Source organism: Chiloscyllium plagiosum, unplaced genomic scaffold, assembly GCF_037043375.1.
Source record: "Chiloscyllium plagiosum isolate Xiang-an unplaced genomic scaffold, Cpla_swu_hap1 HiC_scaffold_12, whole genome shotgun sequence".
NCBI classification, from domain to species: domain Eukaryota; kingdom Metazoa; phylum Chordata; class Chondrichthyes; order Orectolobiformes; family Hemiscylliidae; genus Chiloscyllium; species Chiloscyllium plagiosum.
The window spans coordinates 23646760-23718848 of record NW_028270150.1 but is presented as its reverse complement, the minus strand read 5'-3'; the positions used below and the strand labels follow the sequence as shown (position 1 = coordinate 23718848).

Sequence of the window (72089 nt, the reverse complement as noted above, 5' to 3'; positions counted from 1 at the left end):
ACATCGATTTCACTGCTCCTTGGATGCTGCCTGAACTGCTGTGCTCTTCCAGCACCACTAAACCAGAATATGGACATACATAGAATAGTGTAGGTTAGATGGGCTTCAGATTGGTATGACAGGTCAGCGCAACATTGAAGGCCAAAGGGCCTGTCCTGCGCTGTAATGTTCTATAAAATGGGATGGGCTTGTGTAATAATGGCTCTTTCAGGCACTAAGCGATTCTTGCAGGTGGAAGAAGTCATTTAGGGAGTTTTGCAGAAATCGAGCAAGGCAAAACTTTTGGAATTGACATACAAGCGGGAGTTGGGGTTGCCTTTATCAGTGTGAAAAGGGGAGGTAATTGCAGCAATAGCTCAATGTTTACAATTGACAGGAATGTTTCATAATGATCAAAGCAGGAGTAGGCCATTTGGCCCAATGAGCCTCCTCTGCCTTTCATTAAGATCATGGCTGATCTATCATCATCTCAGCTTCTCCTACCTGAATTATCCACGTTTTCCTTAATTCCCGACCATACAAAAACCCATCCAATTGTGTCTTGAACATATTTAATAAAGCTGCCTCTACTGCTTCATGGGACACAGAGTACCATAGATTCACTACTCTCTGGGAAAAGCAGTTCCTCATCACTGTCCTAAATCTATTCCCCCTAATCTTGAGGCAGTGTCCCCTACTCCTAGTCTCACCCACCGTGGAAACAACTTGCCTGCCTCTATCTTATTTATCCCTTTCATAATTTTATATGTTTCTATCAGATATCCCTTCTCATTCTTTTAAATTCTAGTCAATAGTCCCAGGTGGCTCAACCTCTCCTTATGGGGTAATCCCCTCAATTCCGGATTCAACCTGGTGAACCTTCTTTGCACTGCCTCCAAAGCTAGTATATCTTTCCTCAAGTAGCATAGAACATTACAGCACAGTACAGGCCCTTTGGCCCTTGATGTTGCACCGACCTGTGAAAGCAACCTGAAGCCCACCTAATCTACACTATTCCATCATCATCCATATGTTTATCCAATGACCATTTAAATGCCCTTAAATTTGGTGAGTCTACTAATGTTGCAGGCAGGGTGTTCCAGGCCCTTACTAGTCTCTGACATCTATCCTATATACTGGGCGGCACGGTGGCACAGTGGTTAGCACTGCTGCCTCACAGCGCCAGAGACCCAGGTTCAATTCCCGACTCAGGCGACTGACTGTGTGGAGTTTGCACATTCTCCCCGTGTCTGCGTGGGTTTCCTCTCACAGTCCAAAGATGTGTGGGTCAGGTGAATTGGCCATGCTAAATTGCCCGTAGTGTTAGGTTGTAGGGGTATGGGTGGGTTGCGCTTCGGCGGGTTGGTGTGGACTTGTTGGGCCAAAGAGCCTGTTTCCACAATGTAAGTAATCTAATCTAATATCTACCACCCCTCAATTTAAAGCTATATCCCCTCGTGCTAGCCATGTCCACCCTATCTAATCCTCTGATAATCTTGTATCTCTTTTAAGTCACTTCTCAACCTTCTTCTCTCTCATGAATACAGCCCCAAGTCCCTCATAAGACCTTCCCTCCATACGAGGTAACATTCTGAGAAACCTGCTCTGCACCCTTTTCAATGCTTCAACATTCTTCCTATAATGTGGGAACCAGAACTGTATGCAATATTCCAAGTGCGGCCTCATCAACAACTTGTACAACTGCAGCAGAACTTCCCTGCTCTTAAGTTCAATCCCTCCAGCCACAAAAGCCAATATTCCATTTGCCTTTCTGATTACATGTTGCACCTGCAAATCAACTTTTAGTGATTCATGTACGAGTACTCCCAAGTCCCTCTGCATAACAGCTTGCTGTAATCTTTGACCATTACAATAATATTCTGACCTATTTCTACTTCCAAAGTTGATAACCTCACATTTACCAACATTGCACTCCATTTGCCAGACCTTTTCCCACTCATTTAAACTATCTAAATCTCTTTGCAAACCCTCCACATCCTCTGAACAGTTTGCTTTCCACTCAACTTAGTGGCATCAGCAAACACGGATACGTTAACACTCGGTCTCCTCTTCCAAATCATTTATATATACTATGAATAGTTGCGGGCCCAACACCGATCCCTGCACCACCCTGCTCACCTTTGATCTCCAATCAGAGAAACACCCATTTTATCCCAAATCTCTGCTTTCTATTGGTTAACCAGTCCTCTATCCAAGCTAGTACATTTCCCACAATTCCATGCATTATTATTTTATGGAGGAGTCTTTTATATGGCACCTTATCGAAAGCTTTCTGGAAATCCAAAGATACAACATCTATCTGTTCCTCTCCATCCAGTGTGCTTGTTTCATCATCAAAGAACTCCAGTAAGTTTGTCAAACACGACCTTCCCTTCCTGAATCCATGTTGTATCCATTAAGATGCCTCACTATTTCTTCTTTAATAATAGCGTCCAGCATTTTCCCAACTACAGATGTTAAGCTGACTGGCCTATAGTTACCTGCCTTTTACCTACACTTTTTTAAAAAAAACAGCAGTGTGGCATTCACTGTCTTCCAGTTCACCGGGACCTCCCTGGAGTCCAGTGAATTTTGGTAAATTACCACTAACGCATCTATTATAACTTCCACCTTTTCTTTCAGCATCCAGGGATGCACTCCATTAGGACCAGGGGACTTTTCTTCCTTTTGACCCTCATGTTTGCTCAACACTATTCCTTTAGTGATAGCAACTAAATTGAGGTCTCACCTGCCATCACATCCTGAATATCATTCTTTGGCATGTTAGGCACATCTTCTACTGAGAAGGCAATGCCATTGGAAATTGCTAAAATTCAACTACAAATAAAGCAGCTTTAACATGAAAAGGACATGAACAAGTTTGAATTATGATTGAAAGCAGAGAAAAAAAGCAGAAAGTGAGAATATCACAAGCAGAGGAAAAAGAAAAGGTAAGCATAACCCTGACAGAACAAAAAGAAAAAGGAAGGCCCTAGTAGAAAGGCAGAGTTTTTGAACTTCAGAGGTTGAAACTGAAAACTCAAAGTCAACTTAAGATGGAAGAGGAAGAGCTAAAAGGTAGGACAGTGACGGAGAACAATCCCAATGTAGTCAATATGTTTAAATATGTCTAAGCATTGCCAAAGTTTGATGAGAAGGATGGAGAAGCCTTTTCATTTCATTTGAGAAAGTGGTTAAACAAATGAAATGGCCAGTGGCGACATGCATATTGTTGATTCAAACAAAGGTAGAGTTAGTGGGGTATTTGCATCACTGCCACGGGAGGTATTTGACTATGATGAGATGAAAAAAGCCATTTTAAGTGCTTCTGAGATGGGACCAGAAGCCTTCAGATAACATTTGCGGATTTTAAACGATCAAACAAAGTAATTTTGAAAGGTGGATATAGGCATAGAGATGGTTATTTTGAAGGAGTTCAAAGTGAGAACTCATGGAAGAGCAGAGAGTTATGACTGCAAGATTAGCAGAAATGTCAGATGATTATGAGTTGGTTTTTAAATCAAAGTTTGGCTTCTGACATCAATTTTAGTCTGTGAGGGATAGAAATTGGGGTAAAAAGAAAACCACCCATGAGGGGTAAGAGAAGTCCAAAAGCTCAGGTGTTTTCATTGTAAGAAAATATGCCACATGAAGTCAGTATTTAGAAAAAGCACTGGGAAGACAGGTGTGGGAGAACAGGATAAGCCATTGAGCTTTGTTGAACTGGTAAAGTATAGTCAGGATTTGTTTGAGACAGAAGTGCCAGACATCTTTAAAGAATTTACTTGCAAGGGTAAAGTTTACTCATGTGCCAGAAGGAGTTAGGTAAACAAATTTTGATTTCAATGAAATGGGAGCAAATCAATCTTTTATGGTGAGAGATGAGGAGATATGTAATTCAGGAGGAGTGTTGCCAAAAAAAGTGGTAATACGTGGAATTCATGGTAAGAAGAGCAGTATTCCATTACATAAAGTGAGGTTGGGCTGTCAGGTGAAAAGTGGTGAATTGGTGGTATCCTTGGTAATGATATTGTTGAATTACAGGGAGTGGTGATGCCTCCTGCAATTGAAAAGCCAGTGGAAAAATAAATCCTGAGGTGTTAAAGGAAGTATATCCTGGGAATTTTCCTGATTGTGTGGTAACAAGGTTCCAAAGTCACAGGTTGAAGTAAGAGGAGAAATCAAGGAGTAAATATAAGGAAATTGAAATTCTATTATCAGAGACTATGTTTCGATTAAATGGTTGAGAAAAAAAAACAAGAATAGGTGGAGGATAAAATGGATATTTTTAGTTCAGAGAAATTAGCTGAATTAAACAGAAAGATGAAAAACTAAAGCAGTTGTATCAAAAAAAGCATACACAGAAAAATCTGAACATATCCAAAAATGTTACTATCTTAAAAATGAGGTCTTGATGAGGAAATAAACATCATCACATATTCAAGCAGAGGAGTTATAGGCAGAAGTTCATCAAGTTGTACTACCGGTCAGTTATAGAAAGATGATATTGTGGGGTTAGAACATGAATTACAGTCGGAGATCATTTGTTTGGAAGTGAAACTCAAGCCAAAATACAAAAACATTTTTATTGGTCTGAACTGCGTAAGAACATGGTTGACTTTTTCTGGACATCAGGTAATTGGAAAACCTTTAGCAGTGATAAAACCAGCACCCTTCATACCCATTCTTGCATTTGAGGATGGTTTTACAAGAGTCTTAATTTATTTTGAAGGAGCCCTACCTAAAACAAAAAAAGTGGGAAACACAATTCGTTGACCATAATAGATCTGTCTACTAGATTTCCAGAAACTATTCCATTACGCAGTATCATGGCTAAAAAGATTGCAGAAGAGCACTCAGGTTTTTTGCTGTTTTACCAGATATGAAATATTCACATAATTCAATTGGATTTTGTCAAATTTATTCAAAGAAGTTATGGTTATTTTACAAATAAAACATAAGTCCACTGCATACCGTCCAGAATCGCAGGGAGCATTAGAACAGTGGCATCAAATTTTAAAGACCATGTTGAGGGCTTATAGTCAAGACTAACCAGAGGTTTGAGATAAACGAAATCCATTTGTACTTTTTGCATTCAGGATGATACCTAATTAATCAACTAAATTCAGACCATTTGAATTAGTTTCTGGGAGTGAGGTGAGAGCGCCACTGAAATTAATTAAGGAAAAATTGAGTCAAGAGACCACATATTTGAACTTTGTCAGATTTTAGGAAAAGATGAAACAAAGCAGGTGAGTTGGTAGACAGCATTTGAAAATATGATGAAACAGGAAGAGAAGAAGAAAGCAAAAATTTGTAATTTTGCTAATGGAGATAAAGTGTTAGTGTCACGCCCAGTGGTAGACAAACTTTTAAAGACAAGGTTTAGTGGGCCTCATCTAATCGGAAGGAAATTGAGTGAGGTGAATCATTTGATAACAATGGAAAGAAATCTCACACTGTGTCATGTGAATCTGCTCAAAGGACATTTTGATAGGGAAGAAAAGCAAAAGGAGAATGTGTTACTGGTTACAACACAGACTGAAGAACCAAGTTCAAATGATTCTGAATTGGACATTCTTCAAATTAAACAATGAGAAAGTTCTCAAAACTTTTTTGTGATAAACTATGGGTTACCTTCCAGAGGAAAGTCAAAATGATCTGAAAGAGTTATTACAACCACGAGGTGATATGTGAGAATAAGCTGAGAAGTACTAATGTGATTATGTATGATGTAGATACAAAGTCTGATTCAGATCCTATTCCATGTTTGCAAGACTGTATTGACAAGGTGGGAGAAGTCACTTGTATTTCAAAGCTGAATTTACTCAGACGATACTGGTAGGTAGCTTTATCAGAAAGATTGAAAGAAATTTCAGCTTTCACGACACTAAATATACCAGCTTAAAGTCTCTCCATTTGATATAAAAACACGCCAGCTACATTTCAAAGACCATCCAATAAAGTCATTTCAGGATTACCCAATTATGTAGTGTACAATTGACGACCTGGTGATTTTTATTCACATATGGAAAGAATGTTTGTAGCATCCATTGGAATTGTTTGATTGACTTTGAAGGCAGGACTAATGTTAAGTCTGGCTAAGAATGTGTTCACAAAAGCCCAGGTCACATTCTGGGCCTTGTCACTGGACATGGACAAACGACCCCATGGGATACGAAAACAAAGGTTATTGGGGACTTTTCCATACCGATGATGAAGGAAGTACTACAATTCCTGGGACTGACTGGGTTTTTTTTGGAAGGTCGCACTGAATTTTAGCAGTGTGGTTGCTCCACTAGCTGACTTGTTGAAGTGCAGAAAATTTCAGTGAATAGAAGAGAATGTCAGAAGGCACTTGACAGCCTGAAAACTGTGCTAACCACTACCCGATATTAGCCACACTTAATTCTGCAAAGCCATTCAAGGTGGCTATTGATGCAAGTGATGTGGGTATCAGTGCTGTACTCTTGCAAGAACACAAGATGAAGATAGAAAGACCTCATGGGTACTTTTCCAGAAAATTGAATGCCCATTAACATAAATGTTCTACAATTGAGAAGGAGATATTGAGTTTAGTGTTGGCATTGCCACATTTATATTGCCAGTAATGTGTAGGAGACAATTGTACATACGGATCATAACTCCTTAAAGTTTTTGGAAAAAAATGAAGGATAAAAATTCCAAACTGTTTAGATGGAACTTTTTATTGCAGCTGTTCAATTTGAAAATTATATATATGGTGGGACGAGAGAACGTAATTTCCGATGCATTGTCATGAACAAAGCCAGAGGTGTTGGATGGTGGGGGAAAAAGGGAGGCTGAAATGGATTGTAGCACTGAATATTGTATGCTTACAGTTAATGTAATATATATGCATTATAGTGTATTAATAGTATCAGGCTAAAAATTTTTATAAATGAGCCCATCTTTGGATATTGATGGGTTTTTTCGGTGGGGGCAGGTGATGATACTATGGCTTGAGACATGCATTTTGTTGTGTTTTCTTTTTATGAAGAAAGGTTGAGACCAAGGTGCTGATTGGTTTGTTCAAAGCCAAAAAAGTCAACAGTTTTTGATGCCTTGGGGAGTTTTTTTTCCAAATAGGTTGGAACAATAGAAGCAGCCTCAATGTTTCTATGGGATTTTACTTGATTGGAACAGTTATATATATTAAAAAAATATATTATTTTATTCAGCATTTCGATAAGAGCTACAGTTAAACTAATTCTTTTCTTTTTTATTTTGTCAGTATTTTAATTGTATTGCAAAGATGAAGTGTGTTTTGCTTAATGTTGAGCAATATGACCAATTGAACTGCACCTGGAACACAATGACTTACACTTACCTTCAAAATGAGAAAATGTTTGGGTCTCGGCTCCCCTAATATATTTTGAAAAGGTTTGGTCTAGTCTGGTCCATAACAAAACAATCTAGCCAATTTGCGCACAGCAAGCTACAATGGTCAGAACAACAGGGACACTCCTTTACACAGAGCTCTTTTGCATCTACATTAGCAGAATGGATGGGGTCTCAGTTTTGTATCTCATCTGAAAGGCACCAGGATCCCTCAGTACTGTATAGGAGTGTCAGCTTTAAGTTTTGTGGTTAAACTGTGGAGTGAAACTTGAGATGCTACTAAATGAACCATGGCATGGGTCTGTAGTAGGTACCAATGACGCTGCTTAAATTTTTCACTGATGTCTACAAGGTTCCTACAAACAAAATCTGTGCACTTGAGCCATGCCAGTCAGCTGCTTCATATCCTCAGACAGTGATCATAAAGCTAGCACATATCAGAATATTCTTATTTTCAGATGCGTACTCAAGAATTCTGGTTTTCAGGATTCAAAAGCCAAGTGCAATGTGACACTGCTTCTGCCTTCAGCAGTTCAGAGATAGGGGAGGAAAGAAAATTTCAGATTTACTTGTACAAATTGTTGACCAGTTGTTTCTGCTGGGAACACCTGTGCAAAGATATTAGATGATTATGAGAATGCCTTGAATTTCCCAAAACTCAGGGCACACCTGTGACACTATTTCCAGCTAAATATCAGTAGTTTCAGCAGGGAATTAAGCAAAAGTACAGAGGAAAAAGAAACAATTGCTTAACTGAAGACCACCAAATATCATCTTCCAAAAGAACACATGCACAAAGTAATTCAACAAAGATTATCGAAGGCAATGGTTTCAGAACATTTGTAATATATACTCAGAAAGTGGAGTAGTAATAGCTTTGAAGATGACCTACAAAGACTCTTACATAATTACTAGTAAAATATATCAAACTATTTAATGTAAAGCCAGAAGTAAAGCTGATCATGTGAAATTAATGGAAAAATAAATGCAGTTATAGTAGTCAAATGATTTGTGGGGCTCCTGAATTTGTTGCATGTCCTTTGTTGGACTTTCATTTCCTCGAGCAAAGTTTGTCGATTTCCTTCTCAACTTGTCACATTTGCATTGTTTTCAATTGACCCTCTGTATTTTCTCAGTTCTGAGGCTTTGAATATGTATGGATTTTTTGTGCATCCCATTCCATCCCATCTCAATCTTATTCAGACAGGATTTTGTTTTCCTGATTTTTGTGTTTCCTCTAAAGAAAAATCACTTAGGATGATTTTTATTTACCACAGCTAAATTCTGGCTCACAATATAAAATCTTACATTAAAAAAATCGTATCTGTTGTCTTATGCCAAAATTCAAAAAAAGTCAAACCCCAAGTTAAATGTGAGCACATCGTATTCTGGACACATGCACAAAACTACAATAATGCTACTTGTCTGAAAGCCTAATTCCCTGTCCCTTGTAAATGTCTTTGTTTGAGAAAACTTGAAGAGTACAATCATTTCACAGCTGCAACAGTTGATAGAAAAATCAGGAACATCCAAGGTCAATGCTACTGCATGGTTGCAAAGTATTAAAACAGATGCCCCAAATATTAATGGGCAGGCAAGCATCAAGAACCTATATATTTGTTAAGTATACATTTATTGTTTTGACATGAGCTTCTGGTTTCTTTTAATCTTTTCTTCTGTGATTTCTTGCTCTTTCTGTCCTTGCAGCTGTTTGCAGCATATGCACATGAACAACCATTTCTGGTTAATGGAAGATTTTGAAATTCTCCAGCTCTGCAGCTTTCTTCTAACTAATCAGCAGTGGTTCATAAACTGCAAAGTAACACAACTGCCAAACAATGACCATTTTTTAAACAGAGAGAATTCAATTATCACCCCATGACATTCAATGACAGTACCATATTTGAATTCCCCATTATCACCCTTCTGGGGGTTACCATTGACCAAGAAACTGAACCAGTTCCTCAAATAACGTGGCTACAAGAGCAAGTCAGAGGGTGGGAGTTCTTCAGTGAACAACTCTCTTCAAGACTTCACAAAGTTGTCCACCATCTACAAATCAGAATTGCGATGAAACATTCTCCACTTGCCTGGATGAATGTAGTTTCAACTCAAGAAATTCAACACCATCTGGGAAAAAGCAGTCTTCTTGGTTGGCATCTCATCTAATACCTTCAACTTCAATGACATCAGCGTGCACCAAGGCTCCTTAGACGCCTTTCAAATCTGTGACCTGTACCAAGTAAAAGGACAAAGGCAGCAGATACATGGGAACCCCACCAGCAGCAAGTTCCCTTCTAAGCCACTCACCATTCTAAATTGAAAACTTATTATTGTTCCTTCACTCTTGGTCAAAACCTTGGACCTCATTCCTCAAAAATTCTGTGATACACCAACAGCAATTGGACAGCTGTCATTCAAGAAGGCAGTGCACCAACACCTTATCAAGGGCAGTAAATGTGGCCCAGCTAGTGAATTAGACATTCCCCACCATTGTTTTTGCAATTTGGTTGATCTTTAATTGCCCTCTGAAATGCACTAGGAAGCCATTCTGTTCACGGGCAATTGGGGTGAGCAACGAACACTTGTCAATGACACTCATTTCAAAAATGAAGTGCTGGAAAAAGTGTGTGAGAAGCACAAACATCGAGTGACCAGTTGAACCCACTGTTACCGACTTAGGAATTGATCTTTCATATATTTGGAGGCATCGTGAACAGCGGAAAAGATTACCTTAGATTACAACAGGATCTTGATCAGATGGGCCGAGAAGTGGCAGATGGAGTTTAATTCAGGTAAATGCGAGGTGCTGCATTTTGGGAAAGCAAATCTTAGCAGGACTTATACACTTCATGGTAAGGTCCTAGGGACTCCATATTAGAGTTGATCTTTCTCTGCACCTCCTCTGTGGCTGTAATACTATATTCTGCATTCTGTTCTATTATCCTAACGTCCTTATACAAGCTCTGACTTGTCTAGTTAGGATGCAAAACAATACTTTTCACTGTATCTCAGTACGTGATAATAATAAATCAAATGGTCTGTTTTCAATTTTACTATAATGTGACAGTGCTCGCTACTGGCTTTAACAAAACTACACTCAAAATTAGCAACCTTTGTGGCATGGATTCCAACTTCCCAGCTGCTATTTTGATTCTGCCAGCAACTAAACAGGATCACCAGCATCCACCAGCAGTAACATCACCCAGCAAACTAACAATGAATGACACTGAAGAACTCTTAGGCAGCAAGCCAGAAAACAAAGTGAAGATTATCTGCCATTTTCTAAATATTTTACCAAGAACAAAACATGCACTGGAGCATGCACAAGGGGAATCCAGTGATCGAAATCTCAAATAAAGATATTATTAATTGTATTAAAACTTATTAAACTTCATCATTGGGAAGACATTTTATAGAATTAGTTGTTTACTAGGACTAGGGAGGGTGTTCAGAAATAATTAAGAATGCAGAGTTCTGCTAAAAACCAACTTACACCTCATTCCATAACGTTTAACTTTGTGGTGAGTTCTTTGCAGCAAAGCTTTAGTGTCAATCAACTATAGTGATTTCAAAAGATTCCCATCTGTTGAAACTTCAATAGTGCATTCTGTGGAGTAGGTAACCATTGATATCAACGTCTGAATTTTTACTTTTAACTACATGTGGACACCGGAAGTAGCTACCAAGTTGAGGTGTAATGAAAACAAACATTGACACCATCATCTGCAATGCTGTATCTACAAGCACAAAACTGAGGCCAAAGTTAGAAACCTCCTCCCAGCCTAATTTTGTCCTCTCAATTTGTATCTCGTTATTTGCTTAAAAGAATAAATATTTTTGATGATCACTCGATTTCTTAAAGCATTATAAATGGACAAAAATATTTTTTGAAATGTGATTGCTATTGTACTGTCAAATGTAGCAGCCAATGTAAAAATTCATAGAAACAGCAATTAGCGAGTTTTGAGATTTATAGCTTAGGTTGAGGTTCTGGATGTAAGTTGTTTTGCTGAATTGGAAGGTTCATTTTCAGACATTTTATCACCATATTAGGTAACATCATCAGTGAGCCTCCGGTGAAGAACTGGCATTATGATCTGCTTTCCATTTATGTGTTTGGGTTTCCTTGGGTTGGTGACATCATTTCCCGATCTTTTTCTCATAGAATGGTAAATGGGATCCATGTCGATGTGTTTGTTGATAATATTTCAACTAGAACTCTATGCCTCTAGGAATTCTCTGTTTGGCTTGTCCTATGGTGCATGTGTTATGCCAGTCAAAGTTGTGTCGTTCCACATCTGTATGTAAGGATACTATTAGAGCGGGTCATATCTTTTTGTAGCTAGTTGATGTTCATGTACCCTGGTGCCTGTTTGACCAACAGGGTTTATTACAGTTCTTGCAAGGTATTTTGGTAAATGATGTTGTTTTGCTTGTTGTCTGTATTCGGTCTTTTAAGTTCATTAGATTCCTGTTTCAGTGTCTTGGTGGGTTTGTGGGCTATGATGTCAAGAGATCAGAGTAGTCTGGCAGTCATTTCTGAGATGTCTTTGATGTAGGGAAGAATGGCTAGGGTTGCTGGACACTTGTCTGCTTGTTTGGGTTTGTTGCTGAGAAATCGGTGGACTGTGTTCATTGGGTACCTATACACTGTATACGTGATTTTCCTCTGCGCTGCAGTGTGTGGTGGCTCATTGAAATAATGTTCTAATGCAACTTGGTTTGTGGGTGTTGGGATGATTGCTTCTGTAGTACAGTATTTGGTCCATACATGTTGTTTTCCTGTAGACGCTGGTTTAAAAGGTCTCCATTGGCTGTTCGCTCTACTGTGACATTTATGAACTGCAGTTTGTTGTTGAATTCCTCTTCATTTGTGAACTCTATGCTGGTAAGGATATTATTGACAGTTGTGAAGGTTTCCTCTAACGTACTTCGTTTAGTGATGACAAAGGTGTCATCCATGTACCAGACCCAAAGTTTGGATTGAATGGTTGGCAGATGTTTGAGTCTCTGCATTACTGATTCTGCTAAAATCCCGGATAGAGGAGATCATAGGGGCGTTCAGTTGGTTGGTCTGTAAGTGTAGTTATTGAAAATGAAGTGGGTGGTTAAGGCATAGGTCCACTTTTTTGACGATGCTGTCTTTGTTGATGAAGTTGGTGGTGTCTGATGTGTTTCTTTGATTCTTCTAATAGTGTAGTCACATGTTTCTTTGGCCAGGTTGATGTTGATGGATGTGAACAGGGCTGTTATGTCAGAAATGACTACAACTACTCAGACCTCCTGGCATCATGGAAGCCCATAAATCCATCAACACACTAAAATAGCAGCTAATGAACTTAAAAATCAGACAAGCAAAACAAACATTTACAAAATACATTGCAAGAACTATAACAAACACGACACTGGACAATCAGGCATAAACTAGCCACCAGGATACACGATCAACTAACCATAAAAAGACATGACCCACTATCACAAGTATCCTTCATACAGATGAGGAAGGACACGACTTTGACTGGGACAACATCCTTGGACAAGCCAAACAGAGACACACACGAGAATTCCTAGAAGCATGGCATTCCAATCAGAACTCGATCAACAAACACATCGGCTTGGACCCCATTTACCGTGCTGAGCAAAAGAACAGGAAATTACATCACCACAGGAAAGAACATCACCAACCTCAGGAAAACCTGAACACAAATAGAAAGTGGGTCATAATGCCAATGCTTCACCGGAGGCTCACTGATGTTAGTTAGTTTGTCACCATACTATCTGAAAAGGAACCTGCCAGCTCAGTGAGCAAACGCTTCCAGAAACAGCAACATATTGACTTATAAGCATTTAATTGAATGACAAATATTGGACTGAACACTGGGATAACCCGCTCGCTCTTCAAAATACTGCCACTGAATGTTTTACATTCACCAAAGCTGAAATATAGAGCTTTTTTGATCAAGTACCTCAAGAAGCGCAACAGTCCTTGTATACTCCTACACCAGAGTACGAGCGTAGATTTTTGTACACAAGCTCTGAAGTGGGACTTCAGCCAATGATTCAAAGGACTGTGCTACCAACTGAACTATGTCTGACACTCCTGCATCAAATGGTTCCTTAACGCAGACAAATGTGCTTTAACCAATTCATTTAGCAGGTCAGTTACGCACTGTCACAAGTCTGTGAAAAGAAGTTCCTCCAAATTGATTTAGTTAGTTTGAGAGTATCTATCACTTAAATGTTAGAGTGCAGGAGGACGTAATTTGGCCCATTGTGCCTGCACCTGCTCATTCAATGAGCAGTAACCTCATGCCAATCTCTTGGCTTTTCCACATACCACTGGACATCAGGTTTGTCTAAGTTATCACCCGTGCCCTCATGAATGCCTCAGTTGAACCAACCTCCATCACACTTCCAGGCAGTGCATTCTATACCAGTACTACTCACTAAGTGAAACATTTTTTCTCATTTCACCCTTGTTTCTGCTTTATGCCCATGTGTTCAGGTCTCATCAACAAGTGTCATAGAGATGTACAGCATGGAAACAGACCCTTCGGTCCAACCCGTCCATGCCAACCAGATATCCCAAACCAATCTAGTCCCACCTGCCAGCACCCAGCCCGTATCCCTCCAAACCCTTCCTATTCATATACCCATCCAAATGCCTCTTAAATGTTGCAATTGTACCAGCCTCCACCACTTCCTCTGGCAGCTCATTCCATACACGTACCACCCTCTGCGTGAAAATGTTCTCCCTTAGGTCTCTTTTATATCTTTCCCCTCTCACCCTAAACCTATGCCCTCTCGTTCTGTACTCCCCGAACCTAGGGTAAAGACTTTGTCTATTTACACCTATCCATGCCCCTCATAATTTTGTAAACCTCTATAAGGTCACCCCTCAGCCTCCGACGCTCCAGGGAAAACAGCCCAAACCTGTTCAGCCTCTCCCTATAGCTCCAATCCTCCAATCCTGGCAACATCCTTGTAAATCTTTTCTGAACCCTTTCAAATTTCACAACATCTTTCCGATAGGAAGGAGACCAGAATTGCAAGCAATATTCCAACAGGCCTAACCAATGTCAATACTCTGACCAATAAAGGAAAGCATACCAAACGCCTTCTTCATAATCCTATCTACTTGCAACTTCACTTTCAAGGAGCTATGAACCTGCACTCCAAGGTCTCTTTGTTCAGCAAAACCCCCTAGGACCTTACCATTAAGAGTATATGTCCTGTAAGATTTGCTTTTCCAAAATGCAGCACCTCGCATTTATCTGAATTAAACTCCATCTGCCACTTCTCAGCCCACTGGCCCATCTGGTCCAGATCCTGTTTTAATCTGAGGTAACCCTCTTCGCTGTCCAATACACCTTCAATTTTGGTGTCATCAGCAAACCACGAACTGTACCTCATATGCTTGCATCCAAGTCATTTACATAAATGATGAAAAGTAGAGGACCCAGCAATAATCCTTGTGGCACTCCACTGGTCACATGCCTCCAGTTTGAAAAACAACCCTCCATCATCACCCTCTGTCTGCTACCTTTGAGCCAGTTCTGAATCCAAATGGCTAGTTCTCCCTATATTTCATGAGATCTAACCTTGCTAATCAGTCTCCCATGGGGAACCTTGTCAAATGCCTTACTGAAGTCCATATAGATCACATTTACTGCTCTGCCCTCATCAATCCTCTTTGTTACTTGCTCAAAAAACTCAAATCAAGTTTGACAGACGTGATTTCCCACGCACAAAGCCATGTTGACGATCCCTAATCAGTCCTTGCCTTTCCAAATACACGTACATCCTGTCCCTCAGGATTCCCTCAAACAACTTGCCCACAACCAAGATCAGGCTCACTGGGCTATAGTTCCCTAGCTTGCCCTTACCACCCTTCTTAAACAGTGGCACCACGTTAACCAATCTCCAGTCTTCCAGCACCTCACTTGTGACTATCGATGATACAACTATCTCAGCAAGAGGCCCAGCAATCACTTCTCTAGCTTCCCACAGAGTTCTAGGGTACACCTGATCAAGTCCTGGGGATTTATCCACCTTTATGCATTTCAAGACATGCAGTACTTTCTCGTCTGTAATATGGACATTTTTCAAGGTGTCACCATCTACCTTCCTACAGTCTATATCTTCCATATCCTTTTCCACAGTAAATACTGAAGCAAAATACTAATTTAGTATCTCCCCCATTTTCTGCAGCTCCACATAAAGGTCACCTTGCTGATAAACTTTGAGGGGCCCTAATCTGTCCCTCGTTACCCTTTTGTCCTTAATGTATTTGTAAAAACCCTTTGGATTCTCCTTAATTCTATTTACCAAAGCTATCTCATGTCCCCTTTTTTGCCCTCCTGATTTTCCTCTTAAGCATACTCCTACTTCCTTTATACTCTAAGGATTCACTCGATCGATCCTGTCCATACCTTAGATATGCTTCCTTCTTAACCAAACCCTGAATTTCTTGAGTCATCCAGCATTCCCTATACCTACTAGCATTTACTCAAACAAACCACTGAATGTTTTTTTGAAAGACCTCTGTTAAATCTGCTCTTCTTCTGTGAAAGAATCTGAGCTGATTGAATCACATCTGTGTCCTCTCAATGTCAGGCAATATTCTTGTGAATACATTCTACACTTTCCAAATTCAATACTTTGAGCAGAGACCATTTCATGTTCTGACAGATCCCTGCAGTTTCAATTTCCTGACAGTTTTGCTAAACTTAAACTGGACCTGGCTTTGGGGGTGGAAGAAATGTATGTAGAATTTCACCATGGTATGCAGCCAACCCAAATTCCTCATCTCACAATCTCTTGATCTTCCAAAGCAGCTACAAATATCCTTTTTTCACTCATGGGTCTGTAACCCATTAAAAAATTTAAACAAGCTGCAGGAAAAGGTTGGAAATGTGTTGCTGGAAAAGCGCAGCAGGTCAGGCAGCATCCAGGGAACAGGAGAATCGACGTTTCGGGCATAAGCCCTTCTTCAGGAATTCCTGAAGGGCTTATGCCCGAAACGTCGATTCTCCTATTCCCTGGATGCTGCCTGACCTGCTGCGCTTTTCCAGCAACACATTTCCAGCTCTGATCTCCAGCATCTGTAGACCTCACTTTCTCCTGCAGGAAAAGGTTTGCCAACTCTGGCTGGATATATTCTGGGAGATGCTATCACATAACCATGCACCTTCAATTCCATCACCCCCCCAACCACCACCAAAAATGAACCCTTGCAACTGGTTAACCAACACATCAATCAGCACATGTCCCTGTTTACCAATGTATCCTGGTTTGGACCTGATCGTGCCGGTTCTCCGCAGCAACAATCCGACTTTTTTCGGGTCCCCTGCTTTCCATGGAACTCTGCCAAAGTATTTCTCGCCCCACATTGCTGCTTAACTAACTCCCTTTCAGTGACCACAACCGACTCTTCAGAATCTATTTCCACCACACTCTTAGACGTCTTTTCCAGATCGTCAGCCACTCACTGCGAAATTACCAAAAATAAAAACCATTTTTTCCAACTTTGGCCGAGAACATCCACACGCCAGAAACAAATGGCAGACAGAAAATACGTTTCACTGAAAAATTAAGTTCTCGATGTCGGCTTATAGTTCAAACCGACCGCTTGGAAAAGACCGTTGCCCCCAGAAACGCCTTGCTGGATATTTTCTACAATGGACGACCAGCAAAAGTCGTCTCATTTGAAGGCGAGTTTCCAGCCCTCACCAACGGTCGACTGTGGTGTATGCTGGGAAGGGCACGTGACGGTGGGAGGACCAGAGGAGTCCACCCTCAACACGACCATCGGAATCATGTGACCACGGGAGGCTTTGGGGTTTCAGCGCGTGACGGTAACGGTCGCAGTGATGGGGTCTGTGGTGGACATCAAGCTGAAACGGGCGAATAAAGTTTATCATGAGGGGGTGAGTGACTGAGTGCAACGTCTTGCTGCTTCTTACTGTATGCAATACTTGCCGTATTCCTTGGGTGAGTGAGGGAAGACCACTGCATCGTCAGTGGGGTATGTTTACTTTGGAGCTATGCAATAATCTAGTATGGAAGAGGCCACTCAGCCCATCGAGTCTGCATGGACAGTCTACGCTGAGTTTAGTCCACTCTGAATTTCTTCCGCTTCCACCCCCAGACAAACCATTCCATTTTCATATCATGCATAGTGTCACTCTGTCTCAGGGATGGATGGAACACTGTGTCAAAGTGAGGGCTGTAGATGCTGGAAAGTCAGAGTCGAAAAGTGTGCTGGAAAAGCACAGCTGGTCAGGCAGCATCCGAGGAGCAGGAGAGTCGACTCTGACAAGGTGTACTGGGTACCTGCTGATAGATAGCTTACAGCCCTAGGCATTTGCGGGTTCTAAAAAAGTAAAAGTATTGCAGATACTGGAAATCTGACATCAAGAGGGAAACTTGGTAAGGTCTGGCAGCATCTATGGAGTGTGAAATAGAGTTAATGTGTTGGGTTCATGATGGTTTGGAACTATGATGCATCACATTGAGCTCTGAAATGTTAATCTATTTCTCACTTCAGGGATGCTGTCATACCTATAGAGTTTCCCCAGCTCTTTTGTTTTATTGCTGAAACTGGAGTGGATGAGGTTGAAATGGTTTCCTCCTCTTCATCATTCCGAAGAAAGTTTTTACATTTAGCTGAGGCTCTGGGGAAAAATAGATTTGCATTTGTGTAATTCTTTCTCCCCACAGCCACTGAATGTCTTAACACTTTGTATTTGATGAAGTACGTTTTGAAGTATATTTGTTACTGTGTTGAAAATGGCAGCAATATGCATACATAGCAGTGTGATCACTGGACACTTTGTTTTTCAAATGATTTGAGGGAAAACTATTGACGAGTGAACTAAGGATAATTCATATTCTTCACAACATTTGAAATAGGGCAGAAAGCCCATCGACCCTGCTCCCCTATTCAACATGGTCTTGCCTGGTTGTCTATCTCTGTGATTCTCCTCCATAACTTGATGCCTTTTATATGTTTATTTCTTTTTGAATATATCCAGTGATGTCACCCCTTCACCCTTCTATAGTAGAAGTTTGCTGCTCCTGAGTGAAAATGTTTTTAATAGGAGATGGCAATGTAAAGTTTTTTTTACATTGTACCTGCAAGACAGAGAAACATACCCACCCACCTATCCCCGGGCATCCAATTTCTTGAAGGCCAGTGGAGCAAATTAGCCCCTTAACATGTCAGTGAAGGAGAGCTGGAATGCACTGTAGGGATAGTTGAGATGGGACATCTCACAACCTTCGAACGAATATTTGGATAAGTATGCCATAACATTCAAAGTTACGGGATTACGGTAGACTTAGTGGCTTTGGTACAGACTAGATTAGCTGAAATACACCCTCAGTACAGTATAATTCTATGAATGGTGTATTTTCTGACTGTGGTCTTCATTTAACACTTTGTTAATATGGGTTATAGTGCGATTGAGTTGATCACCTCTCACAGTGCAGAAATCAAATTTATTAGAGCAGAAAGAGCTGAAAGTTAAGTTAGCTTTAAACATCCAACAATGCAAGCTGAAATGTTTGAGCTGAGAAGTTGTTATTACGTAGGTCATTAGCTCAAGAAAAATAGTTTAGCAAGTAGATGCAGGGATCAGATGAACATAACTTTTTATTAAAATGCATGTCATTTTTTCTACCTGATAAAGGCTTGGTTGTTTGAATGTTAAATGTTTATATGTAAAAGTTATTGAGTCATTTTGAAGAGATCAGTACAGCAGATTGGTGGGGATTGGGGAGAAGAGAGGTATTGGAGTGGAGCTGATGCATTTCAGAGTCGGTCATGTGATGTCATGCTTGAAATCGTGATTTGTTGGTGTTAAGTAAAACAGATGAAACTGAAATTTAAACCTTTATATGTTCTTATGTTGTGAGAGCTGTGGTTCTGAAATGTTTGTTTTCCATTGACCACTTGTATCCTGCAGACCATCTGTGGATCATACCTCACCTGATTTGCTTGTCAGCCAGTGTGTTTTTTGTAAAAAAAAAGACACAACTAGTAGGAAGAACTATGCTTTTTGTGAGATATCAGGAAGGTGATTGTTGAGTGTCCTGTTCCAAATTAAAGCCTTAAATCTCAAATGGGCCTCCAAATTCTGCCAGTTCCTCTTGGTTCTCAGTGAAAATGAAATCTTGAGGCTATATGATCTAACATAAGTTTATATACTTGCTGCCATGCCTCAGGTCTGGGTTCACCTGTCCTGGAGTTGTCACAATATATCTGAGTGAGTTGATGAAAATAACTGAGACATACAAGGCTATGGGCCAAGTGCTGGAAATTGTGATTAAAATAGTTCGGCGGTTGTTTTTAGCCAACGCTGATGCAATTGGCTGAAGGAACTTTTTCCATGCTGCAGATCTCTGTAAACCACATCTTGCTTATATTGTTACACATTCTTTGACATAGAGAAATAATTAAAATAAACAATTTCAAGGTCAGCGTTTGTTGTTCATCTGTATTTGCTGATAAATTGAGTGGCTTGACAGGTTATTTCAGAGGGTGAAATTGCTATTGGTCTGGACCCATGTGGGCCATATCGGGTAAGGATGTCAGATTTCCTTCCCTAAAACACATTGGTAAACAGATGGCTTTTTAAAAATGACAATTGGTGTTATTTTCATGGTCACTAACACTGAGATGGGTTTTCAATTCCATAATTTATTTAATAAATTCAAAGTCCATCAGCTGCTCTACATTGAACATATAACAGTATGCTGTAGTTGGGCATTTTGATTATGTAGATTACTTACAATGTGGAAACAGGCCCTTCGGCCCAACAAGTCCACAACGACCCTCTGAAGAGCAACCCACCTAGACCCATTCCCCTATATTTACCCCTTCACCTAACACTACGGGCAATTTAGCATGGCCAATTCGCCTAACCTGCACATTTTTGGACTGTGGGAGGAAACCGCAGCACCCGGAGGAAATCCACGCAGACACTGGGAGAATGTCTCCACGCAGACAGTTGCCTGAGGTGGGAATTCAACCTGGGTCTCTGGCGCTGAGAGTCAGCAGTGCTAACCACTGTGCCACCGTGCCGCCCATGGAGTTGAGCCCTTGTCACTCGTCCAGTGATGTTGCACCACTGGTTTGTTCTATCATGTGGCGGAGCACTACACATCAGTGACTTGCATCTGTACCAGTCCATGGAGTACCTGGTGGACCCTTGCAGACCATCAGTGGTTCCCAGACCACACTTGGGGATTTACAGTGTTAGATGTAACGCTATAGCATATCTCTCCTTTCCCTACTCTTGACCTTTTATTATGTTTTACCACGTTAAAAACAAGTTATGCTTTTGGTAATATCATCCAGGGGTGATGAGACTGAGGGGTAAAAGTGATGAGGAACTATAAAAAAGATTATAATGTTATTCTACTCTAATTTATTCAAGAGGTTTTTAAAGATTCATTTGATGCAAGAGATTGAGAACCACCCAAATCTGATATTTAGGTATTGTAAACTCTTAATTTTTTAACTGGATTACTAATACATGCCAGAAAGATGGATTCTCCAGGGATACATTATTTGGAGGCCAAAGTGCACCAGTTAAGTCAAATCAGTTGGAGTCTTTTATTTGAATTTGATGACTGAGTCTGTAGCTGGGTTATTTTATCACTATTTTTGTACATTACAGTAAATTCTATCAGGGATCTTAACTCAGCTCAATCCTGCTTTCAGCTACATAATAGAAAGCAAAGAACTGAAAGTGCTGGAAAATCTGAATCAAAATCGGAAATTGCTGGAGAAACTATTGCTGCATCTGTGGAGAGAGAGAAATCGAGTGAATGTTTTTGAGTTCAATGACCCTGTTTCAGAACTGCTTTCACCTGATGTTTCCATGCTTGCACTTTCTGGAAGGAACTATTGAATACCAATTAGGAATGGGAGATTTAACTGTTTCCTGCTCCTTTCTAATCCAGAGATATTAAAGATAAGTGGTTTTGTAGCAATCTTCATACAGAGAAAACACATTGACACAGGCAAAGTTCTCAATGAAGATTGATAAGATCTGGTTGTTACTTTGTCAGCATCAAGGGTCTGACCATAAGAAATAGATACAGGAGTAGGCCATTCAGACCTCAAGCTTGCTCCACCATTCAACAGGATCATGGCTGATTTGGCACTCCAAGTTTCCAGTCCTTTCCTGATTACCCTACAGTTCAATAACCTCTATCTTCCTTGGCCTTAAATATACACAGGAAGTCTGTCCCCACAGCTCTGTAACAAAGATTCAGCCTTCTGTGAGAAGAAATTCCTCCTCATTTTAGGCCACTGTTGGAATATTGCTTGCAATTTTGGTCTCCTTCCTATCGGAAAGATGTTGTGCAACTTGAAAGGGTTCAGAATAGATTTACAAGGATGTTGCCAAGGTTGGAGGATTTGAACTACAGGGAGAGGCTGAACAGGCTGGGACTGTTTTCCCTGCAGCGTCGGAGGCTGAGGGGTGACCTTATAGAGGTTTACAAAATGATGAGGGACATGGATCAGGTAAATAGACAAAGTCTTTTCCCTGGGGTCGGGGAGTCTAGAACGAGAGGGCATAGGTTTAGGGTGAGAGGGGAAAGATATAAAAGAGACCTAAGGGGCAACGTTTTCACGCAGAGGGTGGTATGTGTATGGAATGAGCTGCCAGAGGAAGTGGTGGAGGCTGGTACAATTGCAACATTTAAGAGGCATTTGGATGGGTATATGAATAGGAAGGGTTTGGAGGGATATGGGCCGGGTGCTGGCAGGTGGGACTAGATTGGTTTGGGATATCTGATCAGCATGGACGGGTTGGACAGAAGTGTCTGTTTCCATGCTGTACATCTCTATGACTCTGTGACTCTATGAGACTGTTAATTCTGAAACTGTGCCTTCAGGTCCTGTACTCTCCCACGAGAGGGAACATCCTAACAGCATTCATTTTCTCAAGCCTCTTACAAGTCCTATATGTGGGCGGCACGGTGGCACAGTGGTTAGCACTGCTGCCTCACAGCGCCAGAGACCCGGGTTCAATTCCCGCCTCAGGCGACTGACTGTGTGGAGTTTGCACGTTCTCCCCTTGTCTGCGTGAGTTTCCTCCGGGTGTTCCGGTTTCCTCCCACAGTCCAAAGATGTGCAGGTCAGGTGAATTGGCCATGCTAAATTGCTAAGGGGTAAATGTAGGGGTATGGGTGGGTTGCGCTTCGGCGGGTCGGTGTGGACTTGTTGGGCCGAAGGGCCTGTTTCTACACTGTAGAACTTCTTCTAAAGTTCAGTGAGGAGAATCCCAACCTGTTTAACCTTCCCTGGTGAGACAATCCCTCTATGCTAAAGATCATCCTAGTGATCCTCCTCTGAATTGCCTCCAATACAATAACATCTCCCCTTAAATAAAGGGACCAATACTGCTGGTATTGGTTTATTCACCATAGGAAATTAATTTTGAAATTTTGACGGATTTTCAAATTTTTGTTCTGTAATTTAAAATCTACACACTGAATATATTTTTAACTTTCTAATTTTGAATTTTCAACCAATCTGATGAGGAAGGATTGTATGCTAGGACCAGCAGTTCTAACTCTTCTCTTTAATTATAACTATTATTGTTGTAAAATTAGTTAACAGGTAGGACTAGAAAGATGTGCAATCTTAAACTGTTTTGTAGTTGTAAATATTGAATGATCTGTGTTTATCACTAAAACAACTGCTTTATTATTTTACAGTGAGGAGATCCTGAATCCATGCTTCCATTACTTTTTTTGTTCTGCTATTTCAAATCCTTTGGTTGGAAGAATATTGAAGGACAACAAAAATAGGGTGCGTAGTTCTAAAGAGGGTGCATAAGTTCTTTAGAAGTTATCTGAAGGAGTACAGATGACTAGACAGGCAGAGATAGTAATTAATAAAGTTTAGTATTCTTGGCTTTAATAGGAGCACAGAGTACAAGAACAAGGGAGGTGGTAATGGTCTTGTACAAGACACTTGTTAATTCTGTGTACTTTGTAGGTGCCACATTGTAGGAAAGAATGGATTGGAGAGAGTGCAGAAGTGATTTACAAGAATTTACAAAAATCCAGGTGTGAGGAACTTGAGTTATGAGGATAGATTGAAGAAGTTGTGACTGTTCTCCTTGGAGAGAAGAAGGCTGACAGGAAGTCTGATAGAGGTTTTCAAAGACGGAGTACATAAGGCGAAGCTGTTCTCTCTTGTAAAAGGAACAAGAACGAGAGGACATACATTTTAAAGTGACGCACAAAAGAAGCAAGGGTGATGTGAAAAAAAGCTTTATTCACATACTGAGTTGTTAGAATAAGGAATGTAGTTCCTGGAAATGAGCTTGAGACCCATCAGCTGAGGCCTTCAAGAGATAGTGGATAAAAATTGAGTGACGAACAAAGGCTAAGCAGGTTGGGATTCCACTCACTGGAGTTATGAAAAATGTGAGGAGTCTCATTGAAATATTCAGAATTCTTAAGAGGCTTGACAAGGTAAAAGCTGAGAGGATGTTCCCCCCCACTCATGGGAGAGTCTTGTACCAGAGGGCATTCTCTCAGAATAAAGGGGTGTCAATTTAAAATTTAGGTCAGCCATGGTTCTTTTGAATGGTGGAGCAGGTTCAAGGGAATAAATGGCTTACTCCTAACAGTAGTTAGCACTACTGCCTCTCAGTGCCAGGGATCTGGGTAACCTTCGATTACTATGTGTGAAGTTTCCATGTTCTGCATGGGTTTCCTCCAGGTGGTCCAGTTTCTTCCCACAGTCCGAAGATATGTAGGTTGGGTGGATAGGCCATGCTAAATTACCCTGGAGTGTCCAGAGATGTGGAGGCTAGGTAGATTAACCATGGTAAATGTGGGGTTACAGGATCTGTGTGGGATGCTGTTCAGAAGTGCAGACTCGATGGGCCAAATGGCCTCTATCTGAACTGAAGGAATTCTATGATTCTATTTAACTTGAAATGTTAAGCAAAACTACTTTTTGATTTTCATCCCTCAACAGAATGATCAACTATAAAGTTTGGTTTTCTCAGATATTTGAAGAACAACTGGCTCCTATCTTTGAACATCTTTTGAGGCAGTTTGCTCTTTGGGCATACCTTGTCAATGATTGTTTGATCTTTGGAGATTCAGTCATAATTCCTGTGGGTGACACTGTAATACTTGAGTACTCGGTCATTTTCTGTTGTGTCTGTTTTCCCCCACATAAGCTTTAGTCATGAGGATCTGAAATCTGAATACAGGCGGAGGTAACTAGTTGTTGTCAGGAGCAACTGCTTAACAGATGTTCTTAATAACTTAGGTGGCAATAAGATGGCTTCTCACTGCAAATAACATGACAAAATGGCTTCGAGGCTACAAATTGACAATTCTGCTAAAAGCTGCATAAAATGGCTTTTAAGTTACTAACTGTTAATTGTGCTATAGCTGAATAATTAACTAACCAGTCTGCTTCAATAGAGATTAGCAGACAATGCTCCCTTTACAGCATAGAAATAACAAGACTAGATAAGACATTACTGGCCATCCTAACTGACCTTCAGATCCAGGTGCAATGGCTCGGTTATTGAGATAAGGGTGGCCTGAGTGTTGGAAAACAAAGTTGGTTCCCAGGAAATATTATTGGACCAAGTAATTGTCAAATAAAGCAATATCGGGTATTGATTGGTAATTGTCTGAAGGTACTATATGATCGTAGCTTGTATCTTTAGAGTCATAGAGATGTACAGCACAGAAACAGACCCTTGGATGCAACCCGTCCATGCTGACCAGATATCCCCAACCCAGTCTCGTCCCACCTGCCAGCACCCAGCCCATATCCCTCCAAACCCTTCCTATTCATATACCCATCCAGATGCCTTTTAAATGTTGCAATTATACTAGCCTCCACCAGTTCCTCAGGCAGTTCATTCCATACACGTACCACCCTCTGAGTGAAAACGTTGCACCTTAGGTCTCTTTCATATCTTTGCCCTCTCACCCTAAACCTACGCCGTCTAGTTCTGGACTCCCCCGCACCAGGGAAAAGACTTTGTCTATTTATCCTATTCATGCCCCTCATAATTTTATAAACCTCTATAAGGTCACCCCTCAGCCTCCAACGCTTCAGGGAAAACAGCCCTAGCGTATTCAACATCTCCTTCAACCCTGACAACATCCTTGTAAATCTTTTCTGAACCCTTTCAAGTTTCACAACATCTTTCCAATAGGAAGGAGACCAGAATTGCATGCAATTGGTGTCCTAACCAATGTCCTGTACAGCCGCACCATGACCTCCCAACTCCTGTACTCAATACTCTGACCAATAAAGGAGAGCATACCATACACCACCTTCACTATCCCATCTACCTGCGCTTCGACTTTGAAGGAGCTATGAACCTGCACTCCAAGGTCTCTTCGTTCAGCAACACTCTCTTGGACCTTACCGTTAAGATTAGATTCCCTACAGTGTGGAAACAGGCCCTTCAGCCCAACAAGTCCACACCTATCCTCCGAAATGTATAAGTCCTGCTAAGATTTGCTTTCCCAAAATGTAGCACCTCGCATTTATCCAAATTAAACTCCATCTGCCACTTTTCAGCCCATTGGCCCATCTGATCAAGATCCTGTTGTATTCTGAGATAACCTTCTTCGCTGTCCACTATACCTCCAATTTTGGTGTCATCTGCAAACTTACTAACTATACCTACTGCTCATTCTGTAAGAAAAGTATAAAAATGTCTTTGTTTTGAGCTATGTGCACAGCTCCTCCAAGGAACAGGAAGTGTATAACTTCTGGCTTTAACCTGGCTAATGTGAAAGCTGTCAGGAAAAGTATTTCAGAAGTCTGGAAGAGCAAGAAAACAACAAAATGTTCTTTGAGCTTTAGCAATTGAAGTGGCAATTTCAGTTCAGATTTAAATCTCAGATATTTGTGGGAAACAAATGCTGAATATTTTAAAATAGGTTCTTCAAATGGAACTTCCCAAATAACACAGTTGGAATTACAGTGGCAACTTTGTTCGAACTCAACATTCTTTGAATTTGCAATATGAAGAGGGCCAATGAAGCCGAAACAATAATTGACAGAATTTAAACAGCTCAGCCTCAAGTTCCGATACTCTCCAGAAAAACGTAAAGCATCAAGCGAAAAAATATTTTGTGAACACTCTGCATTGAAAACATAGCAGCAAAGATATTTTAATACAATACTCTCATCTGGCTAAAGAATGACCCCTGACCCAACTGTTTTTTTTATTGAAACAGACATTGCAGAATTTGAAACAAATCAGGGGCTCAAGACACTCAATCAATTTGTTTTAAGGTTGCCAGTTTAATAATTTTAAAAAGAATGTAATGTTGTACAATTTCAATGTAAAAACAAAATCTGCCCCATGACATAGCCCACAAAACACATGGAATTGAGATCCTGATTCAAATAAGGAAAAACAGTTATTTGAAAAGGATTTTCTGAACCAGCACTTTAACAAACCAAAATTTTGAAACATCAAACATTCAAACTTTCCCTTTTCAACCCAAGTATTAGTACTACCTTAGTTTCAGCGTTTCTCGTTTTTATTTTTTTGACCAGACCTAAACGTTGAAATTTTAAATTGGAGAAAGGCCAATTTTGATGGTATTAGGCAACAACTTTCAATAGCTCTTTGGGGGTAAATGTTCGCAGGTAAAGGGATGGCTGGAAAATGGGAAGCCTTCAGAAATGAGATAACGAGAGTTCAGAGAAAGTATATTCCTGTTGAGGTGAAAGGCAAGCTGGTAGGTATAGGGAATGCTGGATGACTAAAGAAATTGAGGGTTTGGTTCAGAAAAAGAAGGAAGCATATGTCAGGTTCTAGACCGGATAGATCAAGGGGAGCCTTCAAAGAATATATAGGCAGTAGGAGTATACTTGAGAGAAATCAAGAGGGCAAAAAGAGGACATGAGATAGCTTTGCAGAAAGAGTTAAGGAGAATCCAAAGGGTTTTTTATAAATACATTAAGGCCAAAACAGTAACGAGGGACAGAATAAGGCCCCGAAAAGATCAGCAAGTTGGCTTTTGTGTGGAGCTGAGGAGATGGGGGGAGATACTAAACGAGTTTTTTGCATCCGTATTTACTGTGGAAAAGGACATGGAAGATATAGAATGTAGGGAAATAGATGGTGACATCTTCAAAATGTCCATAGTACATAGGGGGAAGTGCTGGATGTCTTGAAACGCATAAAAGTGGATAAATTCTCAGGACCTGATCAGGTGTACCCTGGAATTCTCTGGGAAGCTAGGGAAATGATTGCTAGGCCTCTTGCTGAGATATTTGTATCATCGATAGTCACAAGTGAGGTGCTGGAAGACTGGAGATTGGCTAACGTGGTGCCACTGTTAAAGGTGGTAAGGACAAACCAGGGAACTATAGACCAGTGAGCCTGACGTTGGTTGTGGGCAAATTGTTGGAGGGAATCCTGAGGGACAGGATGTACATGTATTTGGAAAGGCAAGGACTGATTAGGGATAGTCAACATGGCTTTGTGTGTGGGAAATAATGTCTCTCAAACTTGATTGAGTTTTTTGAAGAAGTAATGAAGAGAATTGATGAGGGCAGAGCAGTAGATGTGATCTACATGGACTTCAGTAAGGTGTTCGACAAGGTTCCCCATGGGAGACTGGTGAGCAAAGTTAGATCTCATGACATACAGGGAGAACTAGCCATTTGGATATAGAACTGGCTCGAAGGTAGAAGACAGAGGGTGGTGGTGGAGGGTTGTTTTTCAGTTTGGAGGCCTGTGACCAGTGGAGTGCCACAAGGATCATTGCTGGGTCCACTACTTTTCATCATTTATGTAAATGACAATGTGAGCATAAGAGGTATGGTTAGTAAGTTTGCTCATGACACCAGAAATTGGAGGTGTAGTGGACAGCGAAGAAGATTGCCTCAGATTACAACAGGATCTTGCTCAGATGGGCCAATGGGCTGAGAAGTGGCAGATGGAGTTTAATTCAGATATATGCGAGGTGCTGCATTTTGGGAAAGCAAATCTTAGCAGGACTTATCCACTTAATGGTACGGTCCTTGGGAGTGTTGCTGAACAAAGAGACCTTGGAGTGCAGGTTCATAGCTCCTTGAAAGTGGAGTCGCAGGTAGATAGGATAATGAAGAAGGCGTTTGGTATGCTTTCCTTTCTTGGTCAGAGTATTGAGTACAGGAGTTGGGAAGGGGCTAGTAATTTTTGTTATAATCATTGTATGCTATGTGTCAGTAACTTGGTTAAATGCTGGCTGTCAGTTTTATGAAAGCTCGTAATCCATCTGGGTGGTTATCATTGAAATGATAAAAGGAGGGAATGAGTGTTTATAGGGTATAAGCAGGCAGGGAAAGAACTAAGTTCTGATTTCTATGAAACAGGTTGAGCTGAGCATGACTCAGATCAGGTCAGAACTTAGAGATAACAATGGGGTGCTGCAGGCAAGGGTAATAGGTTAACAAAGTAGAAAAGCATTCGTTATGTAGAGCCATTTAACACTATTGGAAGAACTCAGTATGTAATGTCAGTTAATAAGGTGAAAAGTATTCATTGTGTGAAGTCAGTTATTCATTGTGTAAAGTAGATGGCTTAATCTTTACTGTTAATACTTGTTGATTGTAATGGTCACCCAATTAATACACATGTTGCCTTATCTGGATGCTCCTCCTGTAAAATGACTATATAGTTCATTGAGAAACTGCTGTTCTAGAGGACACCATGAACTCTTGTCTCTATGCACATGGATAATCATTCTTTCTCCTTCCAGAACCTGGAATAAAGGTATGCTGTGTCTCTGAGCTTTTTCTTTCTACTGAGGGTGGAAACAGGAGGACAATATTTAAACTGTATACACATTCTCACCAGTGAAGTAAAACACAATCTTTCTGTATGTCAAATCTCATTACACATAGAGAATGAAGTTGTAAAGTTGGAGGATGACTCTGAATTGACTTCAGGTGTAAACTTGCAGTGTATTTTTAAGAGGGTATTAAAATTAACTATCAGTTGATTTTTTTCATGGCCTACAGATCAAGTATTGCACAGAAGAGTACAACCTTTCCTTAGGTAAGAGAGCAGAACTGTGCACTGTGTGTTGTCATCATAGCTCAGAAACAGAGTCTCTTTATATCTGTTAGCATTCCTGAATATCCGGGCACTCTGGCTGCTGTTCTCTTCGATCTCTGTGCTTTGTTTAGGTATTCCACATTACGTGAACAGATTGAAAGGCTAAGATTGTTCTGCTAGGTGATGAGAAGGTTGAGTGAAGTTTTGTTAGAATAGTTGAGTGTAAACAGAAAACATAGAGAGAAAGTATTTCTGTTAGCATTATAGGTGTTGGGATGTCATGTTCATAGAATCATTGAATCCTTACAGTGTAAAAGCAGGCCATTTGGCCGATCAAATCCAGACCGATCCTCCAAGGACCATCCCATCCAGACCGCTCCCCCAATCCCTGTAACTTTGCATTTCCCATGGCAAATTCACCTAGCCTGCATATCACCAGACACTATGGGCAATTTGGCATTGCCAATCCACCTAACGTGTATGTCTTTGGACTCTGGGGGGGAAACCGGAGCACCTGGAGGAAACCCACACAGACACTGGGGGGAATGTGTAAACTCCAGAAAGACAGTTGTCTGAGAGGGGAATCAAACCAGAATCCTTGGTGCTGTGAGGTAGCAGTGCTAATCACTGAAGCACCTTGCCATCCTTAGGGTGCTTGGCAAACTCAATTGTGAATTTAGAAAGGGAATCATTCTCCTACACACTCTCAAATAATACATTCTTGAAAAATCATTTGCTATGAATATTTTTTCCTTCATGTCACAGTTAGTTCTTTCCACAATCACCTTTAATTGACATTGTTGTACAGGAGACTGAAAGTGAGGACTGCAGATGCTGGAGATCAGAGCTAAAAAATGTGTTGCTGGAAAAGCGCAACAGGTCAGGCAGCATCGAAGGAGCAGGAGAATCAATGTTTGGGCATTCCTGCAGAAGGGCTTCTGCCCGAAATGTCGATTCTCCTGCTCCTTGGATGCTGCCTGACCTGCTGCACTTTTCCAGCAACACATTTTTCAGCAGGAGGTTGATGAGGCCACTTCGATGTACTGTGCACAGTCCTGGTCACCATCCTTTAGGAAGGATATTATGAAATTGGAGAAGGTTCAGAAAAGACTTACAAGGATATTGTCAGGACTGGAGGATTTGAGCTATAGGGAGAGGCTGAATAAGCTAGAACTCTCTTCCACTGGAGCATAAGTTGAGGGGTAAGCTTATTGAGTTTATAAAATCATGAGGGGCATAGATAAGGTGAATAGTAAAGATCTTTTCCCGAAGGTAGAGAAGTTCAAAACTAGGGGGCATATTTTGGAGGTGAGAGGAGAAAGATTTAAAAGGGACTTGAAGGGCAACTTTTTCTCATACAAGGTAGTTCATATGTTGAATGAACTGCCAGAGGAAGTGGTAGATCCAGGTATGGTTATAACATTTAAAAGATTTTTGAACAGGTACTTGAATGGGAAAAATGTACAAAGGTTTGGGCGAACTGCAGGCAAGTGGAACTCGTTTAGTTTGGGGAAACTTGGTCAGCATGGGTGAGTGGGACTGAAAGATCTATTTCCGTGCTCGATACTTTTATGGCTTTGAAAAAATGTCAATTAAGGTAATTGTTGAAAGAACTAACTGTGGCATGATGGAAAAGAATATTTACAGCAAGTGAATTTATCTGGGGTGTATTTCTTGTGTGTTGAAGAGAGATTTTATTGTGAATTTAGAAAGGGAATTAGCTAAGCGCCTGAAGGGAGAATTTATGGGGTTACACGGGAATGGTAGGAGAGACATTTATCTCCACATTCCTTGTTTTGCGATCACTTTTGAAGGAGCTGACAATAGGTTTGAGTATAATTGTCACAGATGATGGCCCTGCACTTTCACCTCAAGTAAGGTATCCCTTTCCTTTGTGCCTGAATCAATGCAAAGCTACATTGGGAGATTTGTGTATATTATAGTGGGTTGGAGAAGGAACTGATGTTGTGAGTGGGGAAGGCACTGCAGTAAAGATGAGCCAAATTTTAATTTCTTTGGATGTCACCAGATAAGAACAGGAAGCTGGCTGCTGGAGTTGGAGCTAATCTGGTAATTACAGACCAATTAATTTAACATCTGCAGTTTAGAATCTTTCATTACACCATATTTTAGGTAAATTTAGAAACAACCAGCATAAACTTCAAAAGGTTTGACTGTGCTTAATGGGCCTCATATAATTGTTTGAATTGGTGCCAGACATAGCAGATAGGGGAAAAACAATGTACCTGGACTTTAGAAAAGCCTTTGACAAGATATGACTTGGGAGAATATTAGAGAGGATTATGGAGTAATGAGTAATTTTTTTAAAATTAGCAAACTAGATTAAAAGTTAGCCGTGGACTTAAGGGAATATATTCAACTGTTGAAAATGGGTATTGGTATATCAATTGGTTCTGTTTCAGGAGCACTTCTATTCACTGTCTGTGAATGAGCTGAGTATATTCCTGGAGAATGGTATGAACATTTTTAGGTCATGGGAGAAAGGAGGTATAGTTTACTCTTTAGAACCTAAAGAACATTTGAGTAGAATATTGCAGAAATGTGCAATATCTTGGGATAAAATGTGCATAAAAAACAAAGTGCTCAGACCTCAGCAGGTCTGGCAGCATCTGTAGAGCAAAAAACCGAGTTAATGTTTTGAGTTTGATATGACGCCTTCTCAGAACTGACTTGCTGGTGTGGTAGACAAATCCTGAGAGTGGAGGCCTTTAAAATAATAAACTGTGGAATGAGTGAAGAGAAACTGTTTCTAATGGCAGAAAGGTTGATAATCAGAGGAAGCAGATTTTATCTCTGGTTCGTTTGACAAATAGGGAGATATGAGGTGATCAAAGAATTATAAAAGAAATCAAGGCATTGGTTAGACTGGAAGATAATGTATGTCAAAGAACATAAGGTAACAGGAGAATTGGATTTTGTGAGTTGACTGTATCTTAACAGATTTGGATTAGCTGAAGTTTATGAATGGTGGGAAGTTGGCAAGTGAGGTGGAGCCAGTGCTTAGAGACTAACATTTGTTAGGAAGTGCTGGAAACAATAGCTTCAATCTTCCTGATACTTCGTTGGAAAAATGTTAATTTGCTTCTGCATTAGAGATAAGCAGTGTGATAATTTTTAAACAGTAGAGGGTTCAATAGAAGTGATTGTAAGTTCGGATATTTGGGCCATCAACATGTGTATGTGTAGAACCTGATGTTTTGTTTTTGGATGATGCTGCTGAGGCTGAGCATTTGAGTGAGAATTAGGAGCCAAGGATAAGTGCTTCACAATGCCACAGATGACAGGAGCAGGAAAATAATATGGAGACAGTCAGGACTGCAGATGCTCGAAGTCAGAGGCAATAAAAAAATGGAGCTGAAAAGGCACAGCAGGTCAGGCAACATCGGCGGAGCAGGAAAATTGGCGTTTCAGATTGGGGCCCTTCATCAGGTTCCTTTGATGTGGTTGACTCAGTTGTTTTATGATTTGATTTACTGCCGAGGATTTGTCGGAGCTTAAGAGTCAGGGATATCAGTCTTGAGATTTATTGAGAGAAGGATTTATATCTCTATGTTGAGGAAATCTGTCAGCATGTTGTTGAGATCCAGCCGCTTACTGCATGGTGGCTCAGTGGTTAGCACTGCTGCCTGACGGTGCAAGGGACCTGGATTCAAATTCCGTCTTTGGTGACTGTGTGAAGTTTGACGTGCTCCTCATGTCTATGTGGGTTTCCTCCAGGTGCTCCAGTTTCCTCCCACAGTCGAAAGATGTACAGGTCAGGTCAATTGGCTGTGCTAAATTGCCCAAAGTGTTTGGTGCATTAGTTAGAGGGAAATGGGTCTGGGTGGGTTAGTGTTCGGAGGTGTGGACTTGTTGGGCCAAATGGCCTGTTTCCACACTGTAGGGAATCTAATCCAATGAATTTTGGCTTGGCCTCCCATCGATTCCTTTTATCTGTTGGTTAAGGTGATGCAGTTAATCCTGTGGCTACAGCAACATAAGAATGGAACCAACAACTTCAGTCTCACCATCGTGACAGTGGATAGACATTGAAGGAGGATTGATAGTAAACTGTGTCAAAGGTTGCAAACAGATGTAGAGCATTGCATTACCTTGACCTGAGCATGTAATTTGTGAATAAAAAACTGAAAGAACTGCAGATGCTGTAAATCAGAGACAAAAATAGAAATTGCTGGAAAAGCTCAGCAAGTCTGGCAGCATCTATGGAGAGAAATTAGAGTTAATGTTTTGAGTCGAGTGACCCTTCCTCAGAAATTTTCATTTCTTTCCACAATTGCTGCTAAACCTACTGAATTTTTCCAGCAATTTCTGTTATTGTCTCTGAAATTTATGACTTTGAGAAGAGTCGTTTCAGTATTGATGGAAGCAGTAACCTCATTGGATGGATTCAATCAAAGCATCTTGGGAAGGGGGCATGTACATTTGCCAGGTAACGCACATTTGATGACTTTGGAGAGAAAAGAGAATTGGAGATCAGGATTTTGAATCTAACCTGGGACCCCAGTCCAAAATGGACAGCGGAGTTTAAAATTAAAAATATACTTTGTGGGCTGAATGGAAGATCAGCTGACCTGCATATTGCATGAAATGATACATGAATCAAGGGTTGACACCATTTATTTTTCTTATTTCTTAAATTAACTGTTTAAAAGACTGATACTTGATAATTTGCTTAGCTGTTGAATTTTGTTGGAAAGTTGCTTTATAATATCAATAAGTGGCAGATGCTAATTAGCAGAGCTGCTAATTAAAACAGAAGCAAGTCCTCATGAATCTGTCTGTAGCTTATGTAATGGGTGACGCTTACGGACTAGTATTACCACTCCTGACATAACATTGCTTGCTTATCACCACTGCAGGACTAAGAAAATATTGAGTTTGGAACTGAAGAAAAATGCTTTGATCACCTGGGAGATTAATAATTGGGCAGAAACAAAAAAAAGCTTCACCCTGTGCAGCAAAATAAAATCCTTATTAAAGAAATCAACTGCATTTTGTACCAATCCTAACATAATCTTATTTGAATAGTTTTTGTGTTTCTGAATTGATCTAGTTTGCTGTGCAGTTAATAGTTTTAAATCTGTTTATAGAGTTGAAGCAGATACCACAGGTGAACGTTCTCATTTTTAAAAATGCAGCTTGCCATTCAGATAGCTCAAAAGGCTTACCTGTTAAGGAACTGAGCCATCCAGACTGCAATGGTTGTCAGTGTAACCTGCTCTGTGCCCATTTAACCAGTGTCAATAGACAATAACAGTACAAAGATTACCCTGGATGAGGTTGGATTCCCTCTCCTTCTCATCATTCAGGAAGTATGTGTCAACAAAACTGGTGAGTGTGGGACTGGACTCTGCTGTGATGATTTCCATGGATGAAATAGTACCCTGTTAAGCCTCGTGCTCTATGTAAAGTGAGCACATTGACAATGAACTAAATGTCTTGTGACGTCAGATTCTAAGTTGGAGGTGAAGAGAAAACATGGAAAACATTAAGCTGCATAAAACCAACAAGCCCCTCTGATGTTATGTTACTAATTCTGTGCAGGTAAAGTACTTTACATGGAGTTTATTTTTCCTTGCACCATGTAAGCTGTAAGGAAATGCAGGTTTTCGGTCTCTTGATGTTTTACCCTTGTCACACTCATTCATTTGCTGCAATGTGCATAAGTAATGAAAGATTAGACTTTCAGTTACATTGCGATGGGAAGTAGTGAGAAGAGACCCTTTGGGCTGTCAGGATAGTTTAAAACTCAGAACTCCTGTTCAATATTTGCATCAAGTCAGCTTCAGTCATGTGCTGAAGTTACTTTGCAAGAGGTTGCTGGATGCTTTGTCTTCTAAGGAATAATGGGATCACTTCCTTCCCCTTCCTTTGTCCCCATCTTGCACTCTTCCCTCAATTTCCTCCTTGACCTGAAATTAATGTGTTCTATTGAACAAGTGGGGAAGGGTTGGTGGAGTATTCGTGTGATCTCATGGGGACTGACAACCCTTTGTTACTGTGCCTCCTGTAAGTTGCCCTGTAGAAAGTTCTGAAGTTGATGAACGTTATTGTACATTTAAAAAATAAATGACTTCTGTGTAAAGAAACTAATGGGCTTAAAATTAAAAAGTTTAGTAGGCATGTCTTTGCTGCCCTCTGGTGATAGGAAAATGCAATAACCACTTTGGTATGCAGCACTCCGAAAGCTCGTGCTTCCAAATAAACGTGTTGGGCTATAACAAACCTGGTGTTGTATGATTTTTAACTTTGTCCACTTTGCTATAGATAACCTTGGAAACTGGACCTGATCAGGCAGCAAATGATGCAAACTCAGGTTGGAAAATGTTCGGTTATTTCAGGATGGGAATCTTTCAAGATAACATTTCAACATATTTGGACTTTTGTGTTTCTAGTATCTATGGACCTATATTACTTGCAATTTTCTCCTATTTTATGGGTATTGTGTTGGAAAACTGAAGAATGCAAATCTGTGCCTTCTAAATGTTTCCTTTTGCCTTTGGATACTCCATTAACTGCCTTCTCCTAAGTATATCTTATAAAAACAGTTCTGATCTTCTGTCAATGAATTAAGTCTGATTCTTGTATCCGGTAGCTTGATTGACTTGGTGGCCGAAACACATTTCCATTGGTAGTCTTTCTTGGCTTTGCTACATTTATTTTTCATATTGCTGGTTCTTTGAAATCCAGTCGTTGGGAGCTAGTGCTGTTCACAGGTATGTTGTCGGGGTAAACAGCTGTAAATGATTTTACTGACCATGATTAGATACACATTGGCTACAACCACTGTGATGCTAAAGCATTTGGTTGTCAAGATTAGATTAGATTCCTTACAGCGTGCAAACAGGCCCTTTGGCCCAACCTGTCCACACTGACCCTCCGAAGAGTAACCCACCCAGACCCATTTCCCTCTGACTAATGCACCTAACACTGTGGGCAATTCACTGACCTGCATATTTTTGGACTGAGAGGAAACCGGAGCACCTGGAGGAAAACCCACACAGACACAGGGAAAACGTGTAAACTCCACACAGACAGTCACCCGAGGCTGGAATCGAACCTGGGACCCTGGTGCTATGAGGCTGCAGTGCTAACCACTGAGCCACCATGCCACCCAATCATTACTTTAGAGGTTTTAGGCCAAGCAAGTACTTGAATATTTATTCTCTTGTCTAAAGAACCTACCGAAATCAGAAGATAAACATGTTTATGATCAAGCAAACATACTCTTTTGACACAAGATTTTCAAGTTCTGGAGAAGCCATATTCGACTCAATATGAACTGTTTCCCCTTTACTTAGATGCAGCCAGGCCTGAGTTCCTCCAGCATTTTCTGTGTTTTTTTTTCTCAGTTTTTCACTCTTGGATGTTGATCTTTCAGCTGCCATGCCCTTAGTTTCCCAAATTATTTCTGAAATCTAAATGTTTCTTTTCAAAATTTGCAACTCTTTAATTCAATTAGCCTGTCTTTGTTTTCTCATTCTTCCACAGGATGGGCTACTCTTTACAAAGAAGAAGAGAAATTGCTGGAAAGGCTCAGCAGGTCTGATAGCATCTGTGGAGAGAAATTAATTAACGTTTAGTGGCATTTCCTCAGAGCTTTTCCAGTAATTTCTGTTTTTGTTTCTGATTTACAGCATCCGCAGTTCTTTCGGTTTTTTTGGGCTACTCTTCATTCTCTTATACATATGGAATATATGCAAACATTCCCCTTCTTATGAGAGGTTCTGCAGGTGGTTCTGTTTGGCTTTTTCTTCATAATTCTAGTCCATATCTGTGGAAATTGAGTACCAGACTGAGATTCAGTGATGTAGAAGACTTGAACTTAAGCGAATCCTCAGGTGTGATTCTTTCTTGTGATAACCTGGTGGTGTAATGATGATTTGGAGATGCCGGTGTTGGACTGGGGTGTACAAAGTTAAAAATCACACAACACCAGGTTATAGTCCAACAGCAAATGCTGGAAGTAACTAGCAGATGAAGCAGCAACTGTGGGGAGAAGAGAATGCTAATATTTCAGATTGTATGCCCTTTCATAAAATTTACGTAAGCTATTTCCTCTGGGTGAATTCAAAACATTGGAGGTAACCCTTAAAACTGGAGCTGTTCTATTCAGGTGGTGGTGTCAAAAAGCATTCTTTCACCACAGGACACAGGAACAAAGCAAGCAATTCAGCCTATCAAGTCCACGACCTTACTTGATGAGATCAGGTTGAACTGATAATCTTCACTTGCACTTTCATGCCTTTTTTTGCAATGTCTAGCAGTATAAACACCGTCTGTCTCAGCTTTGAATATATTTAGCAGCCCAGTCTCAACCTTCTGTTGTAAAGAATTCTACAAATTCACTACCCTCGGAAGAAATTCTGACTCATTTCTGTTTTAAAAGAGTAATCACTTATTCTGCCTTCTGGTTCTAGACATTCCCACAAAGAGAATCGACCTTTCCACATCTACCTTGTATGATACAATGAAGTCACTTTTCATTCTTCTAGATTACAAAAAGTACAAGGTCAATCTGCTAAAGCTAAAACAGAAATTTCTGGAGAAACTCAACAGGGTTGGGTGCATTCATCCAGTGAAAGCAGACTCTGTTTTGGGTCTGACAACCCTTCCTCAAACTCCATCTGCTGAACCTGTCCTTATAAGGCAGGCCCTCTATATTTGGTATTAGTGTAGTGATCCTTCTCTGGACCGTCTCCATTGCCAGTATATCTTTGTTTTGATAAGGGGCCCAAAACTGCTGTAGTCCGACTTGTACCTTGTATAGCTTTAGTAAGATTGCCCTGTTTTTAATGTATCATTCTCTTTGAAATAACAGCCAATATTCTCTTTGCCTTCTATTATCTGCTAAACTTGTATACTAGCTTTTCTATGATTATACACAAGGACTTCCTCTGTGCTCCAGCTTTCTGCAGTCTTTCTGTATTTAAGTAATATTTAGCTCCTCTAACCTTTCTGCCAAAGTGCACAGCCTCATATTTTCTGATATTATATGGGAAAGTTTTATTTTCCCTATAGACTTAATCTGTCTATTGACTACCTGTATCATCCTCACAACTTGCCTTTACACTCATGTTTGTGACAGCTGCAAACTTAGCGGTAGTGCATTCACTTCTGTCATCATAAGTCTTTAATATGTATTCAAAGTAATTGTGGCCCCAAGACTGATTCATGTGGTGTTCCATTCTTTACAGGTTGCTATCCTGAAAATGTCCGCTTATTCCAATTCTCCATCTATTATTAGATAACTGATATTCTACCCATGCTAATATACTACCTACAAAACCATGAGCTCTTATTTTATTCATTAGTCCACCTGGTAGTAATTTATCGAACTCTTGAAAATCCAAATATGACATTCTCTACTTGCCCTTTATCTATACTGTTTGTTACCGCCATAAGAAATGCTGACAAGTTTGTTAGGCATGATTTTTCCTTTGTTTGATCATGCATATTTCCAATTGCTCTGCTATTACATCCTTTTATAATAGACACCGATGTTTTTCAATAATGGATGTTAAACTCATTGGCATATGGTGGGGGGCTAACCTGTTTGTCTCCTTCCCTTTCTAAACAAGGGTGTAATAAATGCTGATACATTGGCAAATTGATCCATCAAGAATGTTCCATGGGCTTTTATTCCCATAGTTTTTGATTCCAAAAGCTTGCAATGCTGGGATATGTTCCTTTCTCCCTGCAGAGGACAGGTCCCTGCCTATGAATATATGTAATTTCTCAGAAGCATAAATGAACCAATTACAAGCTCGAATTTTAATGTTAAGTTGGCTGTTGTTGTAATTCCTGGCACATGCTAAGGGTGTCTGCTGAAAATTTTGTTGAAGGAAGATACATGCTGCCGATGCTTTTCCCATCGCACTCATCAGGACGGACACAAGAATTCCGGATGTCACAGGGAGCAAGAATTTATGCAAAATAAGTTTTAAAAAAAATGCTCATTAATTGGCATGTTGACTGATTAAATAATTAGACATAGTTTTGATTGGTCTTGAAAAGAACTTCTTTCAAGAACTTCTTTTAAGTTCATTGAAGAAGGTTGATGCAAGTGGCTTTATTCCGAATGATAATATGCAAAGAACTGAATTTTAATGATTGCGTTAACACGTTTATACTAATAGTGTGACTGGTTGAGTAGTGGGGCTTGATTATAAGTGATTTCCTCTGGTCAAGCTTTTAACAAAGGCAAGTGTCTTTAATTAACCTGTTCGGACATGTTATGACGCATCTAGGGCAAGTGGAATTTGAACCTGGACCTTCTGGTTCTGACAGAGGGACGTCAAACTGTGTCAAAGACTCTTAAATTATTGTTTAAACAACCAGTTTAGGTATGTTATATACCTGCTGGGGCAGTTCGGAATTGATCTTGGGTCTTCATTGTCTCTATAAATGTGAACATGGGTAGGTTCCCAATTAATTTTCATTATCTGAATAAAAGTAACAACACCCAATTGTTGTATACAATTTACAATGTTGTGATAATTAAACAGGTGACAAATCTCTGCATTCATTGAGCTGTCTTTCTATATGCCAGGAGAATTTTTTAGCACTTGTTTTTAAAAGAAGCGTACAATAAAATGGTTTGCTGATGGATGGGGCAAGTTAAATGGTGTGAAATGGAATAAATAACGGCAAGACTTTATGATCAGTACTATGGCTCTATTGCAGGAAACTCTGTCTGGAGTCGTAATTTTATGCAGTAAAGAAGCCATTCAGCACCAGGGAATCACCTTGGCCATGGATGGAGTTGTTAGCCTGCAACTCAGTGCAAAGAGTGTTGGTGTATTTGAAGCTTTCTACAACTCTGTCAAGGTATGCAAGGTTGTCCCCACTTCTTTCCTCTTTAAATTAGCTAATGGTGACAATAAATTTTTGAAAAATTATATTTCTCTTGCTTGGTGTCTATTGGAATAACTGAACTAATATCGCAGCACTTAACTGGGAATGTTTACCATTTTTGGAGGAGAGCTGTACACCACTTTGCTTCTGCAATAACCTTCCAGTTTTGTGCTAGTTTGCTGTGCAATGCAAAGAACTAGATTACTAATGAGCGCAGACTTAGGGGATCACCTTCAATGTTTCCTTTCCAAGAAGAGACAACCAGCATATATTCAAAGGTCTGTTTGTTCCCCAAGTATGAAATGTGCATTATGTTTATTGTTTTACACAAAGATAAAAGAATGTGGAACATATAGAGTTCACAAAGATGTTTTACTTCTAGGATGGAGTGTGCTGTTCTGAGCTTGGATGTGTTGCAGGTTAATGAAATTTGCAATCTGTGTTCACTGCAATGGAACAGTATCACCCACCATTGGAGCTGAGTTCTGGGACTTCACCTTCTGCATTTGAACTGTGAATGTGAGATACACACATGTCTCACACTGAACCTTAGCATTTCAAGACTACTCCCCAAAACATTACAAACTTTGTGGCTTAACTTGTTTTGAAGTTTCAGCACTGACTTTTGCTCTTTCCCCAGCCGATCCAGCTCATCAGCAATAGCATAGAGGTAACCAAGGCGGGAAAGCTTCCAAGTGGCCGGACAGAAATTCCTTTTGAATTCCCACTGAAGGTTAAAGGCAGTAAAGTTATGTATGAGACATACCATGGAGTCTTTGTAAATATTCAGGTAAGTGACAGCAGTGTGTATTAGGTTTAGATCGTGTTCAATTAATTATTACAGTGTCATCATTTTTGCTGTAACTTAATTGGGGCTGGACTTGGATGAGTCAGAAGCGAGAATTTTCTTGTCTGACTTTTATAATGTTCCATTCCCCTTTGAGTCCACCAGAAGCTGCAATCTTTAGGAATAACTGGAACATTTATTGGAATATAAGGGATTATATTAGATTTACTATCCATTAAGCATCTTGTCTAAATTTGCTTTCTGTTAACCTCAGCCTCCTATGATTTACAAGTGGTGCACTTTAGCTTACTGGTATTTTAAACTCTGAAATGTTGAGATTTAGGGGAATAAAAGCAAGCTGAAAGGTTCTCTTCCAAAAAAAATTGAGAATAAAGAATAAATGCTTCTAACAAAATGCAGTAAGCCATCGCAAGATATGAGCTGCTGTGATATGAGATGCAGTAATAGATCAGCATAATACAGCTTTAAGTAAAGTGGTGGTCAGAAGTTCAGAAGTGGTCTTCGACTCTAGCTACTTGTAAATATAAAGCAATCATTGCATTTATAATGTGCCTTCGATGACATTTGAATGTGCCAAACCCTGTCACATTTGAAGTACCTGAAATGAAATAAATTTAAAGTGTTAAAAGGGAAGGAAAAGTTGCTGACTCTACATTTTATTGGCATAACTCAGAAAATTGTGTACAAATTTATTTTCATAACTTTTGAAAGCTTAAAATGGCTGACTCTTGCTGTTTTCTTCAGATTTTTTTGCTCTTTGGCATCTAACTGCGCACTTGGTTGATGCAAATTTTCACTCTTGTTTGTAGTAACTGCGCAGTCTGCTCGTTCTGAGCCTTACTGCTGTTTTCTTTCTCCATATTGCCACACTCCTCCTTTCTCACTCTCTTCCTCTTTTGTCATCCTAATCATCATCTCTTTATGCTCCTTGTCCCTCACTAACCTTGCAGCCCATTTTCCTTTCCCGGCCTCCTCACCATTCTTCTCCCAATACCACTACCCTCCCTGCAGCTCATCACCTGCCTCTTTTGCTGCTGCTACCCTCCTTGTCCTTTCACCCCAGTACCTTGTGTGCTCCAATTTGCTTTCCCATTGCAAACGCAATCAAATTCAAAACTAATTAAATGCAATAAGAATGAAGGGTCAGGTGGTGTGTTGTTTCTGCATAGTGTGGGAGCAGGTGGATCCCGCTGTGGTTCCCAGTGACCTTGTTTGTAGTAGATGTTGGTTGCTGGAAGAACTCTGGCTCAAGGTTGATGAGCTGGAGTCCGAGCTCCAAACACTGCGATACATCAGGAAGGGGAGGAGTTACCTGGATATTGTGTTTCAGGAGACAGTCTTAGACTAAATAACTTGAATTTGGCTAATGGTCAGGGACAGAAGGGTGTGGCAGTGCGTGAGGCAGGGAGAGGGATCCAGGAGGTACAGTTGCAGGAGCCTCAGCCCCTGTCCTTGTCCAACAAGTTCAAGAGTTTTGTTCCCTGTATGGACAGGAATGGGGACTGCAGAGAGGATGAGCTGGCTGACTGCAACACTATGGTACAGGGAGTCATTCAAGTGGGGGTGGGAGGGGAGAAGAGAAATATTGTCGTAATTAGGGATAATATAGTTAGAGGCATAGACACTGTTCTTTGTGACCAGGATCGAGAGTCCCAAAGGTTGTGTTGACTGCCTGGTGCTCTGTTTTGGGATTTCTCATCTAGGCTGCAGAGGAACTTCGAGTACAAGAGTAAAGATTCAGTAGTCTTGGTCCATGTAGGTACCAACGACGTAAATAAAACTAGGGCAGAGGTTCTGCTAAGGGAGCATGAACAACTTGGAGCTAAATTTAGAAAGCCAAATCAAAAAGGTAATCTCAGGATCGCTACCTGAGCCACAAGCTAATTGGCACAGAGTCAATAAGATTAAGCAGGTAAATGCATGGTGCAAAGATTTATGTGGGAGAAATGGGTTCGAATTTATGGCACATTGGCACCAGTACTGGGGAAGAAGGGAACTGTTCCGATGGAGCAGTCTTCATCTGAACTGTGCTGACACCAGATCCTAGCGAATCACATAATTAGGGCTATTGGCAGGGCTTTAAACTAAATGTGTGTTGGGGGGGGGTGTGGGGTAGGATGGGATATGATTGGATGATTTAGTTATTGGGGAAATTAGAAAACTTTAATGCAAGAAGGAGGTAAGAGTGTAGAATTCAAGAGGGCTTCTTAAAATCTCCAGCAAAACACAAATAGGATAGTGTTTGGAAAGGGTTAGCAATCCAACTTCAAGCACACTTGACAAACGAATGACCACGAGAAGAGGAATGGTTAATACAGGACTGAAGATGTTCTATCTGAATCCACACAGTATAAGGAATAAGGTAAAAGCTTGTGGCGCAGGTTAAAATTGGCAAATATGACATGGTCGAGTGTGTGGTGCTGGAAAAGCACAGCAGGTCAGGCAGCATCCGAGGAACAGGAGAATCGATGTTTCGGGCATAAGCCCTTCATCAGGAATGAGGCTTGTGGGTTGAGGGGCTGAGTGGTAAATGGGAGGGAGTTGGGGCCTTGTAGAGAAAGGAGGAGAACTTCTTCAAGGTAGGCATCCACTCCTCCTCCCATTTACCTCTCAGCTCCCCAGCCCATAAGCCTCATTCCTGATGACGGGCTTATGCCTGAAATGTTGATTCTCCTGCTTCTGGGATGCTGCATGACCTGTGCTTTTCCAGCACCACACTCTCGATTCTGATCTCCAGTATCTGCAGTCCTCACTTTCTCCAAGGTATGACATTGTGGGCATCATGGAGATGCGGCTGCAAGGGGTTCAGGATTGGTAGCTGAATATTTAAGGATATGCATTCTATCGAAAATACAGAGGGGTGGGTTTGCCTTATTAGTAAGAAACAAATTAGGGTCAGATTGTGTAGAATCTGGGTGGGTAGAATTGAGGAATCGCTCAATAGTTGGAGTTATATACAGGCCTTCAAACAGTAGTCAGGAGCTGGGACTCAAGATACACTAGGATATAGAAAAGATGTGCAGGAAAGGAAAAGTTACAGTGAACATGGAGTTCAATCTGCAGGTGGACTGGAAAAATCAGATTGCTGGTGGATTGCAAGAAAACAAATTTAAGAAATGTCGGTATGATGGCTTTTTGGAGCAGCTTGTGGTGGAGTCCCACTAAGGAACAGGCAATACTGGCTTTAGCGTTGTGCAGTGAGGCAGACTTGATAAGGGATCTTAAGGTGAAGGAACTGTTTGGAGGCATTGATCATAATATGATTGAATTTACCCTGCAATTTAAGAGGGAGGAGATAGAGGTAATGATATTACAGCTGAATAAAGGCAACTACAGAGGCATGAGGGAGGAGCTGGGTAGAATTGACAGGGAGAGGAGCCGAGCAGGAAAAACAGTGGAACAGCAATAGCGGGAGTTTCTGGGAGTAATTCAGGAGCCACAGCAGAGATTCATCTTAAGGAAAAAGAAACATGGTACAGGGAGGATGAGGCAACCCTGGCTGACTAGGGAGGTCAGGGATAGCATAAAAGCAAAGAGAAAGCTTATAATTTGGTGTAGGGTAGTGGGAAACCAGAGGGTTGGGAAGCTTACAAAGACCAGCAGAGGGCAATTATTAAATATGAGGGTAAGCTAGCCAGTAATATAAAGGAAGACTCTAAGAGTTTCTTTAGATATATAAATGGTAAAACAGAGGCAAAAGTGAACATTGGACCATGGGAAAATGACGCTGGAGAGATAGTAATGTGGAACAAGTAAATGGCTGAGGAATGGAATAATTTAGTCTTCACAGTAGAAGACGCGAGTAATATCTCTATTCAAGAGAGTGAGGGGGCAGAGCTGAGTATGGTGGCCACCACCAAGGAGAAGGTGCTAGAAAAACTGAATGGTCTGAAGATGGATAAATCCCCTGTGTAACATCCCAGAGTTCTAATGGAGGTAGCTGAAGAGATAGTGGAAGCATTAGTGGTGATATTTCAGGAATCACTAGAAACAGGGAGGGTCCCAGAGGACTGGAAAATTACTAATGTGCCACCCCTATTTAAAAAGATTATAAGGCAAAAGACAAAAAATTACAGACCTATTAGCTAATCTTGGTCATGAGTAAGATCCTGGAATCCATTGTGAAGGATAAGATTTCCGAATCCTTGGAAGTGTATTGTAAAATAGGCCAAAGTCAGCATGGTTTCATCAAGGGGAGGTCAAGTCTGACAAATCTGCTAGAACTCTTTGAAGAAGTAACGAGTAGGTTAGACCAAGGAGAGCCAATGGTTGTTACCTACCTGGACTTCAAGAAGGCCTTTGACAAGTTGCCGCATGGGAGGCTACTGAGTAAGATAAGGTCCCATGGTGTTAGAGACAAGTTGCTAGCATGGACAGGAGCTTGGCTGTCTGACAGAAAGCAGAGGGTGGGGATAAAAGGGCCTTTCTCAGTGACAAGTGGTGTTCCGCAAGGCTGTGTTGGGACCACACCTCTTCACTTTATACATTAATGATCTAGATGAAGGAACTGAGGGTATTCTGGCCAAGTTTGCAGATGGTACAAAGATAGGTAGAGGGACAAGTAACATTGAGGAGGGGGGATGCTGGAGAAGTATTTGGACAGGTTAGGAGAGTGGGCAAAGAAGTGGCAAATGGAGTGCAACATGGGAAAGTGTGAGACCATACACTTTGATAAGAAGAATAGAGGCATAGACTATTTTCTAAATGGGGAGAAAATTCAGAAGTCTGAAGTGCAAAGAGACTTGGGAGTTCTTGTCCAAGATTCTTTCAAGGTAATCTTGCAGGTTGAGTCAGGAAGGCAAATGAAATGAAGGCATTTATTTTGAAAGGACTTGAATATAAAAGCTTTTGAGGCTCTCTGAGGCTCTGGTCAGGTCACGTTTGGAGTATTGTGTGCAGTTTTGGGCCCCATATCTCAGGAAGATGTACTGGCTCTGGATAATGTTCAGAGGACTTTCATGAGAATGGTCCCAGGAATGAAAGGCTTAACGTATGAGGAACATTTGAAGACTCTGGGTTTATACTCCGAGTTTAGAAGGATGAGGGGGGATCTAATTGAAACATACAGAACACTGAATGGCCTGGACACAGTGGACGTTGGGAAGATGTTTCCATTGTTCGGAGAGACTAGGACCCGAGGGCACAGCCTTATAGTAAAGGGAAGACTTTTTAGAATTGAGATAAGGAGAAACTTCTTCAGCCTGAGAGTGGTGAATCTTTGGAATCCATTGCACAGAAGGCTGTGGAGGCCAGGTCATTATGTACATTGAAGACAGATAGGTTCTTGAGTATCAAGTATTACTGATAGAATGATTGAACGGCAGAAAAAACTTGATGGGCTAAATGGCCTAATTTCTGTTCCTATGTCTTATGTTCACTCCTTGCCCCTATCAACCTGATTCTTGAACACACTACTGGAATGCTTCCAGCAGCTATTAAGTTTTTTTTAAAGTCCAGTGGCTGCTCCAGGGAGAGAGGGAAAGAAAGTATTCAGTTCCAACATGTGATTCCATTGTGGAATCACCTTACTGAGTTTAATATGTGGGGAGCTAACTGTATTCAGATACTTTTATTTCTGTCCTGAGATACAGTGCTGAATATAGGGTAATCTTGAGCTGTATAAGCCAAAATGTGCATTGCTTCTAGTTTACAATAATAATTGCAGTATGAAGTTTCTTCGTCTTTTTAATCATTGGAAATGAATTATTCCCCTCCCACCAAAAGCAAGGTGAAGTGGCTTACCAGATTTGAAACAAATGTGTGTTCAGTTCGTTCTTAAATTTATGGATCCAGTTTACACATTTAGATCCGGAAAAGGCCATTTGGTCCATCTAGCCTGTTCTACCAATTAATAAGATTATGGCTGATTTGCTTTTTGCTTCAACTCTACTTTCATGTCTTCCATCATACCTCTGACTCACTTGTCAAGCAATTTATCTGTACAAACTATGAGTTAGGAGCAGTAACAGTTCATTCAGATTATCAAACCTGCTCCATCATTTGATTAGGTCATGACAGATCACATTGTGGCCTCAATATCATGTGCAATTTTATTGAGCTTGTATTATTTACTGTATTTATACCAGCTGGAACTAAGTGATGCAGCAGCACTGCTGTTTTTATTTTGACAAACTATGTGAAAGTGCCTTGCTTTTATTCCCAAATCTTTTAATAATGTCTTAATTTGGAATGAAACATGGTATTTTCAAGAAGCAACTTGTCTATTCTTTCAAAGCTGTGTTACTTGCTGTTTGAGCTTTGTTTATCTTTTTGTTTTGTTGTATTTGTCTCATCTGATGGTGCACATTTTGTTCATGTTGCAGTGAGGTTAACTTGCATTGTTCTAAGTTGACTTTTCAGTAGAATACTAAGTTTATATTAAAAAAAACTTTGAAGTTATGACTATGCTTCAGATGAAATGTTCGATTTGTTAAATCTTGGTGCTGAACCATGATTAAAATAGGCATTAAGGAACATGAATAATATGGATTATTGGTCGAGGTGACTCCCAGCTGGAGATGAATTTTTTAGCTTGGTTATAAGGTCAATTATCCAAAACTGAAGGTCAGCAGCAAGTGATGAAACCTATATTTCAGATTTCTGATTACTGATTATCAAAGATTTGGTATTCTCTGTTGTAGTGTCGTTTGAGGTCAAGCTATGGCAAATAAGCTTCTGTCATCTAAGGTATCAATAGCTAGAATTCTGTAACCTTGGATTCCTGGAATGCCATTTATCCATGCTTGACACCAAAATTGGAGATGTAGTGGACAGCAAAGAGGGTTACCTCAGATTACAACAGGATTTTGACCAGATGGGCCAATGGGCTGAGAAGTGGCAGATGGAGTTTAATTCAGATAAATGCGAGGTGCTGCATTTTGGGAAAGCAAATCTTAGCAGGACTTATACACTTAATGGTAAGGTCCTACGGAGTGTTGCTGAACAAAGAGACCTTGGAGTACAGGTTCATAGCTCCTTGAAAGTGGAGTCGCAGGTAGATGGGATACTGAAGAAGGCATTTGATATGCTTTCCTTTATTGGTCAGAGTGTTGAGTATAGGGATTGGGAGGTCATGATGTGGCTGTACAGGACATTGGTTAGGCCACTGTTGGAATATTGCTTGCAATTCTGGTCTCCTTCCTATCGGATAGATGTTGTGAAACTTGAAAGGGTTCAGAAAAGATTTACAAGGATGTTGCCAGGGTTGGAGGATTTGAGCTATAGGGAGAGGCTGAACAGGCTGGGGCTGTTTTCCCTGGAGCATTGGAGGCTGAGGGTTGACCTTATAGAGGTTTACAAAATTATGAGGGGCATGGATGGGGTAAATAGGCCAAGTCTTTTCCCTGGGGAGTCCAGAACTAGAGGGCATAGGTTTAGGGTGAGAGACTTACGGGCCAACTTTTTCACACACGGTGGTACGTGTATGGAATGAGTTGCCAGAGGAAGTGGTGGAGGCTGGTACATTGCAAAATTTAAAAGGCATTTGGATGGGTATATGAATAGGAAAAGTTTGGAGGGATATGGGCTGGGTGCTGGCAGGTGGGACTAGATTGGTTTGAGATATCTGGTCAGCATGGACAGGTTGGACCAAAGGGTCTGTTTCCATGCTGTACATCTCTGTGACTCTATGACTGTTGTAGATCTGGAATTTATTGTAATTACAGTGCGCTCTGTGATTGACCATTTTGCCCTCTTCCAGTACACCCTCCGTTGTGATGTCCGTCGACCACTGCTTGCCAAAGACTTGACCAAGAGCTGTGAGTTCATTGTACATTCACTGGTAAGTGCAGACTAACTTTTTGAAATCAAGATTTGGAAGATGTGTTTAGTTCTGACCTTTAGTTAATCTCCCGAGGGCTCACTGGAAGTTACTGTTGAAGCCAGCAGTTGGATATGTGAAGGACAAAGATGATAAATTGGTTTGATGTAAATGGAAATTGGGGAGAAAGCTGTGTCAGAACTTAAGAGTGGGAAATTGATGCTCAGAAGTTAAAGCTGGGCCTCCGTAGGGACAAAGGTGGTGTGAAAATGATATGACTGAAAATTTAAAAGTGTAAAAAATTAAACAAGAGACGTTGAAGTTATGAACCTGTTTAGACATTAATGTTGACAGACTACAGAATTGTGCTGAGGGGCCACGGTTGTGGAAGGTCATTTTTATTTTGTCTAGTTTATAATAACTCAGGACACATGACTAGAAAGGAATATCACTTATTGTTGAACATCAAAATAGACCCACTTCTTTGGTGTACATAGGCTCGTCCCAGCCTGGGACAGAGTTCTGCAGACCCATCCCTGGGTCTGTTTTATTTATATATTTTTTTAACATGTTAACATGACCGGCACTAGCTTTCAATTTCAGATTTTTAATCAACCTATCCAGCGATGTCATGAATAATATTATTCTGGAGCAGGTGAGACTTGAACCCAGGTCCCTTGGCCCAGAGGTAGGGACACTGCTATTGTGCCACTCGTGCCCCTGGATGTGCTTTATACTTTTTAATTGACTTCAAATTTATCATTTGACATAGTAAGATTTGAAACAAGGTCTCCAGAACATTAACTTGGTCACTAGGTTAATAATCTAGTAATAATGCTTGCCTGCATTATCTAGCAATCAGCTTTGCCTGGATCAGTTTTATGGAAGCTGAAACTTTATTGCTGGAACAGCACAGCAGGTCAGACAGCATCTAGGGAAAAGGAGATTCGACGTTTCGGGCACATGCCCTTCCTCAGGAATGAGCAGAGAGTGTTCAGCAGGAGAAGATAAAAGGTAGGGAGGAGGGACTTGGAGGAGGGGCGTTGGAAATGTGATAGGTGGAAAGAGGTCAAGGTGAGGGTGATAGGTCGGAGTAGGGTGGAGGCGGAGAGGTCAAGAAGAAGACTGCAGGTCAGGAAGGCGGTGCCGGGCTGGAGGGATTCGGCTGAGACAAGTTGGGGGGAGGGGGGATGAAGAAACTGGTGAAGTCCAAGTTCATCCCCTGTGGTTGGAGGGTTCCCAGTCGGAAGATAGGAACCCAGTCCCTATCTTCCGACTGGGAACCCTCCAACCACAGGGGATGTATCTTCCGACTGGGAACCCTCCAACCACAGGGGATGAACTTGGACTTCACCAGTTTCTTCATCCCCCCCTCCCCCCAACTTGTCTCAGCCGAATCCCTCCAGCCCGGCACCGCCTTCCTGACCTGCAGTCTTCTTCTTGACCTCTCCGCCTCCACCCTACTCCGACCTATCACCCTCACCTTGACCTCTTTCCACCTATCACATTTCCAACGCCCCTCCTCCAAGTCCCTCCTCCCTACCTTTTATCTTCTCCTGCTGAACACTCTCTGCTCATTCCTGAGGAAGGGCATGTGCCCGAAACGTCGAATCTCCTTTTCCCTAGATGCTGTCTGACCTGCTGTGCTGTTCCAGCAATAAAGTTTCAGCTTTGATCTCCAGCGTCTGCAGACCTCACTTTCTCCTCAGTTTTATGGAACTTAGGCAACCTGTTCAGATTTATTTCGACACATTTCCAGAACAGGTGGGACTCGTACGAAGGTTTCCTGGCTCACTTGGTCTGATTTATAACATTTTCTGATCAACCTTCTCATGGATGGCATTATACACCTCAGGAGTAGGTGGGACTTTAACCCAGGCCTCTGGCTCCAGGGATAGGAAGACTACCGTTGTGCCACAAGAGCTCCAGTAATCATATTTTTTCTTTTTGTTTTTATTTAACCTATTTCTCTATTTAACCTGTTCAGAGGTGTTCTTACACACCTCTGGAGCAGGTGAAACTTGAACTTGGGCTTCCTAACTCAAAAGTAGGAACATTACTGCCGTAGCACAAGAACCCATTTATTGAGTCTGTTTTTTTTCTTTTCATTTCGGGAACTATTTTCCTACCACTAAATTGCTGTGACTTTTTTTTGTTTTTAACTATCAACCATCTGTGTAGCCAATTAGAAAATCACATGCAAAGCCCATTATGGACAATGTGAATCATTGGACCTGATTTAGGTATTTTAATTAACCTGTTCAGCGATGTTATTACGCACTTGTGGAGCAGGTGGGACTTGAACCCAAGTCTCTTAGCTCAATCGGCTTTATAATGGGCCTCGTTGACTTCCAGATGGGCACGCTGTTGCTAGTTACCCAGGTACTTCATATTCAGTGAGCTTCAAAGGAAGTTTAATCAGTGATTGGCCACGGATGTTATTGGGGTCACCATACCAGTAAAGATATCTTCTGCATTATGTGCCCATTTTGCTCAGTGTGCACTCCAGGTATGGAGCCTCATTTGTTAGGACAGCATGTTGAGAAATAAATAGAAAAGAGCAGGGGCCTGAAGCTTTCTCAACTTGCCATCCCAACAGATGTGCTATTGTTGGGAACTTGTGACTTTCTAGTATTTGTGTAAAATTCCATCCATTTCCAAGTTGTGAAATATGTATATAATGAAGGTAGGCTACTGAAATGTAGAGGAGCAATGAAGTTTGAAGTGCAAATTCATAGATTCTTGAAGGTGGCTGGGCAATTAGATAATGTGATAAGAAAGGCATAAAGGATACTTAGCTTTCATAGTTAAGTCATAGAATTTCAGACCTGGAAACTTAACGCTGGAGCTGAATACAACACTTTGTTGGCCACAGCTTGTGTATTGTGCAGAATTCAGTTTTACTGAACTGCAGGAAAAATAGCATTGCTCAAGGAAAGGTACAAGGAAGGTTTATAAGGATGTTTTCTGGACTGGAGAAGTTTGAAGAAAGGTTGGATGGACTGGAGTTTGTATTGAATATCAGAGGTTGAAGGAGGGACCGAATGAATTAGGGAGGATCAGTTTATAGTGAGAAGGAAGAGCTTTATGCTTTGTCTCTAACCAATGAACCTAGATTTCTAAGAGGTAATTTAATAGGGATTTGAGAAAAATTATTTTCATCCAGAAGACTGTGGAGATCTGGAATTTACTGCCTGAAATGGAGGCAGAGCTAAACAAGGAAAAAAAAAACCCTCAACATTTTAAAAAGCACTTGGTAGTGCTGTAACATACAAGACCAATAATCAAGTGCTGGAAAGTGGGATTGTGTTGGGTCAACTTTGTTGATTGGAACATGCGTGATGAGCTGAAATGCTTTTCAAACTGAATTTCTGTAAATTGCTTTTTAAAAAATGTTATTTATTTTCTTTTAAAGCCTCAAAAGGGGAGGCTAACCCCCAGCCCTGTGGATTTTAACATCACCCCTGATTCTCTACAAAACATCAAAGAGGTGAGTACCACAACTGATGAAAGCTGTGCTTGGGTGTGTCATATGTGGTTAGCAGTCAAGGAAATGAGAATAATCTGTAGCCAATCTTGGGCACAAATCAACAGGGTTACAGCCACAAGTTTTGGTTCTGGAACATTTCTAGATGAGACTGCAGATCTAAGGAATGTTTGACCTCTGAAATCAACAAAAACGAATGCTCATTTCTGCTGGCATCATTGTGATTGGATCCAGCATGTATACTAGTGCCTGGGTCACACAATCATTCTCTCAACTTGGTTTTTAATCACAACAGAGTGATTGATTGGAGGGTGGTCTCTGCTGTCTCAGATTCCCTTAATGACTAGATGATCATTTTGAAGGTAGTTTGACATCTTCATGAACTAGCAAGTATGGAAGAACCTGTTTTCCTTCATGGAAAGGCAACAGTTCTTGTGTATCACCTAGAGGATAGAGATTTTGTTTATTAAGTTGTGTAGGCACAGAACGAATATGTTAGCTTTGATTTCCCGGATGGCTCAAAACTGATGGAATGAAAATTAAGATTATTGGCTCCACAGGCCTGTTCTGTGGTGTCGTAACACCAAGCAGCTGCAAAATACAAATGTCTGGTGGAAATCATTTCGTTTGAGTTAGATGGTCAAATATTGGATTGAAACCTGGAAAAACTTCAACTCTTTAACTTAGAGTCTTGCATTCAAGGTCATAAACAACCGATTAGATTCTGCAACACTTTCAATAGGAATCGTAGCACAAAGTGGAACCAAATATGTTCAGTGCTCAGTTATCCCCTAACACATGATATGTCAATTGTAGCAAGAATTCATTTGACTTTTTCAGACCAACTTCTATTCACAATTATTTTGGTTCAGATTCCAATATCTGCTTGAGTTGGTTTGCCTCCCTTCCTTCTGAGTCAAATAGACAAGGAATCTAATTCCAATCCATGACCTGAGCACAAACTCTTCAATACAGTATTTGAATGTTGAGTCATTTTGACTGACAGAATAAAATAGCATTTTATTCTAACTCTTTACTTTCGTGTGTTAGTTGTCCTTGACTAGTTTGCATTATTCGAAAATCACTGAGTGTCTTGTATTATCCAAGCAGTCACTAGATTCCATCTGTAATATTAAATTCGGTCACTGGCAAATGTGACCATTATTCAAAATGCTTTAAACCAGGTCAGTTAAACTTTTTTTTGTGTGTGTAAAACAACAGGGTTGTTCTGTTGGGTTGGTGAACTACAAGTCCTTGTGTATTTGATTTGTCATTTGAAAATTCTGTTATGAACTCTCCCTATGGTCAATCCGCGTATGGCAGCAGTGAACTGTTGTTTCCACAGTATAAGTGTTCTAAAGTGTCCCAAGTTGAGTAACATGCTTCTCATGTTGCAATGACTCAAGATTAAACTAGTGACTGAGTAATAAGTTGCCAAGTGAATGCATCCCATGATCATCTCAGAGGAGAAAACCCATGAAACAAAGGAGCAGAAGTCGGCCATTCAGCCCATTGAGTCTACTACATGATTCAGCACAATCATGGTTCATCTGATGATCCTGAACGCCACTTTCCTGCCTTTTCCTCATAATCCTTGATTCTCGTACTGGTTAAAAATATGTCTATCTCTGTATTCAATATACTTAATGAACTAACCTCTACAGCTCTCTGTGATAAAGAATTCCACATATTCTTTACCCTCGGAGAGCCAACATTCCTCCTCCTGTCTGTTTAAAGGGGTGACCTTTCCTCTGAGAGTCTCCCACAAAGCAAAAAACTCTCTCGGTATCTACCTGTCATATCCCCTTACAATCTTGTATTTCAATAAGGTCACCACTCACTCTTCTTAAATTCCGATGTGTGCAGGCCCAACCTACTCAACTTCTTTTCCATAAAAAGTCCCTCCAAACCTGGGATCAGCACCGTGAGCCTCCTTTGGGCTGCTTCCAATGCTGGTACATCTTTCCTTGGATAAGGCAACCAATACTGTTCACAGTATTCCAACTGTAGTCTGACTAGTGCCTTCTTTTAGCAAGATTTCCCTTTTTTAATGCTTCAGTCTGTCTCTTTGAAATAGTCAAAGCTCCATTTGTCTCCCTTGTTATCTGACAAATGTGGATGCTGACCATGCATGAGGACACCCAAAAAAAAACACTACTTCAGCTTTCAACAGTCTTTTCCCATTTATATGCTTTCCCTTGTGTAATCTTCCTACCAATGTATATACTTTCACATTTTTGCACATCATATTCCATCAAAACCTCCTGGTCGTACTATCATTTGTAATTGCTTCTTTGACATTTGAGTCCAATTGATAGCTTAGGCTGTGTTGATCAATGTAGAAACATCATGATTGTTTCAGTGTAGAACTTGTGCATCTTTGGCATATGTGCACTTTGAAAGATGATGTCATGGGTCACTCCCTATAAAGAAGCTGTCCCCTGCTGAGTTTGTTCCACTTTGATTTTTTTGTGGAGGGTCTTGAAAGCAACAAGAAAACAGTGACTACTTTATTTGACATATGTCATCCATATAGCCACAGTTCTTGAAGGGGCTTATATAATTCACTTCATTTTAGAAATGGAAAATTTGTGTTTTCATATTTCACAACTGCAAAACATTCCAAAAACACTTTGCAACCAATTGAGTGTTTTTGAAGTAGAATTCTGCTGTAATGCAGGAACAATAGCAGCCAATTTGTGCACAAGCTGTCACATGCAAAGTTATTTCAGCCAACTAATCTAATTGTTAAGATGTTGTATAAAGATGACATTTGTCAGAGATAACTCCCTATTTTAATTAAAATTGAATCTTTTGTATCTACTTGAGAAATTAGGTGGGGCTATCAGTTTTAATATCCTGGCCAAAAAAAGGTAGTTTCTCCAACAAAACAAGACTTCCTCAGTATTGGATTAGAGGGCTAGCTGAAACTATTTTGCCCAAGAGTTGTGTTTTAACCCACAATCTTCAAATGTAGAGGTGTTTGTGCTATAGCTGAAGGAGCAGCATTTGATTAGGTTCCAGGCACATTATGCAACATAAGAATGTATTATACTATTTGCCTGCGCTATTGTGACATTGTCAGACGTATTATGTATTGTTTGCATGTATACTCAGTATTGTTTTCCCTTAATGCTTGGTTATACTGCACTGCAACATGTGGATTGTGTGCTGTACAAGGAACCTGATTTCTGATTAATAACTGTTTTTGCTTGATTTATCATTTCTTATCCACAAGCCAAATTTAATGCACTCACCATCTGTGCGATGCAAATCTTGTTGATAAGCAAGAATAATTATTTGTGAAATGGAATAATTATTTGGAACTTGTTGCACTTGTGTTTTGCTATGAGTTCTCACCTTATTGTGCATTCGAATACAAGTGATGGCTAGTTCACCGAAAGGTTCTATGTAATATCAAGTGCAGTGGCAGTAAACTTGATCAGGTTACACGTTTGTTCAGAGCTGTGCACATCAGTGACTTGCCTCCCTAATACTGCAGAGGAAGTCCCATTTTAATTACTTTGTCCTGGGTTTTCATTCCATAAAGTGATAACAGGAAAGCAGTGTGTATAGACATAGGTGGCTTTGGATGAGGTGTATGTGTAGTGAAAAAAGACCAAGAACTGTGGAAACTGGGAATCAGGAACAAAAACAGAAATCCTCCTGAAGAAGGTCACTGGACCCATAATGTAACTTTGCTTTCTCTCCACAGATGTTGCCAGAACTTGCTGATTTTTTTTTCCCCAGCATTTGTTTTTGTATGCACAGTGATCTTGTTTATCTCACATTTGGATTCAAAAATGATTTGTATTCTTTTTAAAAAAACCTTGTCAAAATCAGCTTTTGATATTGCTGAAGTTTTTTTTCTTAGAATAACAGACTTGATTTTTTTATCACAAATTGGGTGAAGTTTGTTTAGGTTTTGCTAATTCTTATTGAGTTGACTGGCATGGCAGGCAATACAAACTTTGCTGTTTGTCTTTCAGTTCATATCTGATCAGCATGGCATTGTCACAACCTTATTGCAAATGTAGGGTTGATGGCTGAGTATTTTCTACTGTGATAGCAAGACAAGTTTCTTACTCCTCTTCAACAGTGAGATAGATGATATTTCTGTTTAGCAGTTTGTCTACATTCTGACAAATAGTTGCTCATTCTTATTGAAGGGGAGCATCAGCTGAGCTTGGAATAGATTTTGCACCAGCAACCTTTTTGATCCAGAGGTGAGATTGTGACCAACTTAGCCAAGTGAACGTGTGGCTCCTGGACTAAAAATTGCAATTGATTTATTTTGTGATTTATGTTGATTTTACTTTTATTGTCTCTTCCTAAGATTCTGCATAAAAAGCTAGGCTGTGATGGTAAGAACTTAACAGCTGGAGCATTTGGTTGGTTTGGACTTCATCCCAAATATCCAGATTTATCTTTATAGTGTTAAAGTGAAAGTCTGGAGTTAAAGATATCAAAAGCCAATACCTTGCAAAGAACTTTCCTTGGAGTTAAATGACTTCATTTATTCAGTTCTAGATAATGAATTGCATTCTGTGTTTGCATAGTTAGACTTAGCCACTCCAAGCTGGTGCGACATGAGCATTGGTGGCTGGGCCAACATTTATTTCCCATCCTAAGTTGTCCTTGGTGATGAGCTATCTTCTTGAACTGGTGCAGTCCATTTGATGTTGATACCCACACAGTCCTGTTAGAAAGGCAGTTCAGGATTTTGACTCAGGAACAACTGAAGGAACAGTCAGGATGGTGAATGGTTCAAGTGGATCTGCCAGCTGGTCGTATTTAGATGATCTGTTGCTCTTGTCCTTCTAGATAGCAATGATCGAGAGTTAGGAGGTTGTTGTCTAGCAGCATTGGTGAATTTCTGCAGTGTATCTTGTAGATGGTACACGAATAAACCTCTCTGCAGAAATGATCATCAATGGCCAAGTAGAAACCACTTAAAGGATCTTGTTTTATATTTGCAGTTAAAAGAACGCTAGACAACAACAATCTTAACTAAACAATGGCTGTAAATGAAAATAAAATCCACTGTTTCCATTGGCATTAGAGACGAGGATCAGAGAGCATAGCCTTCGAGTAAAGAGAAGATAGAACGGAGATAAGAAGAAACTTCTTTAGCCAGAGTGGTGAATCTGAGGAATTCATCACAGAGGGCTGTGGGGCCAGATCATTGAGTATGTTTAAGACAGTTAGATTCCTAATTGCCAAGGAGATCAAAGGTTACAGTGAGAAATCAGGAGAATGGGATTGAAAAACCTATTAGCCATGATCAAATGGTGGAGTGGACTTAATTTCTGCTCCTATGTTCTTATGGATTGAACTGTTAAAGTGGGCAAGTGATGGCTGGCAAAATTGAACAAGTCTGAGTCCATGTCTTCACAACTTTCCTTTTGTATTAAATAAGCAATTATCTAGAATTGCTAGAAATGCCCAGGGTCACTGGATACAACACTAATGTTCTTTTCTCCAAAGAATATGATTGATTACATTGTGGGAAAGTGTCTCTTCATGAACACTTGGCATCTATTGAGATAGAATAAGACAAACAGTTCTGTGATGGGCAAATTATTGGAAAAAATCTGAGCAAAACTATAAATTGTCATTTAGAAAATAAGATGAGGGAGAGTATGACTTCATTTAGAAAGGCACAAATTAATCAAGTACACTGAGGATGGATTTATGAAAGAAAGTTATGTCTAGCTGATATCACGAAGTTTTTTGAAGCTGTAACAAGGAAGATCAATGTGTAACATTACTCATTTCACAGGATAAAGGCTGCACCATCCTTAATAATCAAATCAGTCACCTCCTTAAACTGCTAAAATCTGTGAGGTAAGATGTGTTATGAAGAGTTCAAGGATTTGACTCAGCAACAGCGAAGGAATGATATAATTCCGAGTCTAGGCTGTGAGACCTAGAGGTGAACTTGTACCTGGTGATCTTTTGGAAGGACAAGAGCAGCAGATACCAGGTGGCAGAGGTGTGGGTCGGGAAGGACTCCTTGTGAATGGTACATATTGCTTACATTGTTTGAAGGAGTATACACATCAGGTTTATCTGACAAGATCTGATAGGTAGACTGGTCAGAAAATTAGGAGCTCATAGGATCCGAGGGTAAGAGATAAGATGATGTCGAGACTATCTCAGTAGCTAGAAGAAAAAGATAGTTTATTGTAAGGACTTGGAATGTAAAAAAGGGGAAGTTTTAGTGTAGCTATGTAGGACTTTGCTGAGACCACATCTGAGGAATGTACGCTGTTGGGCTTTTTATTTGAAAGTAATGGAGAGATTATGGTGTAGTGGTAATATCACTGGACTAGTAAAGTAGGGGAAAGTGAGGACTGCAGATGCTGGAGACCAGAGTTGAAAAATATGGTGCTGAAAATGTGGTGTTGTGCTTTTCCAGCACCACGTCTTTCAACTCTAGTAAAATAGAGGCCCAGGTGAACACTCTTGAGGTATTGGTTCAAATCCCACCAGAGCAGTTAGCCAAATGTAAACTAAATTTAATTAGTTAATCTGGAGTTGAAAGCTAGTTTCTGTAACAGTAACCATGAAACAATTGACTTGTCGTAAGCAACCATCTGATTCGCTGATGTCTTTTCGGAAAGGAAACCACCATCTTTACTTGATCTACTGTATGAGAGATTCCAGATGCATGTCATTGTGATTGACTCTTAATTACTTTCTGATATGGCAAGCAAACTACTAAGTTAAAGAGATGAGCAACAAATGCTAGCCCTGCTGGAAATACCCATATCCTGTGAAAGAAGTTTTTTTAAAAAAGTGTCAAAACAAAATACTCAGAAAAACAAAATAAAGAAGTTTGGATATGGCAGTATCTGTGGAGAGAGACATGAAGTTAATGTTGTGTGTCATTTTGGATTTGGATTCTTTCTCCAGAGATGCTGCCAGACCTACTGAATTTCTCTAGCACTTTCTATTTTCATATTGAAAAGACATGATTGCGTTAGAATCAATTCTGAGAAAATTCATTGACTCATTCCTCAGACTAAAGGCTTGACCTTATGAGAAAAAGGTTGACCAACTTTGCCCTATACCTGATGGAGTTCAGATTAATGAGAGGTGATCTTAGCATGCCTGCAAGGTCCTGAGACAACTTTGTAGGGTGGGTACCAGGACGACATTTCCTCTTGTAGAATAAGCTAATATAAGGGTCTGCAGTTTGAGTAAGAAGTCCCCCCTTTTCTGATGGAATCGAGAACATTCTTCTCTGAGAATCGTCAGTCTGCACAATTCATGTTCCCCAGAAAACATGAAGGCTTGGTCATTGAATATATTCAAGGCAGGGTTGGATATTTAATAGACTGGAAAGTGGAGTTGAGACCACAATCAGATCAGCCATGATCTTATTGAGTGGTGGAGCAGGCTTGAAGGACCAGATTCGTACTCTTGCTCCCAAGTCCCTATGCTCCTAAGACGTATTGAACCTTTGACTAGAAAGCTGTTTCCAAACAATGCTAAGCCTAGCAATGTTTGAGAAGATTTTGTAGCTCAGGTTGATGATAAATATGTAAGTTAGCTCGCTGAGCTGGAAGATTTGTTTTCAGACTTTTTATCACTGGACGAGGTAACATCATCAGTGAGAGTTTATGGTGAAGCGATGGTGGTATGTCCTGCCTCTCTACTTCTAGGTCTTGGTTTCTTAGGGTGGGTGACATCATTTCCGGTATTTTTGTTTTTCAAGGGAAGGTAGATAGGATCTCAATTGATGTGTTATTGATGGAGTTCTGGTTAGGATGGCATGCCTCTAAGAGGTTTCATGCGTGTCTTTGTTTCACCTGTCCTATGATGTGTGTTGTCCCAGTCAAAGTGGTGTCCTTTGTCTGTATGTATGCAAACTAGTGATAATGTGTCGTGTCTTTTGGTGGCTAGTTGGTGGTCGTGAATCCTGGTGGCAAGTTTCCTGTTTGTTCGTCTGACGTAGTGTTTTTTTTACAGTTTTTGTATGGTATCTTGTAAATGATAAATTTGCTGGTAGTATCTAATGGATCCTTTAATTTTATTAGTTGCTGTTTAAGTGTGTTAGTAGGTTTTGTGGGCTACCATGATGCAAGGTGTCTGAGTAGTTTGGAAGTCATTTCAGATATGTCTTTGATGTAAGGTAATGTGGCTTAGTTTTTGGTTGTGTTGTGTCTGCTTGTTTGGGTTTGTTTGAGGAATTGGTGAATTGTGTTTATTGGGTATCAATTTTTCTTGAAAATATCGTATAGATGTTATGTGTAAAGATGCTAAGCCTCTTTATTTTCTGGTATATATTCACAATTTCATCTTAATATAGGATTCACTGTACAAGGCATTTACCTTTTGCCAAATCCAATGTATGGTCATGTGTCCAAGTTTATTAATGTTCAATTTTTCTGTAATAACTTGAATAACTGTCTTGGTGAATCATTTATATTATAGGTCTGGAAACACCTATCAGGCTGGTAAAAGCTTGGCAGATTCACCAAACAACACGCGAACCGATGGAGTTTCATAATAATTTAGTTTCTATACTCAGGTTTTTTTAACTTCAGACTAATTAATTAAAATTGACATCCAATATTATTAGTACTGAAATTGCTATCTTTTTTCAACAGTATTTACTTAGAACCTTATCCCATGCTTTTCACCCTTCCAATATGAAAAAACCATAGCTGTTGTGTTGAGTTAGCAGTTGTATCTTTGGAACGTTAGTCTGAGCCACTGGTTTAGTAGTCCAGCAATATTGCCATTGCCACCACCTCTGGTAGTCATGCCCTCCATTCAAACGTGCTCCATTATAGTCAGCATCTGGAATCCTCCAGGGTTCTCCCAAGAAAAGGTGTATGGGCAAAATATAGAATCATGTAGTAGAGAAGGAGGTCATTTTGTCTATTGATACCTGTTTGAATGATACTCTGCTAGTCTTTTTGCAGGAGAAAGTGAGGTCTGCAGATGCTGGAGATCAGAGATGGAAATGTGTTGCTGGAAAAGCGCAGCAGGTCAGGCAGCATCTCGGGAACAGGAGAATCGACGTTTCGGGCATTAGCCCTTCTTCAGGAATCTTTTTGCATTAAGTTGCATAAATTGAAGTAAATGTTAAATACGCTAATTTACTTTATCAATTTATGTAGTTAAAATTAATCTTCACTTTTATTTTTAAAAATGTCTTCTATAATTTCCTTTCTACCTCCAATAATTTCACAGCCAATAGCTTCCTACGCTTAATACTCTTAGGCCTCTAGGCAGTTAGGCATAAGAAGAATGAAATGATAGTCCTGTTGTGCGTCTTTTATTTTAATTAATGTTGGGATCAGTTATGTGCCTGAGCCCCCCAAAATGTTGTAGTGCTCATTAGATGCAAAAGAGACCATCTTAAATTATCCTTTGGGGAAAGAGATGTGATCAGAATTTTCTGTAATCGGAACATCTTGTCAGTATTCCCTGATTTTATACATCAAGTTGCGACATGAGCGAATGTTGGAAGGTTACTAGCACCTGTGCAGTTATATTGCAGTAGGCAACATGCCTGTTGGTCAGGACAAGGTAAATCAGTAGTAGAATATGGATTAAAGAAAAATTATTAATAACAGGAAGTAACCAAGAAAGCACAGCACCAGCGCAAATAGTATTTCTCAGATCTTAATGTTGGTTAAGCCATTGTTGTGAGGCGGAGCATATTTTGGAACATCTTTATGGAAATTATGATTGTATACTGTGCTACATTGTAGTTAAAAAATCTTTTCATATTGACAACAAAAGCTGCATTGTACTGATGTTTATCTTTTCAATGGGCCCTGTGTACAGCTGGGAGCACTTGTCTGTACAATACAGTCCAGGGTTTGTTTTGTAACTGTGGCTTGTGTGAAAGGAAGTGATGTCACGATCTATAGAAACCAAGGATAGTTGCCAGCTTCTTTTCCCACATTCTACCATCACTTGTCTGTGGTATCAAGGGTCGAACCAAGTCGACGCTGCTTTTTTAAAATTTTTCCTCCAAAATCAATGTTTGCTTTCTCCCTCAATTTTTCATCCTATTCTTCTGACTAATTCCACAGGTCCTGGCCATTCTCCAATGCAGCATCTAAGAGAGTATTGTTCATTTGTGAATCTCATGGCCAATGCCCAGTGTGGGTTTTTGGACCGGCGATGGCACTTGGAAACTTTTTTCGTTCTCCTATCATGTCTCCAACTAACTATGCAAAGGTGGAGACTTGAGCCTCGCATCTTTCTGTTTTACATAATACTATGTAATGGATTTTGATCATTAACCAAGTCATTGGGCAGCCATTTTCTTTACACATTTGCCAATCATGTTATGTGTTAATTCAGTAATGCTGCTGCACCAAATAAATAGATGAAAATAATAAAAAGTTCTCTTTGCAGGTATATGATGTTACTCTGCATCTTTGCCAAGGACAGTTATGTGGAATCGGCTATTCAAAATTGCTGAACAGTCAGGAGTGACCAATTGGATTTGGGCAAATAGGATAGCTCCTCGTTCAGATTGTTTGCAAAACATTTCTAACCTTTATTGAAAGAGAATTAGAAAGTGACATATTTAAGGATTTTGTATACAAATGGTTGTTTCCTTACTAAAATCTAAGAAGTGAGCATTTAAAAAAAAAACTTATGTCTTAATCAGAAATGATGTCTTTTCCCCTGCTCACATCACTAAATAGTAGAATGTGTATGTAACTAAAATGGTTTAGTTGCAAGATTATAATTTACCTCAATTTGCCCAGGGCATTATGGATTGTAAAGAAACATTACCTGACTGCAGGTGAGGATAGGTTAGGAGACTTGGCAATAATTATTCAATACAAACAAATATGAACTATTGTGTTCTTGGGAGAGAGGATGGTGTAGTTTGCAGGGGAGGAAGCTGGAAATGTAACTTAAATGGTGGAAATTGTAAGATGGAAGAATGAAGATTTAGAAGTTTGCATATTTTTAAAAACAGTATTGCTGGCAAAATGAGTTTTGAATATGAAAAGCAACAATTCTGAAGCATTCTTTTCCGGGGTTGATGTTGGAACTTTGAAAAACTGCAATATAGATTAATAGGATGAAGTCAGCCTTTGAACAATACAGAGAAAGCATTTAGTTCATATTCAATAGAACATTAAATTTTACAAAAAAAAAATTAGTTGTTTAAATGGAAGATGGTCATTTCTGCTGGTCAACAAATTAATACTTTTTTGGAGCAAAGTATGGGATCAGTACATATTATTTTCAAAAACTGAATGACTGCAATGACAATTAAGCCAAGTACAAATTTAAGTGATTGCTCTTTCCTCAAATTTTTGAAATACCAAGGAAGTAGGATGCAATGTGCAACTCCAGTGTGGGGTTAACGGTGAAATTGGTGCGCTGGGTCCCAGCCATTTCTTTGAACGTTAATCTAACCCCTGACATATTCACCTTAGGCTGCTGTGTGCCAGCTCAGAGATCTTGAGGCCAATTGTAATATCCACTCTGCCCTTTTAGGTGATATATGCTCAGCATCCATTTAAAAGTGAACAGTCAGTTTTGCTGGCCATATGACTCTGTTCTGTCTATTTTTATGTCTTAAACCTTTTTGTGAGACTTTTTCAAACTGCCTTCCAGAGAACAATGCTGCCTCGATTTGCAATCCGTGGCCGCCTTGATTCCACAAACTGTGTCGTCACACAGCCACTCACTGGAGAATTAGTGGTGGAAAACTCGGAAGTACCCATCAAAAGCATCGAGCTTCAGCTAGTACGTGTGGAAACCTGTGGTAAGTGTTATGTTTCAGAAATAGCTGAGTATATGGTTTTTCAGCGTCGCCAATTTGAAGGCAGATTTCAGATTTGACCATACTCAGCGCGGCAGGTATTCTTAATATGGATGCTTCTTCAAGGTGCTGAGTGTTGTTCTTTTACATAGTTTTAGTATACGTGCTTTGTATGAAACACATTTAAAAACTGTTTTCATGGGATGTGAGCATCATTGGCATGGCCAATATTTATTGCCCATTTTTAGTTGCCTATCAAAAGTTGGTGGTGAGCTGCTTTCTTTCTTCACCAATTGGAATTGGTGATATATGTGCACCTACAGGTGCTGTTAGGAAGATCCTGTTTTTTGATTCAGTGCCAATGAAGGAACAGAAGTAGTTATGCAGTTCCTGTGTTTGAGTCAGGATTGTATGTGGCTTGGAAAGAAACTTGCAGGCAGTGCTATACCACTGTACCTGCTGCTTTAGGTGGTAGAGATTGTGAATTTGTAAGGGGCTGGATAAAAACGCTTGGACAGTTACTGAATGCATCCTTAAATGGTACATCTGCTATTGTGTGTTGATTGTAGAACGAGTTAATGATAAACTAAGTTAAATGGTCGACTTTGTCCTTCGCTGCCTCCACCGCTAAACTCTATCCACCTGATGCCTGGAGGAAGAAGGCCTCAACTTCTGCATTGGGACCCTCCAACCATACGTGATCAATGCTGATATCACCAGTTTCCTCATATTCTCCCTCCCGCCTCTTTTCTCCCCCCCCCCCCAACCCCAGCCTTATCCCAGATCCAACCTTTCAACTTTGCACTGACTTCTTGAACTGTCCCACCTGTTCATCTTCCTTCCCATCTATCCACTCCACTTCATCTCTGACCTTTCATCATTCCCAGCTACCTCTACCTCCAAATAAAACTGAAGCATAAATGTTCTTTTCTATGTCCTAACCGAAGTGTTTTTCAATCAGCTTCATTAAACAAATTAGATTTCTGGCCAGGATAACATTGTTGTTTGTGAGAGTTTGCTGTCTGCAAATTGGTTGCCGCCTTTCATTATATTAAAACAGTGGTAGTACTTCAAAATTATTTCATTGGCTGTAAAATGCTTTGGAATATCCTAAGATCATTAAAGATTGTCTTTTTAAACCACCTCTTTCCTTGACCATTGAAATAGGTTGTGCAGAAGGTTATGCAAGAGATGCCACAGAAATTCAGAATATCCAAATAGCCGATGGCAATATATGTCGAAGCCTTGCCATCCCTATCTACATGGTGTTTCCTCGACTTTTTACCTGCCCTACACTGGAAACAACCAATTTCAAAGTTGGTGAGTGATTTCCCAGTTTCTTTTTTCCTGAGAGAAGTGACAACTGCGTGATAACTGGAGAGAGTTGTAAGTTGTGGCTTTTTTAAGCTAGGCACTGATAATGAAAACTCAGCTCATGTCTGGCAGCATGAACACTGAATAATGACAGATAGCATGGACAATATCTGTTCCGCTTGGTCTTTGATAGATTTAGATTAGATTTAGGTTTTATTATCACATGTAATCCAGTACAGGAATACAGGAGTACAGTGACAAGTATACAAAGTCACTATTGTCTGGCACCATTTTAGTATATAAAAGACAGGATTAAAAGAAAAAAAAAAACAAAAGAAAAGGAAATTTCTAAATGACTCCCTGCCAGAAAAAGCCACAAAGTTCATCCCTTGGTCTGTCCAAGACCCTGCATACCACTGCAGCTGGAATGCATCGCCTCCACTGTCAGATCGCTGGGCCCAGCCGTGGCCTAGATCCGTACTACCACCACTGGAACAATGTCATCATCCTTCGGCACCATCTTACCTCCACAGATGTCGCCACTGCCATACCCCCTGAGCAAATCTCAGCAATGCAGCACAGCTGCTAATGTCATTATAGTTTTCATCGAGGGAACTTTAAAAAGTGTTTTGAGTTTGTTTCACATTCACAGTCCCTTTCCTAACTTTGCTAGTTTTGGTTATATTGCTTTGGACAAAACCTTGAGCAGAAGCCAGCGTTATTCCTTGGATCTCACTTGAGGAATAATTAAAGGCTTAGAAGTATATTCTTCTCTTTCTTGAGTACTCTGAAAGATGGACAGCATAGTTTAGCTTAAATAAGTGGAAAATCCAGGTTGAAAGTTGAACTTTGGCTGTTTTTTTCTAAACCTTGTTGCGCAGCTGCTGTTGTTTTTATGATTTTACGTCAGATATGGGTTTGGCTTCAGCATTGCCCCGTTATCAGATTTTTCAACCCCTGTGAACCAGTGTCTAAGTAAATATGACAAGGTCCAGAAATGAAATATAGAACTCTTACTGTATACGCTGCCATGTAATCATCTCTTCAATACCCAGATAAATATCCATGCCATCAGTTTAAACAGTAAGTAGAGTTTCCTTCTCAACAGTATGTTTGGAGTAATTATGGGCTGTATTATTTTCAAAATTTCATTACTAAACAAATTCCTGTGCTATTTGCATAAATTTGAGCCATGTAATCCTAACCTCTGATGTGGCAAAGTGCCAGCCAGCAGTTACAGATTTTGATCCAGCCTCCCTTTGTTCAGGCCAACATTAGACCATGCAGCTATCTGTAACCATCACGCAGAGTCCTTGGAAGATGTATTAAATTATGTTTGCCTCAGCTACATTGAACAGAGGAGATATAGGAGTTGAATAGATTGGCTAGATTCAAAAAGCTGTGTTGTATTTTGATCCACTGCACAAGTTCCTTTCAAGTACTACAGTTGCTGCAATTAGTATATTCACCAAATGTTAACTGCAGTGTAAGCAACAGTACCTAGCCCTCAGTGTGAATTTGGACCAGAGTAAGCCATTCAATGGCTAGAGCTTGCTTACATAGGTAGCATTGTGATCTTTAACCATTGCGTCAAGTAGCCAACAGTAAAGAATTCAATAAATGAAACATGGTCAAAAATGCATCTCTTTTTTGTTAGTTATACTTTGGAAAGTATGGACACACTCTACACCTGTTCTTTGCATTTGGCTGTAATGTACACCTGCTCCGTCCCCCTAGGATGCACTGTTTTTTCCATCCCCATAGGTTATATGTCTGCTCACCTACTCTGTCCTATTGTACTTAAATGCAAAAGATAAAAGCAGTAAACCACATACTCTTCATTCCACATTGTCTACATAGTGAAGATGTCGGCCCTCACTGTGTGCTGTAATATATGGAACATGTAACAAATTAAAGATTGCAGAGTATTCCAAGTTAGATCATTTTATATTTGTAAGAGGCTTGAGTGTGAACTGATCTATTCCAGTCCTGAGAGTAGATTACTGTATCTGAGAGGGCTTACTTATTGCTTGATTATTCATTTTTTACATTCTCTGTGCTGATTTGGCAGTGTGATGTCTGTTTGCAACCTTGTTGTCACATTTGATCCTGAGTTGAATATCCTATTTGTGTCATTACACAGGCTGCCTATCTTCACCTCTGTAGCATGGCCTCCCTTTGCCACTGTCTGCACTGATTTGCTGCTGAAATGCTTATCAATGACTTTATCTCTGCAGGTAGCTTGGTGGTTAGCTTTGCTGCCTTACAGCACCAGCGACCTGGGCTCAATTCCACATTCTCCCTGTGTTTGTGTGGATTTCCTCCCACAGCCCTAAAATTTGCAGGCTACGTGGAATAGCTGTGGAAACACAGGGTTACAGGGTTAGTGTAAGACTGTGCATCTGGGTAGGATATCATTTGTTTAATCATTGTTAACATTTTAGTCAGTGTCACACTTTGTTTAGAGCCTTGTATTCTTTTAATACATTAAAGGCACTATGTAAATATGTTGTTGAAGAGTTATAGTTGGACTGAGACCAGACAGAAACACTTCCATTTTTTTCGAAAGAAAGGTGAAATTCATTCTCGAACGCCATTATCTATTGTTTACAAACATGAATTATTCTGTTTGCACTTGACTTCTTTTGTACTTCCAGATTTTTTAATCATGTGATGAAGGTGTCACTGACTATGCCAGCAATTTATTGCTTATCCCTATATTGTTGTCATTTTTCTTTATTTCCCAAACCTGCTTATCTTTAATTTACAAAATTCAAGTTAAACTCCAACTCTCATAGCTTTATAATGGTTGAGTTAATTGGTTCATTTGGAAGGATTATAATGTACAATGCAGTTGATGTCTGTTCTAATTGCACCTTTTCTTTCAGAATTTGAAGTGAACATTGTGGTGATTCTCCAGGATGACCATCTGATCACTGAAAATTTCCCGCTTAAAATCTACCGGTTTTGACTTACAAAGAGAAATGAGTGACAGTCAATGACGTGATATAAAGATGAATGATTTTGAATTGTTGGAAATGACTTCACATTCCATTTTGAAAAGCCCATTTCCCATGAAACTTAGCCAGTGGTTTATTGGCACGGACCTTTGAGAAATGGAGATTTGTCTTGTCTTAAAAAATAAACATTTGCACATTGCATTGTGTTTCCTATGTACAGTATTTGTATTTCAGAGCTGTATGCTGTGTGCTTATTGAACACAAAATTCAGTCAGCTACGTAGAACTGCATTTGTAGTACAGTTTTAATAGTGGAGAGTGAAGTAATTTTGTCAGGAAGGTGACCTGAGGATGAGATTAATATATTAGTCAAGGTATGTTGATAGATTCACTAATAATATTGAATAGTGCCATGCAACATACATGGCTTTGAAATGGTTTACTGTTGGGAATACATCAGTGGGCACCTACGGTCAGAATATATGGAGCCAGAGGCCAATTAGCCAAATGGATAGTAAGTTGACTATAAGACAAAGTAGATGTTGAAAGTAGTTATCTAGATGATGGGTGTTGGAACTACTATTGTTCACCAATTATATACATAATTTTGATTCTAGAATTCAAAGTACAACATTAAATTCTGTGGTTGACACCACATTTGCAATAGAGTTGTTACTGGTGAGCACTGTGACTGGCAAATACAGAAGGATATAAATCAATTTGCAGTGGATGTGAACTTGACAAATGAATTTCAACGTAGATAAATATGGGGTGATATATTTTGATAAGAGGAATGAGGAAGTCACTTTATCATACAGCACTTTGAATAGAGTACACATACAAAAGTAAGAAGGAATACAAGGTCCAAATTATTAAAGGTACGAGTAAATAACTTTGGTTAATTTCTAGAGAAATAAATTGGGAAACAGAAGTCATGCTAATTTGTAAATAGCCTTGCTGTGATGGCATAGATTACTGTATACAGCAAGACTCCATTGTCAGTACCTTCTAAACCCCCAATGTGTACCATCTAGAAGGACAAGGAAAACAAATACTTAGGAACATTACCTGCAAGTTGGAAGTATGTCATTGTTCCTTCATTGTTGCTGGGTCAAAATCCTGGAACTCTTTCCCTAACAGTACTGTAGATGTCTTACATGACATGGACTACAGCGGTTCAAGTAACTCATCATAACCTCCTTCAGAGCAATTGGGGATGGGCAATGAATGTTGACCCAGCCAGTGAAGTCCATATCTCCTGAATGAATAAAAATAAAAGGATATATTGAAGCACTGGAGAAATTACCATTTCTTTATAATTTTTGTTGGCACTATCAATGTTAAGCGGGTACAACTGTCAGAAGAAGGAATAAGCCTGTGTTCCTTTCTCTAGCAAAGAGCGCACACATGATTTTATTTGAAATTAAAGAATGGTTCATAAAGTAACATACAGAATACGTTCTAAGCTAGTGCATTAGATGGAAGATGGTTACTAAAAAAAAATCTCAAAGAATTAGAAGGAACATATTTATGCAAAAGCTAGAAGGTGGCGTGATGTGTGGTTGTGGTTAATAGCCTCAATACATTTAAGGAGGTACTGGGTATGTGATAGAAGGATAAAGGGATATGAGGATATGTTGAAGGGATAAGAGAAAATAAAGTGGGAGGAAGCCAGTGTGCAATGTGGTCCTATTGAGCTAAATGACTAGTTTCTGTACTGTACATTTGAATGTTTTTTTCATCTTAGTGTATATAATTTTGAGTTTTCACAGCTCTGCTATCTGTAATTATCATTGAAGTTGCATTTTTTTAACTCCTTTTGAAATACATGCAAACCTATTGCTCAGCTAGTGATCCTTGTGTCAATCGTATAAATATCAAGATTTAATTTGATTTACTGTCACGTACTGAGATAGTGAAACGATTGTTTTGTGTGCTAACCACTATATTTGCCACCATTTGAGAAACAACTTAGTTTGGCAATGGACTGAAACATCTACCATGTGTAGATTTCTAGTGAATGTTCATTCTTGAACTATTGATTGTAGTCCTTTCTATACAATGCTGAAAAATGTGTTGCTGGAAAAGCGCAGCAGGTCAGGCAGCATGAAAGGAGCAGGAGAATCGACGTTTCGATAAGCCTTCAGGATCTCCAGCATCTGCAGTCCTCACTTTCTCCTTTCTATACAATGCCCTGATTTTATCTGAGTCTTTGTTGCAAGTTGCTTATGTAAACAATTTTCTTTGTATAACCCTTGACACCTATATTTATACAATAGGTTTTAGATACTTGTTCTCAACTAAAACAGTAAATGATCTGCAATGTTCATGACCCAGGCTTGCACACAGTCTCCATCAAAACCTGTTGTTTAAGTGTTGGTTTGGAGCTGTGTACTGAAATGCAGTAATACTTTTTTTTAAAACAATAGCAGTGCTATTTATAGATTGGAAACTGTTAATGAAAAAAAAATACAGAAAATTTAGGGAATTCTCACTCGTCTAAACCCCAAATGCGCAGCCTTGAAAAACCCACTACTCATTGCAGGAATCCAAATGTCAAGAGTTCTATATACCCCAGGCATTATTAATTCATCTCGCACTTTATCCAATGATTCATCTCAATATGGACAATCTACAGTTCTTAAAAGTGTTTAACTGAGTACTTTATGATGCTTGGATAGCGGTTGCATGTTGGAACATCTTGATTCTCTGCATTTCTTTTTAAATGTATTGAAGCTATTCACCTGCCAACATGCAATGTTCCAGCTCATCATCACTCTGGTTCAAGAAATCGCTCCCAAATTCTTCATTGGATTTATTAGCAACCCATCATATATTTACAGCTCTAATTTTGGATAACTTCTAGCCTCCGTCTCCCCTGTTAAACCATTCTATGATTTCCATCCCCGTTATCCTTAAACATTTCGAAACAAAATTTTCTTGGTAAGAAAGAATGCAGTTATGTAGCAGCTTTCATAACTCCCAAAATGCTACAGCTAATAAAATAATTTAATTGAAGCTACTATTGTAGGGAAATGTGGCAGTCATTTTGTGCAGAGTAAGATCCAACGATCAATGAACTGTTAATTTATGATCATTGAAAGAGAGAAATTGTAACGAGTTTAGTTTGAGATACTGAATACTTTCCTAAATAGTTATTAAATGATCACTCCTTTTGGGGAAAAGAAAATCACTTTCTAAAGAAACAATGATTTCAAATGCCCTCCCATTGCACTTTTTTTATACTGGTGTGCTGCAAGTGAACCAAAATCTCTGCTCTTTAAATAATTGACACTCATAAACTCAAATTGTATTGCCATTTGTGACTAACTCAAACTTCAGAATGATCATATCACTGACTAAGATACTGGCCCTAAGTCATTAGTCCCAAACTTAGGTCTAAATTTTTATGCTGTGGCTAGGTTTGCTGACCTGGGCATAACTGTTGGGAGCAAGCCCATCCTTCGCTTGAGTGGGACATTTGCATTGCTCCTCACCCTCAAAATGATCCCAGTTGATGGTATCCTGGATAAGTCAGATCCCAGAATGAATCATGGTTTGACAGACCACAGAGATCTTAAAGTTTTACTACATTCAAGAAGTAAAAAGATCATAACTATGTTATACTATTTCAAGACCAAGAACTATTTGAAACAGTCATTAAAAAGGTGTTAAAAAGACTAAGCCATGTTGAAAGTGTTTGCATTAT

General features: G+C 40.0%; 1 protein-coding gene across 2 annotated transcripts; it reads left to right on the top strand.

Moving 5' to 3' along the window:
* The first annotated feature begins 17121 nt into the window (after positions 1–17121).
* On the top strand, positions 17122–68587 carry vps26c (VPS26 endosomal protein sorting factor C). Of its 2 annotated transcripts, XM_087992506.1 has the most exons (9): positions 17220–17270; positions 23080–23173; positions 40125–40268; positions 40936–41085; positions 48803–48883; positions 52278–52352; positions 63960–64110; positions 65275–65427; positions 68310–68587. In XM_087992506.1, exons 1-9 carry the CDS (start codon positions 17263–17265, stop codon positions 68390–68392), a joined length of 939 nt encoding a protein of 312 aa, XP_087848632.1. In that variant the 5' UTR covers positions 17220–17262; the 3' UTR covers positions 68393–68587. The 2 variants fall into 2 exon arrangements, with proteins under 2 accessions (XP_043557287.2, XP_087848632.1); XM_043701352.2 differs by lacking the exon at positions 23080–23173 and having other exon boundaries at positions 17122–17270.
* The last annotated feature ends 3502 nt before the right edge of the window (positions 68588–72089 follow it).

Coding starts and splice junctions, on each gene's coding strand:
- vps26c (XM_087992506.1), top strand. Junction 23,174..40,124: donor TGAAGGACAACAAAAATAGG/GTGCGTAGTTCT, acceptor GCTCTATTGCAG/GAAACTCTGTCTGGAGTCGT. Junction 52,353..63,959: donor CTCTACAAAACATCAAAGAG/GTGAGTACCACA, acceptor ACTGCCTTCCAG/AGAACAATGCTGCCTCGATT.